Here is a 70,856-nt window from a genome sequence, read left to right on the forward strand (position 1 = left end):
TTTGACTACATTTTATCCACGATCATTGTAAAGAGGCTCTAATTTTAGATTGACTCTGGGAAGAAAGCTATTAATCTTACTTTTGTGGTGAAATTGGCAAGCAATTATAGGGTTGTTTGGGATTGTGGTGCTTAAAAAAAAACTTGTTAAAAAATCTTGAACATTAAAGGTGTTTGGTAAAACAATTTTTTTTTTTTTAACCGCTATCAATGAAAGTAGAAAAACATAAAAACGTAGAAGCAGGGTCTATCATGAGTATTTTTTTTTTTTCAAAGCATAGTAATCAATGCTCACTTAATGAAACTTTCAAATGGCAAGTATACCCCTATATGTTTTACAAAATTACAATATTTGGCTCAACATTATTGTTTTTGACAATTATTATATAACATTAAATACCATATTCTTTTTGTTAATTTAACATATTCAAAACAATTTTTATAAAAGTTTACCAAACACTCAGACACTGTTTTTTTTTATTATTAAAAGCATTTTTACAGAAAAAGTTTACCAAACACTCAACAACTTTATTTTACAGTTGTTTATTCTCACAATACAATAGAAATAAATTTTTTTTTTTTTAAAGCACATCAATACCAAACTAGCCTATAGTATTCTGATATATTACACATGTAGTTGTAGAGGCATGACTTTTAATTATTAACCAGCATAAATTGTGCGAGGGGTTTTATCTTGTAATATTAATCCCTTGTATTATCTGTTATATATATGACATTTCAATATGGGAACCATTATTAGCATTCCAAAAATCTCATTATACATTCCTTATAAATGTATTTTTCTTTCTAATTATAGAAAGTTTGAAGTGCCAAATGAGATTTTTGAAGTGCTAATAATAATTTCCTTCATTATTAGTTGGTAATCAAAATTTGGGGTAAGATTTAAATTTGACATTATTATTATTATTATTATTATTATTATTATTATTATTATTATTATTATTCTTTCAAAGAAAAAAAGGTTTTGGAGATTTGAACATTTGAATAGGCCATTGAATTCAAATCCAACAAATTACGGGCATGTGAGACCTCCAAAACTAGACTAGGGTGGCTAGGGTTCCTTCAATTCAAAGTCCCACTTTGGAGTTGGGGCCCCTTCTATTGGCACACTAGCGCTAGCACGCACTAGCACACAGGTGATTGAGACCTTTCAAACCCTTTACATATCTAGGATAATATTATCAGGACGCATTTTTAGAGGTCAGCGTGCCCTTGCATTGTTGCTTGTAGTTGGGTCAATATTTCTTAAATTAATTTTGGATCAATGTTTATTATTTTATAAACACTCAATTCAGATTGGTTGCTAGAGCATAAATAAATCCATTAATTTGAGATCATATTGTTAATAGTATACTACTCCTTATCTAAATATTACAATTCATATAAAAATTGAGCTTAGTAGAAAAAGACCAACAAACCACATTTGGTAATGTGCTTTGTTCTTGTAATGCAGCGTGAAAATCGTTTCATCCTTAAACGATTCGTTAAGGAGTTTATCATCCCCGAATATGGTACAACTAACTTGGGTATTTAATAATATTAGGTTTGATGTAAATGTTTTAACTCTATATACCTAGAAAATTTTCAGTGTGCTCCAAATACATGATGGTATGCCACGTGTAATCATGTTAATGTACATTGGAGGAATAATTTTTTTTTCAAGTGTCATTCCAATTGTATAATAATATGTGACATTTTGCCTTGTATTCGATGCACATTGTACAATATCTTCTATTTATCTTACATATATGTTTTTGCCCCTTTGAGCATGTTCGTTAATAAAACTCCTTTATATAAGGATAATATTACAATCACAATTTCTCGTGCTTCAGTATGAGCTCATATATCCAAAATTAGAATGAAAAATACATCGTTTTATATTTATATCAAGAACGCAATCAATCTAATTGACAACTTGCTAACATAACATATCATATGGTCGACAAAAACCAAAAATTCATAACACAAATCCAATGGTTATCATTTCCATCGTCATGTGTTAAAAAGAGAAATAACAATAAGTCAAAATAACCAAAAAAATAAAATAAAACAAAAAATATTTTTGCTTTTTGGCTTCCATGTGGAATTTTGGAAGTTCAAACTATAAACCCCGTCCCGCTCACGCTCCTCCCCCTCACTCCCTTTATATCAACACACACTCTCTCTCTTTCTGCTGTCACTTCCACACAATTCCTTTTCCGAAGCTGAGCCTCCGGACCCCCTCCTTCTTCCTCCGAGCTCTTCCGGCCGTCACCGTCGTCGGAGCTCCCGCAAGCATAGTAAGCCCAGCTCCCACACTCATTTTTCACTACCAACCAGCAAAAAGGCTCAGTTTTTATGCATTCCAAGTTTCTGAGCCTCCTCTCTCTGTTATCCACTGCCAGATTCTCAGAAACCACGTCGTTTTACGCTTGCTGGTTCGCTTCATGGATCTGGCGCTGGTGTCCTTATTTTCCTTACGTTTGTTTTTTTCCTTTTAAATCTTTTTCGTTTTTATCGGTTGAAATTTGGTGCATTTTTTATCAACTGCGTTTTTTTATGAATTTTTACAATCAGATGGGGGTGGGAGGTGGGAATTTTGAAGAAATTAGGGTTTTGGTGCTGGATTTTGCGGTGTTTTCGGCCTCTTCCTTTTTTGGTAAAGTAGTATTTTTTTTCTTCTTTAATTTTCTGTTTGGTTGCTGGGAAAATGTGTCAGAGGAATAGAAGATTGCTAAACATTTGTCTTTCATGCGCTCTGGACCTGGAAAACGCTAAAAATGCCAGTTTCTCATTTAATTTAATTAAAAACAATCAATGGCTGATGAGAAATTAAAAAGCTTTTCTTTTTCATCCCATTTTCTTAAATTTTTATTTACAAAATAATAAGTGATCGAATTTGCAAAGCTAGAAAATTGTTTTGTGGTTATGGCTTGGGAACCCTTTTGAGATAGCTTCATCTGAATCCCCTGTTTTGCTTTGACATTGCAAGTTGTGGTGGGTTTTGTCAAAGTAAAAAATTTGCTGCTTCAATGGAAAAAATCTTTGATTTATCTTTATGTTGCATAAAATGCAATCGAATTTTGTAGAGGACCGTAAGGGGCATTTCGTTTTTGTCCCTTTGTACTCGGCGAAAATTGTTTTTCGGGCTGATTTCTTATGCTTGTTTTGTTTGTGAAAACATGCACAGTAACTCTTGTTGACATGAACTGATTTGAAAATGCAGGTTCCATGAACAAGGGTTCCGACTGAATTTATTCGTTGCTCTTCTACAAGGCAGGCAAATATGAATAAGGAAAATGCAAATGCTGCCAAAGTTGAAGACCCTAATGTCCGAATCACAAGAGCACGGTCTAAAGCCTTTGGCGCATCCAGTGAGGAACTCTCCTCCTCGAAACTTTTCATTAAACAAGATCAGAAGCGTGGTCTTCGAGCGATTTCCAAAAGAGCAGCATCAGATGAGAACAAAGCATCTGCAATTGCTAATGTTGGCTTGCAGCATAAAAGAAGGGCAGTGCTTAAGGATGTAGGAAACATCACCTCTGAAAGTTCATATGTTAATTGCACTGATGCATCTCAGATTCAGGTATACATTTGAATGTTTTGGTTTCTAACCCTATTTGCAAAAGTACTGAATTGTGTCTGAATATTTATGTTTGTCAAGAAACCTCACATGATTTTGAATTAATTGAACCGTTACCCTTATACCTGACAAAGGGGACGATGATATGCTTGATTGTCTATTATGTTAGTACTTTTTAAGTAATTCTAACTTAGAATTTGTTGTTACCGGTAGACTAACAAGCAGGCTAGAAGAGGACTTGGAAAGAATGTTAAGGTGGCCTCAACTGTCTCTGAAGCAATTCCAATAATTCAAGACGACGTAAAAGCAAAGTTAGCTGAGGAATTATCCAAAATAAGGGTGGCAGAACCTTTAGAGCCCACTCTACCAAAAGAGCCAGTACCCCAGGGTATGTGTCATACCTTGGGACAACATAGAGGAGCAGATTTAATGCTTACAATACAGGCTCCCGCCGAATCTGCTGAACTTTGGAACCCCCAAAAGAAAGGTATATTTTATCTTCTTAAACTGACTAGTTTTTCGTGCCTGAGCCTATACTTTGTTAGAGTGATGCTTGCAAAGTCTAAAACGAGAAGGGGAAACTTGAAATCATTTTAGCAAAGGATAATGTTGTTTTGATTGGACCATGCAGAAGAATATATGGTTGGAGAGATAGTGGGATCTTCAAATGTCCTGGACATCGTGAATATTGACTCAAACTTAAGGGATCCTCTAGCGTGCAGCTTGTATGCCCCTGATATTTACAGCAATATCTGCCTGACAGAGGTTAGTGTTTCAGAATTCTAGTACAGCATGACATTATTAATTGTAATCTTATAGCAATATTGATTCTTTGCTTGAATTGACAGGACAGAGAAGTGTAAGGTTTCGTATATATTAAACACTGAAACAATTTATCTAATTATACTGGTGCATAGTAAAGGAAAGGGCGATCTGTGCTTGCTAAAATAACGTCAGGAACGTTATTGATTCTGACTTTAGAGAAAATTTATTCTTCCTCAGGTAGCGCGAAGACCATCAACTGATTATATGGAAAGATTGCAGCAGGATATCACTCCCAGCATGCGAGGAATTTTGATTGATTGGCTTGTGGAGGTACTTATTCAAATGGCTCTGATATTTCTATGATATGGTGTGCCCTTGCTTAAGGGCATCCATGCTAATCTCTTCTTAATAGGGATACTGAAAAACCTGGACTTCAGTCCCGAAGTATAAAGTCCAACTTTTCTTCTTGTTTTGCAGATATTGAGCCATTTTTTGTTCCATTTAAAATGACCCTTGTGTGGTTGCTTACCGAATTCAAAAGGAGCTTTTTATCTTAGTCAAGAAAATCTGAATTTTATTGTTTCATGGATAGGCAATATTTTCGGTTCACAACGGAGCCATGCGTTGAGCACAAAGCGAACTATTCTTTTGCGATTTACTAAAGAATATTTTCCGTTAACATATGCTTTAGTGTTAATATCTTCTTACGTCTCTTTCAGGTTTCTGAAGAATATAAGCTGGTTCCAGATACACTTTACCTCACAGTAAATCTCATTGATCGGTTTCTCTCTCAAAATTATATTGAAAAGCAAAGGCTCCAGCTGCTTGGAGTCACTTGCATGTTAATTGCCTCGTAAGTGCTATATTAGGTGCATAGGTGGTGCTTTCTAGTGTCTTATTGTTAAATTATCAATAAAAAAGATCCTGATTGATGTTTACTCGGGCTATCTGATGGCATCATCTTTGGTAGACTTCGACAGACTTCTGTATATATGTGTGTTGCATGTGGATTGGCACATGAGTGTAGATGAGGAAGCAATGACAATACTCCTCTTTTAATTATTTTATCATTACATTAACTGAGGTTTATGTATTTTTCTTATGACTCAAAGGAAGTATGAAGAAATATGTGCACCGCAAGTGGAAGAATTTTGCATCATCACAGACAATACTTACTCAAGAGAGGAGGTACGTTCTTAGTCATAAACTTTGTCTACGTTAGACCTCATAAAACTTTGATTTGTTTACCTAGTATAATTCGAAGGCAAAAGCTTGGTGTGCAGTTCACATGGCAATGCCCACCCTCATGCTTACGTTCTAACTCTTTTCCATTGGTATAACTAGTTACGTACTAATTCACATACTTCCTGATTAAATCTTGCAGGTATTAAAAATGGAGAGTCAAGTTCTAAATTTCATGCACTTCCAGTTATCTGTTCCCACCATAAAAACATTTCTTAGGTAATGCACTCACCAAGGTTTATCTATGTTGCTTAGAAAATGCCGTCTGAAGTGAACTGAATAAACCGATTTTTGGGTTTCAGGAGGTTCATTCATGCAGCTCAAGCATCTTATAAGGTATTCTAAGTTATACGTTGTCCGCACTTAGCTTCTGAAAAATCAATTACCATACAAGAAAAGAGTTGTATTTCAATTACTTTGTTATGCAGGTTCCTTGTGTTGAACTGGAGTTATTGGCAAATTATTTAGCAGAATTGGCTCTTGTTGAATACGGCTTCCTGAAGTTCCTACCTTCCCTCATAGCCGCCTCCACTGTGTTCCTCGCCAGATGGACACTCAATCAGTCAGACCATCCATGGGTATGCAAATCTGTGCCTCTCTCGTAGTTGAGGTTTTTTACTTTGTTCTCATTGAAAATTGTCTGAAGAATGTCAGGTTTACATTTTGCAGAACCCTACTTTAGAGCACTACACCTCGTACAAAACTTCACAGCTCAAAACTACAGTTGTTGCACTGGAAGATTTGCAATTGAACACCACTGGTTGCCTCCTAAATTCAATTCGTGAGAAGTATAAACACCAGAAGGTATTAGGACTATATAAGTTTGTTTTCTGATTGATCACGTTTGTCAGAAGACGATTTTTAGAAACAGCACTTCAAACTTAAAAATCATGTCTAGTTTCACTTCATTTAGATTCAGTATTCTGATTCAAATTATTGTCTTGACAGTTCAAGTCAGTGGCTACATTGACCTCCAAACAACGGGTGGTTCACTCTTTCGAAGATCAATAATTCACTAACTCTTCTATAAGAGCTGAATCGTGACAGATATTTATTAACTAGCAGAAGCTCTCTGCATTCGGGTACTTAGAGTTTGAGGGACATCCAGATCTCCAACATGAAATTCCCTAACCTTCCATCTAACTTTGTTGTCTGTCTGTCCGTTCGCCCGCCCTCCCTTCCTTTGTTGTTTAATGTTTCTGGTGCTTCCAGATCTGTCGTTGGAGCCTCAAATTCTTCTAGATTAAGACACAGTTAGGACAAACAATTATGTATTTGGCTCCTGGCAAAATAATGTACCAAAACCTCTCACCACATGGGGGAAGTTTTAAGAGCTACTGTGACTTGGGTTGCAAGTTTCAAGCAGGAAATGTGGCTCCTTGATTGTTTGTATCTAGAACTTCATATATGGGATAAAAGAAAAAAAAAAAGTTGAAAATAGTTATCAATCATTTTGCTGTGATTCTATTTGATACAACATGTACTGATATCTTCATCAAAATAAGTAACTGAGGTAATATGCTTGCAGGTGATATGTGTATATCATAGAGTTTTTGGATCATCAAATCATTTTATGGTGAAACACCTATCAGATGCTTTTTAAGAAGCACTTTCAAATGAACGTGAATTTTTTTAGAAGTGCTTTTTCAAGAAGCATTTGGATTCTAATGAAATCACTTACAACAAAAGTACTTATGAGCATAGTGCTTCCTACGAAAGTAATCCCAAACAAGCCAAAATCCAACAACTTTCCATACAAACCAACTACTCAGTTCAAGATGTTGAAAACCCTTGTGTTATGAGTCATTAACCTAATGCGATTGGAATGGACACATCAATGGTGTTCCACGTTGAGGAGAAAAACTTTCATGCACCAATTGTATGAAATAGTTGTTTCACGTTGATGACCATCTATGAGGCGCACAATGTAGCAAATGTGACCCAGGTTTCATGAAACAGGTGCATGAAAGTCTTCATCGTTGCAAAATTATTTTTGTCAAACAACATGCCAACCAACAGGGGAACCCATCATGGATTATGATGTGACCACCTTACCTAGTTATCTCTTATTTTTCATATCTTTCATTATATCAGGTAGCTTTATATTTATAGGGACCCATTAAATCAGAAGATCTGAGAACCATAACTGAAAAGTGCCTGCAATAATTTGGCATTGACAAACACATGGATCTATAATTAGTTTTCATAAAAACATAGGCGAACATCAAGAGAACGACTTACATGGATCGGAACGTCACGGTTGGAGCAAACCCGTTACATGTTAGCTGCTCTTGAACATCAAATATTACAGAGGGCTAAAAAGGAATCAGTCAATTAAGCTAGTAGTAGTACAGAAAATTGTGGGGAAGTCCTCCCCCAGAAACACCTTTCTGGGGGAAGCAAAAAACAAGGTTACAACAACTGGCTGTCACAGGACCATTACAAAAATACAATCCCACCCCTGAAACTACAGCCATTTTCCATACATTTCTCGTAATCTTGTCACTCCCCACCATCGTAAAAAGGGAGGAAATAAGGGAAAACATCGGCCGCGATAGCATCAATTCGAAAGTTAATTTTTAACAGGCGATTGAGGTTGCTATAGGCGTTACCAGAACAGCAGTGTTTCCGGTTACTGGCTGGAGACTAGCTGCATTCTCTAACCGTTCCCATGCTTCCTTTCGCTTCTTGGCTGCCAAGCTTTGCTTTGCTTCTTCCTCCATGAAGTGGGCATGGCTGGAGAGGAATAGCTGCTCATCCATCTCCACAAACATCTTTCGGACATTTAAAGATAAATTAAGAACTGCTTGGTTCCAGTGGTTATGAGAGTTCCTCTCCAAGGCTGGTAAAATGATTGGCAGAATTACTTGACGGTTATGCGCAATTAAGGTGACAATGTTGTCGTTGTTCCAAAAGAACAGGGCCCTTTCAGCTACCTGAAACATTTAGACACAAGTAAATTGTAAATTGTTTTCCGAGGAATGAGCTTAAGACAAGAATATACGCATTCCCTGAGAAACACAAGAAGCAATCATCAAATTCCTCAATGCAAATGTCTGCATTCCTAAAAGTTATCCTAAAACTTCTAGGTCCAAAATCTACTATAATATAAACATAATACAAGTCAAAGCGAAGAATAAATAGAACTCTCTTTAAATGAGACACTAAAATTGAAAATTACCTGGAAGTGGGAACTGTTAATGCAGCATGCTATCTGGCAGAACAAGGGGGCCATGACCTTCTGAAATTCCACCATGTTAACCGATTCCAAAATCTCTTCTAACTCACCCAAGAACATCACCTCTTTCTGACTACTTGTTATCGGCCAATATTTCAACAAACCCTTTATAACAACACTAGCCAACTTTGGCTCCTTCTCTATAAACTGCGTGACGCAATAGGACAACTGTTGGAAGTAAGACCCCAGATTCTTCGGCTTATGCAGAGGAATCAAAACCCTCCACAAGAATACCCTGTGCTCCTCTTTCAAGGGCAACGCAAACCCGCTAATAATACTCCCAAATATCTCCAGCAACTCAGCAACCCCATTATGTCTCTCTGTCTCAAACAAAAAGCGATAGAATATATTGTTGATAGCCTTGCGAATAAATGGCCTATGAACCATGAACTTGCCATAAATCCTATGCAGAATGGTCTTCAAACAATCTCTCTCCCTAGGATCCTCGGAATCAAACAACTCAAGCAACCTCAAAATAAACAAATGGTCTACATACTTCTTTGCAATCTTCGCGTCCAGACACGAAGAAGTCACGAATTTAAGCAGCAATTCATACACAATCTGCAAATGCGGCCAGGCGGGGTCGAACATGGGCTCATCATCATCGTTCTCACCCGCCCCACCATTAGAACGCGACCGGTAATTTGGCGGGAAAACTCTGAACAGATTAATGGCACACATTCTACAGGTTGCTAAAATGGCAGGCTCGCTGAATCTCATCGACCCAGTTGCTACAAAGTCCACAAGTTCGAGCAATGTCTGCCTCTTAACATCTTTCTCTATCGAATTCTTAGTTGGGTCCGTAAAATCAAACGTTACGCAACAAAGGCTCACCTTGCTAACGAAGAGGTTCATCTTCTCCGACGTCGGCACGTCCTTGAACGGCACCAGAGGCTCGATTCCGGCCACCACGCTAGCCGGAAACACCGCAGACGACATGCGTTTCGGGGCATTCGCTTTACCCGGGCCCGAGCTATTTGCACCGTTGGATCGAGGGGTGCCCCCGCCGAGGCCAGACGGCCCAGTCCGGCTCCCGGAGCGGGGCGTGTTCGTCCGCGGCGACTCCGGCCTCTCGTCGGATTTCAAGGCCTTCCGCGGCAGTTTACTGAGGAATTGCTTGAGCATTGTGAAAATTTATCAAAATATCAACAAAGACGGAGACTTTAGAACAAACCCATAATTTGCCAGCAAAATAATTTATGAATTGCGGAAGAACAAAACCCTAATTTAGATTTGTGTCATAGATTTGAGCTCAAATTGGAGGAAGACAGAGGCAATTTCTGAAATTTCTTGAGAGAAAAGTTTGAAATTGAGGGCATTGAATAAAAATCAGATCTTGGCAATGTGGGTCCCCAGATTCTGATTCCAAAAACCAACACCAGCAAGAGCAACAACAATGGAAAACTCTGAGAGCATTCAAATTACTTTGCACTCACCAATCAAACATGAAACCTCTCAATAAACTTGGAGAGAGAGAGAGAGAGAGAGAGAGAGGAAGAAATGTAGATATACATGAAAAGTGGGGGCAAATTTCAGATTGTTGAAGGTTTGAATCTGAAATTGGAAGAAAGATTTGAACTTTGGAACAAAAGGGAGTATTCTTTTTGTTGGAGAAATTGAAGAATAAGGACAGAGATTCTGAGATGGAAATCTAAGGATTTTTTTTTTTCTTTTTGTTTTTTGGGTTTGCTTATTTTGTGATTATGGGATGCAGATTGTTGTTTGTGATCTCCATCTGTGGGACTTTACTGTTTTTTGTTTTCTTTTCTCGCTGTAATTTTTTATTTTTTATTTTCTTGTTTGATGGGAGAGAAAATTGTGGCATTTTCTCGGGAAATTCAGGGCGTTCTCTTTGGCGCGGTAAGTTATTAAAGTGAAATTAGGTGTAATTAGTAAAAAGTAAAATTAGTTTTTTTTTTTTTAAGAAAAACCCTTAAAAAATTGGTGGGTTAAAAACAGGGGTTTTGGTTTTGGCATGGAGTATGAGGTAGATTGAACACGTAATTTGTAAATGTGTGATTTAGTAGTTTCTTTGTTCTGTTTTTTGGCTGCAGAGGCAGAGAGTGGTGGTGGATTTGTGAATCTCAATGTTTTGGAAAAGAAATTAAATACTGAGACATTTTTTTTGTTCTAATCGATTGAGACATTTAGAAAGAGAAATTTTTTGGCGTAAGTCACACTCGAAGTAATGTCGTGTTATATTTTGATCCGATTATCCTATTGTCATAGTGTTATTAATTCAGACATATTTAATACGTGTTTTTACATATTAGAATATATCATACGTTTATAAAATAATATGTCGCAATTTATTATAATTGACCCACTCAAAATACTCTCTGTCTTTAGGTTTATAACGCAAAATGACGATAGAAAGATCACTCTAAAAGTTTTATATTTATAATCAAGTAGAAAAAATTTCGCTTTACTTGATTTATTTATTGAATGAAGGATGTCTAGGTTTCATTGCGAAAATTTTTAACCATAACATAGGAGTTTTATTTATTTATTTATAATAATAATAATGTCACTTTTACTCTAGTACAAAAAAATATTATTGTTAATTTATTGAAGAAAGAAAAAAACAAAGATACAATAAATTTGAGGAGATATGAAGCCTTACCTTAACAAGATGTAGAAAACTATTAGAAAAAAGAAATCAATTAAGACAACTCCTAAAAGAAACATAAATTTGGAAGCCTCGAAATATTATGACAAGTGTCGTAGTTGCACACGGTGGACAAGAATCCCACCAATGAATCTTAAAGTAATAAACACCAAAGCTAAAGAATCTATCACCTAATTCCTTTGCATAAATGTGAGAAAAACGAATATGCATGAAATAGAGAGATGATGCAACAATTTACCCAATCAACTGATAAACGCCAAAGCACCTGAAAACATCCATTAAAATATGGTCAACAATTCCCCCATAATGATCTAATTCATAACGTTTCAATTATTGGAATACGAAAAATAATAGGCCATATGTTTTTTAATTTTGTATGTGTTAGTGAAATGGAGAAAAAGATCATGAATTTGAGCAAGTTTAATACCAATTCAAGTAATTAAAGATGACATCGAATGTTGTTACAAAACTTTTAAAATATACAGTTCATACATATATGATATACTTTAGCGAAGACTCTTTGGGTGCGTTTGTTATACCTTCTTAGGAGGGAATGGCTTGAACTGGCTTGAGTAGGACTATAATCCTACGTTTGGTATGTTTCTGGACTATAACATGTAAGATCCCACATCACCCAGGGGAGTGGATCTCGTAAACCTTATATGTATATTTCCATCTCTACCTAGCACGAGGCCTTTTGGGAGCTCATTGGCTTTAGAGTTCATCGGAACTCCGAAGTTAAGTGAGTTCACACGAGAGCAATTCCAGGATGGGTGACCCACTGGGAAGTTCTCGTGTGAGTTCCCAGAAACAAAACCGTGAGGGCATGGTTGGGGCCCAAAGCGGACAATATCGTGCTATGGTGGACTCGAGCCCAGGATGTGGTGAGGGCCCGGGTCGGGATGTGACAATTTGGTATCATAGCCAATCCCAGGCTGGAAGTGTGCCGACAAGGACGTCGAGCCCCTAAGAGGGGTGGATTGTAAGATCCCACATTACCCAAAGGAGTGGATCATGTAAGCCTTATATGTATATTCCCATCTCTATCTAGCACGAGGCATTTTAGGAGCTCACTGGCTTCGAAGTTCATCGGAACTCCGAAGTTAAGCGAGTTCACGCGAGAGCAATCCTAGGATGGATGACCCACTGGAGAGTACTCATGTGAGTTCCTAGAAACAAAACCGTGAGGGCGTGGTCGGGGCCCAAAACGAATAATATCGTGCTACGGAGAAGTCGAGCCCGGGATATGGTGGGGGCCCGGGTCGGGATGTGACATAATAAATGGGACTCGCTCCGAATAACAATCCCTATGCGCTTCTTAAAGCTCGTTATTTAGTCCGGAGCTTTCGTTTGGTATTAAGCGAGACTAAAATGGAATATGAGGCTGATGCTTGCTACACCCTGACATCCACTCTGCATTCTTCTTCTATTATGTCATCACTATGGCTAGCTCGTCGGCGGTGCTTGCTTTTCCATGGCCTAACCTGGGAGAGCTGAAGTGGCGCTACTATAGACCAAAATCGCGAGTTGATGGAGGACCTGGCAATGCTACCGTCGATGGGCGTTGCTGACAAAAAGTAGATCGAGAGGTTAACGATGAAGGTTGGGGAGATCTGTTCAATTTTGATTATTTGGTTACAGGTTGGGGAAATCTGTTCATTTTTCACGCGATTTGGTTGCTAATAAGATTGAAGGAGAAAATTAATTAGTTTTTAAAAGTTAAGATAACTATAAAATAAGTGAGAAAGATGGTGATATTGTGGAGATAAAAAAGTAAGTGGAGGAGCTTGCCGGAGAAATCGAGAAGGGGAAGAGCAAAGTTTGTTGGGAGAATGATTGTACGAAGAAATTAATTTTGATAGAAAAGAAATTTAATTTAATAAAAATTATATAGTATTTTTTTATTTGTAATCCAACACTACACCAAACGCTTCACCAAGTCAATCTAATTTAGTCTAGTCTAATCAATCCAGCTTAGTCCCTGAAACTAGTCTAGTCTAATTTAGTCTGGTGCAACAAACGCACCATTTTAAGACTATGTTTGGGTGAAAGGCATCTAAGCTCCAAGACATTTAGGCTAATTGAGGGCAAAAAGAATTATGAAACGAAACTTGTAATCTATTCGTTTCTAGCTTGACCTGAATCAATTTAGACTTGAAAGTCCATAACCCAAACATACCCTAAAAGTTATAAGGATGGATTGACCACTCAGATTTTTAAAAGGAATTCCAACTCACAAGAGATTGAGGTCAAGTTAGTAAGGAATAGATCACAAAATGTCAGATTGATAAGATCAAAAATGCACTTTATGAGCATTACAAAGTCATGAGAAAGATTTGCAAAGAGGAAAAAAGTCATTTGAAAATTTCTCATATATGCCTTTGTATTGATTATTTAGTCCATTTTAATTCCCCTTGTAATCTATTTCTTCTTTACTTGTTGCAATCCTTGAGTCCTTCACACAAACACAGTCTTAATCTTTTTCACTAATGCATGCAAATAAATTTTAATTGTGGTATTAGCATATACCACCCCTTTATTATATATCCTGAAACAATTTTAATTTCTAAGAAAAATGTACAAAGAACTTCATTAGTTGTTAGCAAAGCTAGGAAGTAATGTGAGTAAACAAAAAGATAATGTGTTCCCCCCCCCCCCCCCCCAACTTACGATTAATGAATAGTTACCGTCCGAATATCATAATTAGAACTGTTCATTCTCTTCATCATCATCTAAAGATTATACATGAAAAAAATTATTCAATTTGAAGTTCTTTTAGCCATTTATATGCATAAAAAATTTGACGGTTCATCATGAAGATGCTACTTTTTATCAAAAACGTTGATTGGTTTGACATGTATGGATGTATAACTAAAAGGTCTCCAAATTGTATAATAAAGAGAATGAATAGTTTTGATTATGATGTTCGAACGGTAAAGATTTGTTAATCGTAATGAAGGGACAAGTAGGTTCCTCTATTTGGGAAACACAAGTTTTAAAGGGGAAACACAAGCATTGTCCAAAAAAGAAAAAAAACCTTTGACTAACCTAGGTGAGTTATGCAACATAAAGCAAGAAAGCAAGAAGGCAGATTGGGCTTCGGATACCTATATGCTTTTAACCTTGAGAGATTTTTCATGTGCCAAGAACATGAGCTAGTCCACCATAATTTAAGCGTCATTCCACTCTTATTATGACATGTGGTGCCCCAAACTCGTGTTTTGAATCAGAGGTGGCTTTCGTTGAGAGCGAAAGGTGCAATCACATCATGGCCCAAATTTGAAGGCCCCCCCCCAAAAAATTTTTGCCATAAAATCTTATTATATTTATTGAAATACTGCTTTTATTAGCATTTTAAGATCTCATTATGCACTCTTTATAAGTGTAAACTTTTTTCTCTCTAAATATAAAATTTTTGGAGTGCACAATTGTTGGAAATGTGCCCTAAAGCCAATCATAAGATGATTACTTTATAAACATTTCATGTTTTAACTAATCTAGTTTGATGTAGGGGAAAGATTATTTTTAAAGCCGTCTCATTAAATGTTATCCACTTAAACGATAAGTCACATAAATATGTAATTAAGAGAATGTGGTATAAAAAAGTTAGATTCATGAGACATTTCTCTTTAATTAATACATATATCCTAAATGTTCCTGATCATAAGATTGTCAATTGAGCATTGACGATCCGGAGAGATCAATAATAATTAATACACATATCGTAAATGTTCCTGATCATGAGATCTTTCTCTTTAATTAATACATATATTATGTCTTCTCTCACAAGATAGTAACTAGTCTCAAATCATTAGTGTGGATGACACGAAGATAAGTATGGAAGTGCTAAATAGAGAGTGAGTCCACTGAATGTGAACAACAAGGAGTTCTCATACTCATGTCATATGAGAACTCATGGTTGGGATAATGCAAAGTAGTCCTTTGAGCTAAGACATCATAGTTGTTTTGTGGTTAGGTCCTTAGTATTTGACTTTGTTAAAGGCATTCCATTTGAGGGTGTCCACAATATACTTGGGTTTAATCTATTGAATCATGTGAGCATGTGAATGTACAACAAGGGATCTCTAACCTTAAAATAAGGATCTTTGGTCAGAGTATGAATGAGATTTAGGAAGTTGTTCCAATCACATTCAAGGTAATCATATAGATAAGCCATAACAAAAATTTATGCTCAAAATTAATCCCAAATGACATGAAATAGCCTACAAAATTTGAGAATTACGTTTTTAATAGCAAGCGAATAATATTATGACCGTTTTGTAGTTACATCTAGGTCATTGGTCAAGTAGTCCATAATTAGATTTTTATTAAGCTCACAAATATGCTTTTTAATTTGCGAGCAAAAAATGAGGGTCCAAGGTTAAACTTTAGATGGTTTGAGGATCAATTTCTCTGTGAGCAATCATTGCAAGGATGTGCTCAATGCACTATGTTGAAGCCTAAAAAATGTTCATACAAATTTATTAGAATTCAACCCATCATTATGGATCATGAATGACCATGATAATCATGCCATCATTTGGTCAATGAACTTCTGGCTCACGACAATATTAGCGTACCTTATTTGTATGATTGGGCAATACAACTCATTAGAGAAAGTATGAGCATCTCAAATAAAAACAATATTGATTAACTACCACGCCCTGGACCTGGGGTCAGCAGAAAAATAACCACGTGCTCGATGCGCGAGTAAAAGTAAAAATAAAACGAAAAACAAAAATCAAACTTCTCGTATAAAAATAACTCCAAAACCTTTACAAGGTGTACCCATCACTATTCTTGTACATAACCTGCAAGGTCTAAAATGTATAGGGTGAGTGAAACCACAGCTCAGTAGGGACATAAGTCTTATCAAGGATAATTGTCAAGGCTAAACCAAGTGTCATGCAACAAGTAGTCAATTATAACACGTTATTAAACATAAATTATATTCCATGAGTGCAGCTTAACTTCAATTTACCCAACTTGTTAATCTATATAATAAAACACGTGGAACTACATGTCCCATACCAGTCATTTTACCACAATAGCGGTGGTCTGAAAACTCTATTATAAATTGACACCCAACTCAATCATCCCAAGTACCCCTTTTGTTGGTCATCTTGTTCTTCTCTCGGTCGCCAAAGTCCCCACTACTTCGTACCACTCTTATAATTTCACTTTTGCCACATTTGCTAGTCCCTACGAGAGTTGAACTCAACCACACAAAAGATAGTTCCATTTCCATATTCCAATCTCAAATATTCCAACAAAGTCCATCTACTCCAATATGCAATGACATATGCATGTAATCAACATTATAACGATATCCACATTCTCGAAAATAACAATAATGTGGCAAAGTTCCAATGTAAATAATTATATCAATTATACATATATTAAGTATAACACATATTTCACAAAGCTTTAACAAGACAAATATCCCAATAATGATAAGTTCCCAAAGAAACCCCTACCTTGAATCGAAGCCTAAAACCTTGTGTTCCAACCAAGTTCCAAACTCTACGAAGTTGATCACAACCAACTCGATATATAATTTCCACTCTCTTTTCTTACCTAATCTCTCTCTCTCTCTCTCTCTTTCTCTCTCTACACGCGCGCGCGCGCACACACACACACATTCATACATGTTATATATACACCAACTTCTACGTACTTCATGCATTGCATGCTACCCTATTTCTAAAAATAATGGAACAATGCTCCTATTTATAGGGATAGGAGGCGGCTATTCAAAGGCTCTAATTCGTCCAATCAGAAGGAGACCAATATATAGCAACAATGTATGTCTTTGCTAAGTGGCGCTGCATGTAGAACCAATACAAGCATGGCTGCAATCACACCTCCTGCTAAAGTTTAAAACTCCATGCAATGTAGTTTTGACAGTTTCAAACTCTATATTTGAATTTCTCCAAAACAAGCCACACCTAACTAATAGCCTCCAATACTCAACCCTGTAGGGTACTCACAAGGCATATCTACTGAAGATATCTTGGATGTGATAAGAATAAAAAGAAGTCAGTTACAATGAAAAAGGGATATACCTTGTTGGTTATTTAGTCCAATTTGGATTGGCCATGCAAGTAAGAAAATGGGCCTACAAATCGGTTAAGCTTAGGATAGTAGGTAATGTCTAACTAAATTAAAAGCCTATTAATACTGATGTGTCGAACCAAAAGATGAAACAATCTAAAATAAGTTCTCCTGTGGCTCCTTCAAGCTGAAAAAAAAAATCTAAAAATACGGGTTCTCACATTAACAAATTCATAATAATATACGCATTGAAATAAACAAATTTGAAATTAACATAATAAAAAAAATGCTAACAAATAAATAACCTAAATAAAATGAAAGAACAAACTATTATGAGATAGCTCAACCAATAATGTCTTGCTAAGTCAAAAAAATTGGGAGATGAAACTCAACCACTAACAATGGAATCAAATGATTTTTCATTAAGAAGAATAAGTTTGAAATCTCCAATTGGGTTAGATCTACCAAGTACACAATTAATCATGGGAGAAATGTCAATTTTTTTCAACCATTTGTCCCTTGTTTACAATCAATACATGCTAAAAATACACCAAATGTTTTGTGTATGATAGAGTCATGCTCGATGTCTAATTGTAATAGCATAAGTACATGTCACGCCTTGATCCCCAAATAAGGACTATTTACGAGTTAGGGTGTGAGCCATATCTTAGCTATAGAAATCCTATATACTAAAACTCAACCGGGGTGGGCATTGTGGATGACCAGTGCATGGACGTTTTTGTCCCTCGCTTTTTCCTCCGGTTGTTCTTCTCTTCGGTCTTTGGGGTGCAAAAATCACGATTTTGTCCATGTTAGACGCATGTTGATCATCGACTGCTCAACCTTTTTCTACTTTTGTTCTCACTTTTTTTCCTTGCTCTTTCATTTTTCTTCGTTCCTTTTCTCGACTTCTCCCGCTCTCCCCTATCGTTTTCTGCCATTTTTGAACCCTTGGTGCCTTTTCTTTTGCTGATCTTTGTGTTTGCTAGTGTGAAGTCACTTTGATGGGGGAAAATTTGTCAACTGGTAGCTTATTTGGGTTGGTGGGTTGGGTTCCATGGATCTTGAACTTGCAGAAGCTAAATTATCTTAGTGAGTTCTTTGCTTTTTTTAGTGCAGGAGTTTGATTTTCTTTTCTGTGATTTTCGATTCTGCTAATGGGTTTCCTATTTAGATATGTGCTTTCAAAATTTGGGGGTTTTGTTGTTACCCTTAGTTTTTGGGTATGGGATTTCGATTTTGTTTAGTCTGGATTTTTTCTGTGGTTTTGTTCTTCATTTGTTGGAAACTAATCTTTGGCTATGTCGTGCTTTTGTGTGTAGGTTTGGAAGCTGCGTATGTTAAAGGTGAGTGTTTTTGCGTTCTCCCTTTTGGGGTTTTGCACATTTTTTATTTTTGTGTGTTGTAAGTCTTGATTGAGCACTATAAGATGTGATTGATAATAATTTTTTTTTTTTTTCTGAAATCCCAATTGAATCTAAGTGACAAGCTTTACACACTTACCTTGAATTTATATATAGAGAATAGAGTTTTATAATGGGAATCCATTAAATGTTTTTTCTCAGGCTATTGTTCTTTTTGATAAGAAGAGCTTGGTGAATAATGGTTTCGTGTTTGTTTTCAGAATTGAGTTATGTGTGTATTCGTGTTTTTGTTTATGTTTTCTACCTTTTAAGAGATTTCGAGGTTTTGATCGTGTTGTTTTTAGGTTTTTTTGCCTTGGTGTTTTCGGCTAATTTGTTTGTGTTTATTTTGCATTTATCAAAATTAAACTAGGGGAAATTGGTCTTTGTGTTCTCCAAAATCTTTAGACATTACATTTGGCTAAATTTTGTGGATTTCTTTTGATCTATGTAGCAATTCTTTACGTTACTTTTTGTGGATCTTATATGCTTGGATGGTGTTTAACTAATAGGCAATTTACTATGATGTAGACTGAGAGAAAAGTGAAGCATATGAATCAGCTAGAAAGCATTTCAAACCCAAGCAAGTGCCCTTTCAGGATAGATCACTTTATTACAGGTATAAAAGATGTTATTGATTGTCTTTCTTTGTTTTTTAATTGGAATCAAATTGTGGTTAATGATATTCAATTAATGGAGAATGTGACTTGATTACCATTGAAATTTGGTTGAAAATTTTTGTGATGATTCAGACTCAACAAAGTGTGATGCATCAATTTTATAGTTTTAATTTTAAAGGCTAAAGAAGAACATGTTAAAATCTGTGTATTGGTTTGTTAATTACCTAGAGTGATCAATTGATTTTATAGTTTTGTTTTTATTTACTGAAGAAGGATGTATTAAATCTCTATGTTGCTTTGTTAATTAGCAAACTAAGACCTGTGTGTTTAGATCTATTAAAATCTTTGTATTGCTTTGTTAATTAGCAAACTAACATTTGCATGTTTGGGATTTCAAAATGAATTCCTTGACATGTGCTGATGAAAGTGATGAAGGGTTTTAACTTGTGATGGCATGCTTATACTAAGAAAGAACCTTTGTCAACGTTTGTGTAACTGTTTTGGTTTTATGAGTGTGTATATCAAGCTTTTGAGATATGGTGTTGTTCTGGTCTCACTTAGATTTTCAATCGTATTTTCCTGTGTTGGTTTCGTGGACATCGTTTCGATTGTGCAATGTTATATGGTTTGATTTTTGCTTTTAATTCTTTGACTTAATGACGGTTTAGATCATTACAAATATTTGTTGTTGAGCAATTTTTTGAGATGAAAAATTAAATTGATATAAGTTTTGTTACCTTTTGGTTTATCAGTGCATTTGGTCAAATTTTTGTTAGTTTTGATACTTCAAGTTTTCAGATGCTTTCCATGTAAGTAAGACACCTAGCATAATAAAGATCCAATTAGATTGAACATAAGGGTATTTGATTTTTTATATTTTTTATGTTAGCATATATTATTCAAATAAAAAAGTGAGATGAAAAAGGTATAGCAATATTACCTTAGCTGTGTTATTATTTTCTTCGTATAAAAAAAACATCGATTTAGCTCTTTGTTATCTATTCTGTTTAGCATTTTTTTTTAAATAGGAAATTTTATATATTCGTCTTAGATAAAGATTTTGTGAGAAAGTACTAATTTTTGACAAATTTTTTTTGCTATTTGGTGATGAGTGGAATTTGAACTAGGTCAAACTTATCTTCTTTCTTGCTCTGACTTTTGAACGTAACATCATGTATTTTCTTATGGGATCCAAGTTTTTATGATGCACTTTGTAAAAAACTTATGTTGAATGAGGTGCTGAGATTTTTTAAAGGTCATGCAGGTTTTATAAGTGTCAAGTGTTTCAGATGCAGTGTTGTTTATTTGAATTCTTAAAAGTGTTATTTATTTAAGTATCTTTTTTGCTGAGCACGGTGTTCATTTTGGGTGATAGGTTTGATGACGGTGAGATGTAATTCATATTTGTTTGTGTAATTTGATTTTAAAAACTTATATAACTAAGCTGGGTGGTTATTTTAAGAATGAACTTGTAGGTTTTCTTTTGCTTTTCTATGTTGTGAAAATCAGCTGAGGATTTGTAGAACTTGTAGGTTTTCTTTTGCTTTTATTTCATTTTTCAAGTGTTTTCCACATTAAACATCAGCTGAGGATTTGGCTTTACTAATGTTTGCAAACTATAGGTTTCATACTAAATTAACTCTGAAGATTGGTGTTATCATTGTCTGACGTATTTACTTTTCAATTTCTACTAATTTTTATCTTATGTAACTCCAAATTGCGGCTGCATTTGTTTCTTTGAATTTGTTCATCTTCCTGTTGTAACAAACTGCATTTAAATGGTAAATCCTCTGGTTGATAAGCCAAGTTCACTTTTTTTTTCTTTTTTTTTTATTTTTTTTAAACAAATCAGTCTTTTCTTTCGTATTTATTTTCAAATTTGTTTTATGGTGATTCTTAAGTTTGTAAAATTTATGTTCACTTTTAGTAGGTTAAATGGAAACCTTGAAGGTCCCCCTATGCTTAGTTATGTCCCTACACTAAAGCAGACAAAATAAAGATTCGTGTGTGTAGGGTCTGGAAATCAAGCATTCCTGGAACTATTAAAAAATACGTGACATTACACTGTATTGTAGTTGATGAAACAGTCAGTGATCATTGTCTTATCATTTTAATTAGGAATTTTTACAGTACTAGTTATGTCATTGGTTTTCTTTTCGTTTATTAATTTGTTGATTTGTATTTATGTTTTTATAATTTTCTTTTTTGTTTCATTTTTATGCATGTATAAAGTGCTTTATAAATCTTCCTTCTAATGGTTTACATATTTTCAATGTCACATCCTGGCTCGGACGGGACCACTTCCTGGGCCCTACTCCACCGTAGCATGATATTATTCGTTTTAGACCCCAACTACGCCCTCACGGTTTTGTTTTTGGGAACTCACACGAGAACTTCCCGATGGGTCACCCATCCCGGGAATGCTCTCGTGCACTACTCGTTTAACTTCGAAGTTCCGATGGAACCCGAAGCCAGTGAGCTCCCAAAAGGCCTCATGCTAGGTAGAGATGGGAATATACATATAAGGATCACTCCTCTGGGCGATGTGGGATGTCACAATCCATTCCCTTTTGGGGCCAGACGTCCTCGTCGGCACACCATGACCAGAGTTAGGCTCTGATACCAAATTGTCACACCCCGGCCCGGGCAGGACCACTTCCCGGGCCCGACTCCACCGTAGCACGATATTGTCCGCTTTGGTCCCTAACCACGCCCTCATGGTTTTGTTTTTGGGAACTCACACGAGAACTTTCTGATGGATCACCCATCCTGGGAATGCTCTCGCGCGCTACTCACTTAACTTCGGAGTTCCGATGGAACCCGAAGCCAGTGAGCTTCCAAAAGGCCTCGTACTAGGTAGAGATGGGAATATACATATAAGGATCACTCCCCTTGGCGATGTGTGTCACATCTCGGCCCGGACGGGACCACTTCCCGGGCCTGACTCCACCGTAGCATGACATTGTCCGCTTTGGGCCCCCAGCACACCTTCACGGTTTTGTTTATGGGAACTCACACGAGAACTTCCCGATGGGTCGCCTATCCTGGGAATGCTCTCGCGCACTACTCGCTTAATTTCGGAGTTCCAACGAAATCTAAAGCCAGTAAGCTCCCAAAAGGCCTCGTGCTAGGTAGAGATGGAAATATACATATAAGAATCACTCCACTGGACGATGTGGGATGTCACATTCAATGAATCTATTTACTGATTGTGCCGATTTAATCTCTATGTATCAAAATATAATGTTTTTTTAATCCTTTTTTTTTTGCTGATTACCTTCTTAATTCTGCTCTTTTTTTTTTTTTTTTTTTTTTTTTTTTTCTAGATGTGATCAATTGTGAAGAACAATGAGGTTAAAGCTTCTGCATTAGACATTGATTTTGAAGTCGTTGCCTCAAAGATTCAGGATGGTGATTGCTACGAAGTCATGAATTTTCAAACGATTAAGATCAGAGGGCAGTATAAAGCCGTGCCACATAATACCCAGCTTATATTCACTTCTAAAACAGTGTTTAGAATTCTATCTGCTGTCTTTCCGCCCATTCCGTGACATCGGTTTTTCTTGCTAGATTTTAACATGATTTATCCGTGTCTGAATAGATATGATATTCTTACAAGTAATATTAAAACATATATATCTATTTGTCTACGTGTGCATCAACTAAAAACATTTTCGTTCTTTTTTTTTTTAATGAAATAAGTTTTGACATAGTCTTTGTGTTAACTTTTTAAATTGTAAGATGTAATTGGCCATCTGACTGCGGTCTAGCACTTGGAACCAAAACAAATTAATCAAAGAATAGCCCAGAAGTTTGATATGCACATTGAGAATATCAGATTATTCTTTTGTCTCAATACTGCAGTTCTAAATTATTAACAACATTTCATTTGTTAGGGTGGGAAAAAAAAATTTAATCTTTGTTTTTTATTTGTTTTCTGTACAGAAAAGAAGAGTTGTCTATTACGTTGTGGGAAGATGTTGCAAAAGCTTTTTCTTCTTTATCGGTCCACACAATGTCTTTGCCCATTATCGTTCTATTTAAAAGTTTAAAAGTCAAGCTTTATCTAGGTAGCTGGTTTAACTGAAACCCACTTTTTCTATTTTTATTTTATTATCTTCTTACATTAGTTTCTATACACTATTCCAGCATTTTATCATTATATAATTTTTGTGACATCCCACATCGCCCAGGGGAGTGATCCTTATATGTATATTCCTATCCCTACCTAGCACGAGGCCTTTTGGGAGCTCACTGGCTTCGGGTTCCGTAGGAACTCCGAAGTTAAGCGAGAAAGGGGCTAGAGCAATCCCATGATGGGTGACCCACTGGGAAGTTGCTCGTGAGTTCCCAAAAATAAAACCGTGAGGGAATGGTAAGCCCAAAGCGGACAATATCGTGCTACGGTGATGGAGTGGGCCCGGGAAGTGATCCGCCCCGGGCCGGGATATGACAATTTGGTATCAGAGCCTAACCCTGGTCGTGGTGTGCCGACGAGGACGTCGGGCCCCCTAAGGGGGGTGGATTGTGACATCCCACGTCGCCCAGGGGAGTGATCCTTATATGTATATTCCTATCCCTACCTAGCACGAGGCCTTTTGGGAGCTCACTGGCTTCGGGTTCCGTAGGAACTCCGAAGTTAAGCGAGAAAGGGGCTAGAGCAATCCCATGACGGGTGACCCACTGGGAAGTTGCTCGTGAGTTCCCAAAAACAAAACCGTGAGGGAATGGTAAGCCCAAAGCGGACAATATTGTGATACGGTGATGGAGTGGGCCCGGGAAGTGATCCGCCTCGGGCCGGGATGTGACAATTTTAGTGTATTACATTCCTATACTTTATGACAAAGCGTTTGTTTTGTTTCTTATCTGTTGGTTACCAACTATTTTAATGTATTTATTGCGATTTGTGTTTAGTTTTTAGCCATTCATGTTCAAATTATTTTCCCACACTCTTAGACCTATTGATTATAATTTTTCTCGCACTTTTAAACATCTATTGTCAAATTGAATATATTTACTCATCTCTGATATTTTACTCATGTTTGTTTTATATTTGTTATTATTTTTGGGATCTACATACAAGGTCGTCTTGAATAGTACTGGTTTCTCACTATTTTTCATTGACCCGAACATTCCAAAGGTTAACTCATACAAATCAATGTGAGTGGACATCTATAATTGTGCTTCCTATTTATACCTACAAAGAAATCATTTTTCAAAATTGGTTATTGTCTTTTTAAACTTACAGGTTCTTGGCCTGTACAAGTACTGCCCCTTTTTTCAAGACAAATGAATGAGGCTGAAGTTTTGTGTACTACAAGAAGAGTAACAATAGATGAGTTGGCCTTTTTAGATCCTGATCTATATAAGGTATAAAAATAATTTATTTGCTGGTATCTTTTTTTAACATCAAGCATTTACGTTGTTACATATTTAACAAAAACTAAGTTTGTTCTTTCTTTTTTTGCTGGATATGTGTGACAAAACATTTTACAAAATGATACATTCCTATGTAAGGCATCAGTCAAATGTTTTGACACACTTTTATAATTGGTGGTATAGTGCTTGCCCCAATTGTGTCAAGCAAATGCAAAAAGATCCGACAACTGGACAACTCATTTGTCAGAAACACCTCAACCATATACCAACACCTTGGCAATGTTTGATATACAAGTTTATTGTTTTCCCACTTTTTTTTGTTTTTGTTTTTGTTTTTTTTATTATTTATGTTTTTGCATTTTTGGCATTGCGTTGTTCCTTTACAAATAAAAAATTGCTTTAGATATGTGACCTCTATTGTTTCAAATTTATTATTTTGGTTGTGACCCAGTTATAAAACATGAAAAACTGATGCAATTCAATTTTTAAATGTAGGTATAAAGTTAATTTAATTCTTGAAGACAACACTAATGAAATCAGTGCTTTGATAATTGGCAAGTTTGGAGAAAAACTGTTTGGTATGCCTTGCAAAAATTTAGTCTTGAACCAGAGATTGGTTGACCAATAGCAGTTGCCAAATGAGTTTTTGAGACTGATTGATCAAAAGAAGATCTTTCACTTGCGATTTGGAATTAGAAGGAACACTTTCAACTCAAGCAATGTGCTAATTTATAATGTCTCTAGCGATGCAACTATCAAACCAATAACCCCGCAAATGCTACCAAGAGAAAGCATAGTATCATCCACTACGGTATCATCTTCGACCTCACCACCTGAAACAAGCGATCAATCACATAAATGAAAGAGGGAATATGTGAGGAGAGCCCTTTTTACTGGCAGTGAACAGAGGTTTGCATTCGACTTCCATGCTATCATCAAATCTAATTCTTTCGTTTTGCTTCTTTGTCTCAAAAAATTTATATCTTCTACTGATCTTGCTTTGTTTGAAATATATTTGTGAAACATATTTTTTTTTTTTTAAGAAAAAATTTCCAAATGAACAATACAATCAATTATACTTAGGCAACATTTTCTCTTTTTTGTCCAATTCAAATGTACTATTTGGTATACACATTTAAAATAGTGAAGCAAAAGAAATTTCTAAAGTTGACCCAAGATAATTTGATAAAATTCCTATCAAATCACTGAAAAAAAAATTGCCTCCAGCTCCTACAAAAACAAATACCATCATTTCAAAAAATGACTAAGTATGTTTTCATTTTCGTCAACTTTTTGCTTCAAATCTGCTTCAATGTGACTCTAATCACTTTTTAAATGCTTTTCATTCTTGTTCTGTATGTACAACTTGGGTTGTCAATGTTAACACTCATGAAATTGTTGCAACAACACTTTTCCTGCTCTGGTGAAGGATATTTTGCATCTTTTGTTACCATGTCTTCAATAACATCCAACATGTTTAGTAGTTTCATCTCTTTCTCCTCAAAATTGGACCTCCATATACCAGCATTTGTTAATTTTTTGTGTACAAAAGCTGGTTTAGTTTTTAGGACACATGGAACTGTTAAGCTAGCATATATAGTTAAATTTTTTGTATCACTATGTGAAAGTATCTGCTCATTTTTTTTTTTTATGTAAATATGATGGTGTTGATCCAAACATAGTTCTAATTGTTGTAATGCAATTGAAAACTTTCATGTTTGTCCCTAATTTCACAAAATTGAACCTTTTCTCTGTAAAACTTTTCCAATTTATTTGTTATCAATATCGTTGCTATTTTCCAAAACCATTTTTCAAGTCTTTCATACACAATTTGGTCATGTTTTAAAACTCACAGCAACGTGCAGGTACTTATAGCTAGTAAGTTCTATAACCAAGACATGGTGGAAAAATTAAAATAAAATTATTTGGAACTGATTATACAATACATTGTATAACAAATTTTACACAATAAAAGCTTGAGTTTACCATTTATAATTTATTAAATATGCAGCGGAATAAAATTAGTGCACAATTACTTCACAACCAAAAATACAAACAAATTAATTGAAATGAGTAAACCTTACAAATACATAAAATACATGCAAATGAGATTCATGAATGTACTCACTCTCAATTTGCATATATTTTATGTACTTTCAAAGTTTACTCATGTCAATTAATTTGTTTGTACTTTTGGTAAAGAAAGTGTGCACTAGTTTTATTCCGCTGCTTATTCGATAAATTATATGTTGTAAACACAAACTTTTATTATGTAAAATTTGTTATACGATGTATTGTATAATCAGTTTCAAATAATTTTATTTTAATTTTTTCACCATGTCTTGGGTATAGAACTTATTTATATAACTAAGACATGACTCACACCCTACCTCATGAATAGTCCTTATTCGCGAGTCAGGGCGTGACAATACATCTACCAAAAAATTTTGTCTGGTTTTCTTATGCAATGAAAACTCAGGGAACTTTAGACACTCAATCATTTAGAATCAACAAACGCGAAATTCCAATTCAATCGACTAATTTATCATCTACGATGTACAAATTCATTCCTAGAAAGAAAGGGACAAATAATTTATTATGAGTGTCGATAATAAAAATAAAAAAATAAAAAAAACCTCATATTATGGTGTATCCATTAGTCTGACACATTCATACCACCATTTGGTTATGGGTGTAATGAGTTTCAGGCTTTAAGTTGTATCAATATGAGCTTTTAAATTCATACTATACGGGGTCGTAGGCCTCGCACAGATCATTGGATGACAACCAAAGGTCAATAAGTTGAAGTCACATTCTTGTTATAGGATGAGAGTTAAGGGGTATTGCGGGTCCTCATCTTTTACATGAATGTCTATCATCACTTCATGGAAATTAAACCAACAAACTTTGAGTTCTTTTATTGTTATTAAAATAAAGGACATGAAATGCCACTTATCATGTGCTCATAGTTAAAGTAGTTTAATGAAATTTATACAATGGACCAATATTTCCATTAGAGAAGGTACAAACCTGTTAAGCAATTGGTATGTCAAAAGGTATACAAATTAACTTATTAAAATGATGATCAAAGTACTTGCAAACTGATAAATAATCGAACGATAATAGAAAAGGTCACTTATGTCTGAGTAGACTTATTCATTGGCTTTACATATAATAAAATAATTACTTCCGGATATTGGTATTTGAAATTGCGTATTCAAAGGATGATAAACTCATACACAATAATAATCGAAATTAAACCGAAATAAAATTTTAGTTTCACATATATAATTTGGATATGTGAAAACTCAAGAGAAGAAAAGGAATTCAAGAGCATGTTGAAGTCTAATGGTTAAGTACAAGAAACTCTAAAAAACATGATAACTCTAGTTCAAAAGAAAAATAATAGAGATAAATATTTCAATGAATGATTGATGACTCTTGCTTGGAATTGTATGTATCAATATCATACCATGATTGATAACACATGTTGCAATTCATGGACAGATTTATCATATTGCAACCTAATATCGTGTAGAATAAAAAAAATATGGAGGCTTTCATCCATAAAAGAGAACGAATAATAGTATGAGTGCATTCCACATCACACATTTGGTAGTTTACAAATGAATTATCACACCATTCAGATTGTGTAGATCGTCGTGGTACATGATCTCTTAACAAAGAACAATATATATATATATATATATATGGGAAACTTTGGATGTGGTCCCTAGCTATAAATATTCTCTGACTGAAACGTTGTTGGTTTTCAATTTTTGATCGAAGTTTCTGAAATTAATGTGATAATTTATTTCTATGTATGTTACTATATTTTATAGTTGTTTATATTAATGAAATTTTAAATAAAAAGCCATAATTTGTGGGGAAAATATTAAAATATAAATTATAGTATTGTGTGTGTGTGTGTGTATAAACATGGGTACATTCTTCAAAATCACAAAAAAAAGAAGAAGAAGATATTAGGCTTAATAACATTAATAAATTTCTTCGATTAAACGATACATTCTCAAATCAAATAACAAAGAAGGTACCCATACAAGTTTAAAAATGGAGTAGAAAAAAAATTGAATAGATTTTATATAAAAAAAATGGTACATTTTACATATTATAAATTGGTATATTTAAGAATGATTACATTTTAAGATTTAAAATTTGAGAAAATTACATGAATGGGTACATATAAGATTAAAAAAATTGAAAACATTTTTTTTTTTAAAAGCTAATGGGTACAAACTTATTCTAATTTTTTATTTATTTTGGAAATGTTTTGAATTGAAAATTAGTTAGGAGTTTAACAAGGGTGTGATATTAATTTTTTTTTTTAAAAAGTTATGTAACTGACATGTAAATTCATTATTACATTAATGCTAAGGACTTGAATCAAAATCTGAAAACTAATAAAGTTTCAGTCAATGAACATTAGCAACTAGAGACCGGATACTAATTTTTCTAAAATATATAGACATTCGTGCTAACGTTGGAAATAAAATAGAGAGTGGGACGCTATTCAAAATAGAGAAGAAATCAAAGTGTGTTTACTTCTTATTAGAGTGCCTATTTATGAGCTTAAGATTTACATAGAAAAGGTCTCAACTATTTACATACTACATATAGATTCAGAATATGAACAACACATAATAAATATTATTTAGTATAATTTTGTGTAAAATGGTTGTTTCTTATGTTATTTTCATGAAATGTGCTATCTACACATATTTTTTTACTTCTCACATACTCTCTTAATTTTCGAATCGAATGAATTGAAAAATAACAAACAACAAAAATTAACAATGAATGTGTGCGAAATAAAAATAGAAGGGTATGGACATTACACTTTCATATGTCCAATGGTCACGACTCACAATGGCCCATGAGTAAGGACGTTATCCAAAGTGGGCCATGGATCCAGGTGGCGGGTGTCACACGTGTCAACTCACCCTTTTTTCTACGGAACCGCTCTTCGACGCTCCAAATCGATACGATATTATATAAACCCCTCGAGCCTCGAGGCCTCCGACGATGGTATAAAATCTTCTGTTCAGATTTATAATTTCTCTTTCTTTTGATTATATAATTAGGGTTTTCTATTTTCCGCCCTGGCGAAGCTTCCAGACCAACCCAAACCCTAATCCTCCTCCACTCCAGCCGACTCTCCTCCTCAGCTCAGCTCGCACAAGGCTTTCCCGCCCAATCGCCTATCGGTTTCTCCGACCGCCGCTCGATTTTATTCATGTAAGTATACGGCCTAGATTAGATTGATGGTAATTGCTGATTAGATTTTTTTGTTTCTGGATATGGTTGCTGTCGTTTTTATTTGATATCAGTCGTTTCGTGCTGGTTTCGCTGTTATGGTTATGAAATTAGGGTTTTTTGGGACTCGGATTGATGTGGGTTGAATGAGATAATTACTATTAGATTTAATTTTGGTTGTTGTTGTTATGTATGTTGAATATTTTTTTTTTTTTTGTTTTGTTTTGTTTTTCTTCGTGTTTGGGTCAGTCTACTTGAATTGGTTTTGCTCGTGTGTTTTAAAATTAGGGTTACTTTTATGAAAATTGACGACTTTGGTATTTAAAGACACGTTTTTTCCCCCTAAAAGACCCGTTTATGTATGTATTATGTTTTCTTGAGTAAGTTTTCGTAGATTTTCCAAGAAGATTCAATTATGCATATGCTTGTAATTAGTTGGTGTATTGTGTCTGCAAGAGATTCTTCTTCCGTTCTCTTTTTAATTGTTTGTTTCTTTTTTTAATATGATAAAAGAGATTACCTTAAGCTGTTGGATTTACTGGTTGGGCAGTTTTTGTATGCAATGTTTGGTGCTGCTTTGCCAATATATGAGAAGCTCTCAATGGTGGACTTACTTTAGCAAAAATGAAGAATTTCTTTGAGGGTTATTGAACCCTGTGATGAAGACTTCAGCGTATAAACCAACACCAGTTCAATGCTCAATCAATGCAGCCCACAAGGTGCTGATTCACAGGAAACTGGAGTGCTAAAAGACCCCTACTAAACTGGTAGAGGGTTGGTCTTGCTGCTTCCAGATTTTTTCTTACTACTGGCTTGAAATTCTTGTCCTTTCTCCGCTGGATTTGTGATTGTTTCGGTTTCACGGGTTGTAAAGGGGATTCCTCCCCTGTTGATTAGTGCCTGTGCTTAGGCCCAGAAAGAAAATAGAGAACTTATGCAACCAGTAATGCCAGCTTAATAAATTGAATGTTTTTGGAATTCGGAATTTTAATGCAATTAAGCATGATTGTCTTGTCTACTGAGCTACCCAGAGTCCCTAGTCAGTGTGAGATTTTTCTGGGTTCCAAGACAAATGCAATAGCTTTATCTATCATTACAATTAGGGACTAAAGTAAAATTAGTAAATTATTAACTTGATAAAACCCAGCAGAAAGTTTTTTATACACAGTTTTGAAGTTGGTTCATAAAGAAGTTTTATCATACAAACAGTCGATAGCTTCCGAATGAAGTTTCTTTGAGAGATTAAATCATCCATCATCATTTGGTTTAGGTTCTAAACATGTATTGTTAGTGGTGAACTGTGACCCGATAGGTACGGAATGAATGTCTCAAAGATTTGATAAAGAAAGACGTAGTTATTTATGTTTCTGATCGGGTGCCTGAAAGTTGTTCTACTATAAGGCTTGAGGTTCAATTTTATAGACCTGAAACTAAACGATTTTGAGCCTCCCAATATTAGAAGACTAAACTGGTTGAAAGAAGGGTCCCGTAGGCACCCTAAATGGTTGCTATGTATTAGGTTTGTATTTAAGTAGACATTGATAGAACTTTATTTCTACTTCTCACCCACCAATTCTCGTGGATGCACCTAATGATTGGATACACTAGTTCCTTTTTTATCTCTGCTCTCCCTTCTCATCATTTCTTGTATTGTTGAGGTCTAAATTGCTGTGATTTTTTAACGAATTGAGTTTTGTTGCATTATCTTTGTTTGTTTTCAGTTGTTAAATGAAGGACATGTTCTGATCAGTTTCTTAGGAGCAAGCTTTGAGTTTCAGGAAACTTGATGTTTCTGATCTAGCATGTCAAACAATCTTCTGTCACCATTGTTGCCAATATCAAGCATGGAAATGGGTCAGATTGACCCCATTTTGAAAGGTATGGACTCATCAATGCCACAATTTCAAATGGTAGGGATGAGTTCTGTATCTAGTAACCCTGAGTCACACAACCTTTCAGTATCAAGTCAGCAAATGGAACTGATGGTGGATCCTGTACCTGACAATCCTGGGTCACATGGCTTATCAAGGTCATACTTCCAAATAGGACACAGTGATCGTGCAAATGGGAATTTTGGTTCACTGAAAATTTCAACGCCTGGCAATCAACCGGGAGAGATTGTATCATTGCCTTATAATTTGGGATCACATCAGTTGTCATCGACTAAGCGAAAGGCGCCATTGGAACCCATGACTAATAATCCAGCAACGCCTCAGTTGTCAATGCCAAACAAGCGTGTGGCATATATGGAACATAGACCATGGTTGCAGCAAGCGCCTGTATCAAACAGAAGAGCTGTAGAAATGGGATCTGTGCACAAAGCTCCGGGATCACCTCATTTGCCACCGCCAAATAAGAAAATGGTAAAGATGGATTCCATGGAGTCTCTGCAGAATGTGCCAGGGTCACCTCATTCGCCAGTTCTGAATAAGAAAATGGTAAAGACGGAATCCTTTTCTGGTAGGTCTGGGTCTCAGTGGTCTTCTAGTCAAAAGAATCAAACACCGCGGATACAACCATCGAAGCTTCAAAATGAATCATTTGAATCTGTAAGATCCAAGATGAGAGAATCGTTGGCGGCTGCATTGGCATTGGTTAATCAGCAGAAAGATAAATGCGTGGATTCAGGAAAGAAGGGGCAAACACATGGGACTCCCCAGCCTGGCTCCCATCCAGTTAAACCTGACTCTGAAGAGCCTAAGGAGAATTCTCCTTCCAGCAAAACTTGTTCTATTAGGAAAAGTAAAGATGGAGAAGGTGCGGGCCAAACGATTTTGGCTGATGCAACTACAAATGTTTCCACATTGACTTCAATATGTGATGGGAATGAATTCCAATCAAAAGATATTTTTCCTCATGTAAATGTTTCATTTGGTGACAACTTGTTTGTCAAAGATGAACTTTTGCAGGGAAATGGTCTGTCCTGGGTTTTGGATTCTGAAAGGGAAATGGAAGAAAGGAAAGAAATTCAACCTGCTGAAGAACAGATGATGGATCTTGAGGAATTGGGTGGACCCCCAGATGAACAAGTAGTTCAGTCTCCAGAAGAGTTGGCCTTTAGAATTGAAGCAGAACTATTCAAACTTTTTGGAGGTGTGAATAAGAAGTATAAAGAGAAGGGAAGGTCCCTTTTGTTCAATCTTAAAGATCGTAATAATCCAGATCTAAGAGAGAGAGTTATGTCTGGAGAAATAGCTCCAGAACAATTATGTTCTATGACTGCAGAAGAACTTGCTTCGAAGGAGCTTTCTGAATGGCGGATGGCAAAGGCTGAAGAACTAGCACAAATGGTTGTTTTACCAGACTCGGAAGTTGATATGAGACGATTAGTGAAAAAAACACACAAGGGTGAAGTTGAAGTTGAACAGTATGATAGTGCTTCAATTGATGTTCCAGTTGACGCAACATCACATAATCATAGTGAACCAAGAAGCAAGGAGGTAGAAATGTCTACCCCTTCGAAACCTAATAAACTCAAGGACAAAGTAAATGCTGCAGGTGAGAAGAGTAATACAGAAGACAGAAGTGTCTACCCCTTTACTATTCCTTCTACTGAAGCTACTGATTTAATGCAAGGCCTGATGGTGGATGACGGATCGAAGGATCTTCCTCCAATTGTCTCCCTAGATGAGTTCATGGAAACCTTGGACACAGAGCCTCCTTTCGAGATTCTCCCTGAGAAAGTTACACGCACCTCAGACAAGGATGACTCTGAGATAGGCTCTGAGTCTCAGCCTTTGGTTCTAAGCCCCAAGGATACCGTTAATGCCTCCCCACTGAAGGTTGATGAAATTTGTAAAACAGATACGACTTCAGATACTGACTTGAAAACCAGTGGCAGTCCTCCTATGATCAAAATTGACAGTTCCTCTGGGATTATAACTGACAGTCATTCTGTGATGAAAACCGGTGATAGCGCAGATACAAAATCCCATGACGTCAGTGCTGTTGTGAAATCCATTGGCAGTCCTGAAAAATCAGTATCTAGACTAGTTGTCACACCGAAGGGTGAACTTGTTTGGAGTGGCTCCCTGCAACTGAATCTCTCACCCCTGGCCTCCGTTATTGGGATCTATAAAAGGTACGTCTTTTAAACATTCGTTTTGTCGTAGATTCTCCTTGTTCTGCATTTTCCATTTACATATTTGTTTAAAGAAGATTCTATTTTCGGATTGTCCACTGCATTTGTGCACTGCTCTTTCAATCAACGTTTATTACATACCACTGCATTGGTACAATCTTTTAATCTATCTTAGTTGGATACTCTTTGAAGTTGAATTTACATGTGGACTGATATTGTGTGCAGTGCCATGATGGGTTTGTGGTAGATGTTCATTTTTGTTCTACTTTATGTTCTGCTCCCTCATCTATTTCATCTTTGTGAAACTAAAGATAATACTCAAATTGAAAATGCGTAAATTAATTATGTTAGTCAATGTAGTGCTTTCAAGTGTTATGCGATCTGTGTAATACTAAAGTTTTCGTTTCTGATTCATGCTAATCCAACTTTTCTGTTGCAGCGGTGAAAAAGCCACGGCAAAAGATTGGCCTGGTTGTCTTGATATCAAGGGAAGAGTCAGACTCGATGCTTTTGAGAAGTTCCTGCAAGAGCTGCCACAATCCCGAAGTCGTGCTGTCATGGTATCTCCAAGTTTATTTTTATTGTTTAAAGATTCTTGTATTATGTTATGTTGTGACAACTCAGAAAAGGAAAATCTTTTACAATGTTTGTTTCGGAGGTCGCTTAGTTCTTCTAAAATGCCGTGCAGTCTGTTTTCTGGGTCGTTTATTGATGCTTAGACTCCGCGAATACAAAATTAAAGAAGGGGGAAATCGATTGTGTAGTTTTCTAACTTATAGAGCAGGGATCTATGGCATTGTAATTTTTTGGGGGGGGGGGGGGGGGGTGGTGGGGGGTGGTGGGGTGGTGTTGCTCCGGGTCCGGTAAGCGTCTGAAACGAATTCTAAGATAGATTCAAGACACTAGTGTTAAATTGGATTGTGCTTGAATTACTCTGAAGAGAACTCTCCTGTTAAATTGGGTTGTCCTTGAATTACTGTTGGGCAAATGAAACTTAGATAAAAGCATTATGAACTCTCTTTCGTTCATTAGAAATTTTGGATCAATTTATCTAGGACTTCAATTATTGTATGATACAGCGCTGTAGCTTACTGATTTTTGTTTTGTGCAGGTCGTGCATTTTGTTCCGGATGAGGGGTCGTCGGAATCGGAGTCCGCAAGCATTCGTGAGGTAACATCAATACAATGATATGTTCGTAAAATCCCATTCTTTAACTCCCGGTCTACTCTTTTCATACTAAAACTTGTTCCGGCCTGCAGGTGGCTGACTCGTACGTGACGGATGAGAGAGTCGGTTTTTCTGAGCCGTGTTCGGGTGTGGAAATTTATTTTTGCCCTCCCCATAATAAAACCGTAGATATGCTCAGCAAGGTTATTCAGACTGAACACGTTGAGGCACTTAACAGTATTGATAATGGCCTTGTTGGTGTTATTGTCTGGAGAAAATTAACGTCGCCGAAATCATCTCACCACAAACACATTTCGAAAAAGCAACGGTTTTCTACTACTAGTACTACTACTACCACATCTAGGAGACAGCACGATAGCAACTACACGTCTAAGACGGCTCCGTCCCGAGCCTTACCTCCGACCCACACTACCCCTGCCCGTGATGACGATGATGACGATGATGTTCCTCCCGGGTTTGGCCCTGGCGCTTCTCGGGATGAAGATGATCTCCCTGAATTCAATTTCGCTGGTGGGTCGAATCAGTTTTCTGCCCGAAGGCCCTCCTCTAGGGGGCCTGGAACGGCAGCGCAGCCCTTCTATCCCAAGTCCCATGCCCCTTCTCGCCCGGTAGATCAAATGAGAGAGCTGATACAAAAATATGGTCAAAACAATAGTAGTAGTAGTACATTTCATCAGGCAAGTAGGGTTTCGGTTCATCCGTGGAATGACGACGACGATGATGACGACATACCGGAGTGGCAGCCTAATGTACCTTCCCAACCCCAAACTCATTACCAGCGTTTACAACCGAGGCTACCGGTGAACGGCTCCCAGCAACAAATGCTGAGACCCCGTATCGGTTTAGCACACCAGCAGGAGTCCCTTCAGCCTATGGCACCCAACTTACAAAACCCTAATCTTCCTGTGCAGCAAGGCTGGTGGGCTCCGCCACCACCGGTGCCGGGAGATGGTCAGTTTTATGGCGAACCAGATAGAGGAATGGCTGCTCAGCCGGGGATAGCCTGGCGGCAAAATGTTGCTAGAAGTAGAGAATTTTGATTTTATTTATTTTTTCCCTTTTCTTGTAAATTAAATCATTTCCTTTGTATCCAAACACAAAGGTGAGCTCTTATGCTCGCTAGTCGTGGTAGACAAAGTAACCATAAAGTAGGCATTTTTAGCTGCACAACTTTTGTTTGACATTGAAGTTATTTGCTCCGTTAAGACTGCTTTTGTAAGAAACATTACGCTCATAAGCACCATTTCTAGAAGCCTAGAAGTACGTTTCTTAAGAAAATAGTGGTATTTTCATTCAAACTTTCAACCACTTTCTATAAAATTACTTCAAAGTGGTTTTTGAAGCAACACATGTTCACTTCTTCAAAAAGTGTTTGTATAAATCTACAAACACTTATACCACCTAGTACTATAATCTAGTATTTCTTTTCACTTGTAAGTGAGAGGTCTTATGTTCATTTCTCGCCAAATGCGAGCTTAAATCACATTATTGCTAGATGTGAGCTTAAATCACATTATTGCTAGTTTATTGTGAGATTAAGTTCATCCTCATCTCCTTGATGTAGATATCGTTTGTTAAAAAAAAAAAAAAAAAAAAAAAAAAAAAATCTGTAAACACTTACAGGTTTTTCTACCTATCGTTTTAGCCCCTATGCAATTTCAAATCCTTAAAAGTCGGAAAATAATTCTACTTACTCCTTGTTTTGCGGTATGATACTTTCCAAAATGTGTACAGAGATTTTACTGTATAATACAGGACATAGTGCAAAGAGAATTTATAATTCAAGATATATCCGAACGTATTTAAAAAGGCAAAAATATTCTTGCATTTCTTATTGATCATTGTAGGACGACGAGGAGGACGATGACGATGACGATGATGAGGAGGACGCGTATGAATGAGAAGCAAATATGGGATACAAGAAATGATACCTGCACTGTACTTTTATGACATTTTGTATATGGTCTTATTTTGACTTGCCTAGATAGTCAAGTGGATTTGGGAATATTGAAATGTTGCATGTGTTTATAGTTTTCAATGATTTGATTTCAAATTACTATTAAGTATAATTCAGTGGCGTTCTTGGATCTATACTGATTTCATTTAGTGAGATAAGACTTGATGATGGTTGTTGTGTTGTAAATTATTAATAACTAGAAACTCTAAAGACCGACAATCACCAACAAATAGGCTAAAAAAGAACAGTAACACAGGAAAAAGAATCCCCAGCATGTAAGCCCTAGACAAAGGGGCTCAAGAGGCATGAGTATGAAGATTTGGGGTAGGGGTGGGTGTTTTAGTGGGTTTATCGACCAACCAAACCGAATTTGGTTAGGTTGGGTTGGGTTGGGTTGTAAATTTTAACCATTTATTTTTAAATTAAAATCTAACGATTCATTCACTCAATGAGTTGGGTTGAGTTGAAGTATTATTAACCAGATTGAAACTGATACACTTGCATATATATGAATAGGATTTATTCCGACATTTTCTTAGTCTTAGGACCGAAGTATGATTTTTCTGACAAGCACAGACCATGCACACTATATGCACAACAATCTGACAAATAATTTTTATTTAAAACTTGAAATAACCAAATTTTCCCTCCCATGTAAATGGGTTATTGCGAAAGGCCCAGTCAGCATTTTCTCCTTCCTTGCCCGAAAACCTCTCTCGCGACCCTTACTCGACGAACTCGCAACGGCGTTGTATATCAATTTGGGGGTTTGTTGGTGATGGGCGATGAGAAGTCGGCGTCTTCGATCGTAATGGCGAGTAGAGACAGAGAACCGCGAGATCGTGAGCTTCTCATTCCGGTGGCGGACTCCGGCGGCGAAGATGCATCGTCCAAACCCACCTCGTCTTCCTCCTTCTCCCACCACACTAGCCGCTTTCTGTTTCAGATTTCATTGCTTTGTGTGTTGTGTTTGGTTGCTGGGAAAATGGAGGATTCGAGGGAAGTCCTTAATACTCTTCAAGGACACGTTTATAAATTTGGCAGCAGGTGAGGTATTTTTTGATGTGGATTAACAACACTCAAAGAGATTTTGCAGGAGAATATGGCATCCAATTGCTGCCATGACTTTAAACAGATTGGAACTTGATGCTCTGCCTATAGCAGGAACGGAGCCAGAAATTTCTTCAAAGCAACCGAAAACAACTAACAAAACCTTATTATAGTATGGTTATACGCAATATGATATTAAAGATGGTTTTAAATGATGATGTATCACAATTTCAATGTTACAAAAATTTCAATATAGTAGTGGAAAGTGGCAAAGTGATGAGAAAAATATAAGTCCATGATAGACAGGAGAGGTTTTTTTCGGTTTGAATGGTAGAACAAGAGCACTATTGTTCATATAATATTTGATATGGAGTATAAGTAGAATGAATGAATGTAAGTTGGATATTAGATACATATATTTTCTCCAAATATAACCTGTGTATATTATATAATTGTAGTTTGCAACTAAACAAACGAATTACTTGAGTGGGGGCATCTGCCCCTAGTGAGCCTTCATTGGCTCCGTCCATACCTATACAGATTCCGTAAGATTTGTGGTTGAATTTTATGATTGGTATTATATTTGCACAATATCTTTCATATCGTCATTAAGGAAGAATACAGTGACCTAACATATGGTTATGAAAATGTTCGATAGTTTTCAGAAGTTAATCCATGTAAACTTTGTTTGAAATACTTCTAGCCGGGGAACATGTTAGTGGATTGAATATTTGAATGTGTCTTGTGTAATGGAGAGATTTCTTGGAGGTTTTGTGTTGCCTCTTCTGCTGCTAACTAGTAGCCAAATTCAAATGCAAATGCCTTTGTCTTTTTTGCCAATGTTTTCGTAGAAAGTGAATTGCAACTCATGAAGTTACCATTTTTTTTCCTTCTTACAGCTGCTTTTATTAACTGCAGCGTCCTCTTTCTTGTCAATTTGGTAGTGTTTCTTCTTATTCTATTTAATGCACCAAAACTAGGTAAGCTAGCAGCTTTCTGTGAATTTTCCAGCTTGGTTTTGACATTTCGAATGAATTTAGGTAGACATGTCACCAAGTGAAAATGTGTTTGTGAGATACTAGGAAACTATGTGCAAAATGTGCTTATGGAATACTACCTTCTTGTTAGTGAGTTGACATGTAAGGTCTCATATGCAAAGGGTTTTCTTGATATGACTATGCTACCTACAAGAGACTAGCTAAAGTTCTTTCATTTTCCCCAAAAATAATGTGAATTGTGAAATGGTCATAATCACTTTGTTAAGTTCATCATGCACGTTCACTGTTGCTTGAGGTGCATTGACTCACCAATCTGTAAATCCAATCACATGCCTCGATTGATAGTACAATTCTACAGTATTCTTCCTTTTGTTTTCATTGTACAAAGGTAATTGTGTGTTTATGGATAAGGAATTGAGGAGATTTATATTCATGAATTTGGTTTTTGGGAAGTGGGTGCTCTCCTGATTTGATTACTTTCATTGCTTTACTTGATGCTTAGGTAAGACGAATTTGCATTGGTGACGCTTAAACACACATATATACAAAAACGACATTTTTTTTGCCCTCTTAAATGTGACGGTATACGAACTTAACATTTTATTGCCACCACAACACATTCTTAATGTCGTTACAGTAAAAGGTTTAGGATTTGGAAGGATTTTTTTATGAACAAAAGTTGTAAACTCAATTCCTGACAGCCTGAACACCATTGTTCACAAGCCATCATATACCCACAATACGCAATCATGAATCAGTCAATTCCATCCAGTTTTTGTTGGTATCACATTTAATGACATCTAAATTGATCATCAACAAATGGAGACCAAGGACAAGTCATTGGACAACACTTGGTTTGTCCACAATACATTCCTAATGTAGTTACACAAAAAGGGTAAGCAATTGGAAGGAGTGTTGCTGACAAACTAGTTGAAAGCATACAATCCGTTTCCATCCATTTATGGCTTGATGTGCCATTTAATTACATCTGAATTGATCATCTATAAAATGCAGGCAAGAACAATGTAGTGGCCATGGTTTAGGCACACATGTCATGACTCTCTTACGGAGTGACAGTGATTCTGATGATCCAACTGATCAAATTGTAGAATCAAAGGTCAAATTGTTGATGTTGTAAATTATTAATAAGTAAAACTCCAAAGAGTAAGAAAAACGACAATCACCAACAGAAAGACTAAAAAAAAAGAAGAAACAGTAACACGAAGGAAAAAGCATTTACTTATTAATAATTCCGCATGAAATATTCTTAAATTGTTTTTGATTTCTAACAAGCTATATTCTTAAATATTCTTAAATTCCGCATGAAATATAAATATAAATATGTATGTGTGTGTGTGTGTGTGTGTGTGTATAACTAGCTACATAACATACTATACTCTACAACAAAACATGTAGAGCTGTCAATACATACAGTTTAATATACGAAGAAAATAGATAACAAAAGAGAAAGAAAAAGAAGAAGAAACAATGGAGTGGAATCACTCAGTACAATATATCCAATAAGTTTTCAAACTGTTAGCAGAACAAAGAGCTTCTGCCCGATTTTCGCCTTCTTTTCGAGGGCTTCTCCGCCTTCTTGTCGAGGAATTCTCCGTCTTTTACTCGGTCCAGTAGCTCCAATGGATGCTTTCAAACTGTTGGCTAATTTAAAATGGCAAAATGTAAGGACTCTTCAGCCTGTCAAAGTTCGTTTAAGTGTAGATCTTTGCTCCGGGGTCAATCTTGTAGGGAACTTCACCTCAAACTTGATCTTCAAGTCACCCCTGTTGGCGGGCCCTTTTGCTATCGGCATACCCTCCCTGGCAACAACTAGCTCGTACCCGGGGCTCACAATGTCAGTCACCGAAATTGATAGATCACGACCATCTAGCGTGGTGAGGTGTAGTGTGGTTCCACCCAACGCCTCCGCTAACGACACCTTTTGGTTCACAATTAGGTCATTGCCATCTCTCTTGTAAGTGTCATGGGGCTTCTCATCAATCACAAAGACAAGGTCTGCCGGCAGCTGGCCAAGCTGTTCATTACCCTTATCAGGAAACGTAATCTTGGTTCCCTTCTTCCATCCTGGCTTCACTTCGATTGTCAATATTTCTTGCTCCAGCACTTGGCGTCTGCGATTTTTGTTTTTCCAGAACAAAATTTGTCAGCTAGGTTATCATTTATGAACGTCATCTGGCTTGAAATCAAGAAAGAAACATCATTGTAGATCGTTTATATGCCACATCAGCCACGTTAACGATTTTCCTAAACAACTTGACAGAACGGGATAACTTCGGACACGAAATGAAAACACAAGGGGTGAAGCTACACATTTGCAAGTGAGATTTTCGTCAAAGCTCGGGGCATACAAACGAAAAAGTCTAGATTATCATATGAAGGCTATGGTTAATATTTCTTGCGATTCAAGTAACAATCAATGTATAGACAATGGGAAAATAGGGATAGTTTTAAAACGAATTACCCATTTGCATCAACCACAGTTCTTGATATCTTCATTTTCCGTGTTGACCCAGCATACAGTTCTTCAAGGCTGCAAGGCAATTTGCTCTCCACTGCCGGCGGTTTCTTTCGAGTAACACCCTCACTATATGATCGAAAAGTATTTTCGTTGCCTCCAAATCCCCCAAACACTCCGCTTCCATCAGACGAGAATCTCATAGACTTCCCAGCTCCTGATGATCCAAATCCGAAAGGACTACTTCCGAAGAATTCGGCGAAGATATCCTCTGCATTCCTAGGATTAAACCCTTTTGATCCAGCTCCGCCGCCATTTCCAAACGGTGAACCACCACTTCCTGGAGGTGGCATGTCTTTCAATCCTTCTTCGCCATACTGATCGTAAATCGCTCTCTTTTGAGAATCACTCAAGACCTGAATTCACAAATACATTTTCTCCAATCTTTATTTTCACTCACAAATGAAACTCAGCTCTTTCGGACATGAAAGAACATACAAACCATCTATAACAATAGCACCATTTCATTTGAGCCTCATTTAACAAATTCGAGACTAGAAACCTAATTCCGAATTTGAGACAAGAAACCTATTTGTAAATTCTAATTTGAGACTAGAAACCAATGTCTAAATTATATAAGACAGATGCTACACCCGAAAAAACAACAATCATTGTCTATAAACGCGACCATAGGACGTCATGCAGGAAGAAAGACTGTATATGTACACACACATTGTAAATTACAAATTATGAGGATAAAATGGAAGAATGATTGTGCAACAAGAAAAGCAGAAAGAAAAGGAAGATACCTCGTAAGCCTCGGAGATCTGCTTGAATTTGGCTTCTGCTTCTTTCTTGTTATTAGGGTTCTTATCAGGGTGCCATTTCATTGCCAGCCTCCTATATCCCTTCTTCAGATCATCCTCTCCAGCATTTCTGTTTACCTTCAACACGTTATAATAATCCACCCCCATGTTCTATAATTTTCCAAATTCAATCACTCAGAGATCATCAGATGAGATTCTTCAAAGCTAGAACCTGTCATAAAAACCCAGATCAGCATCCACCTCTCTCTCCTCTTTCTCTCTCTAGAAAGAAGCAAATGGGGAAATGGGGTTTGTTAAGACCGCGTTTGGTAGATATATTTATCTTATCCTCTTTTTTATTACCGAGGATCACGGACATATTTGTAAGACCTCAACAAAGCGGACATGTTTGTAAGACCTCAACAACTTTAACGGCACAAAGTCTAACTAGATGCAATTTGAGATATAAAAATCACTTACATGCCACTTTGTATTATGGTTTGATGATATTATTTTTACTTGTAAGTGAGAGGTTTTAGGTTTGACTTTCGACAAATGTGGATTTGAACTATAATATTGCTAACCCATTGTGAGGTTAAGTCCACGATCTCCCCCTTAGTATAGATAACATCATTTGTTCAAATAAATAAAAAAATCATGCTCCCATTTTATTTATATACTGGTTGTATTTTTTAGAGGTGTAATATGTAATTTTTGCTTGGGTTAGGGAATGGTACGACGTCAGACAAATTGCGGTGGCGAGGAGCAGTGCAGAGTTTTACTCCGTCGGCAAAATTATTTGGGATCCCAAGATACCGCAGCCCACAAAAACGAGAGATGTTTTACGGAGATAGAATCCAAATAGGGTTGTGTACCGTCAATTGCTTTGTTCTGTAATTTGTTTTGCTTTATTTAATTATGAACACATGGTTCTGAATCTTTATGTTTGCTCATTTACTTCGAAAATAAAATTTTTCTTCAATATTACTGCATTGAATGATACGGTAAATGAAATGAATGGCTAAGATTGATAATAGAAATAAACTGTTATGGAACTTCTAATGACTAAAACACCCTGTAGCGTTAAATATTATGTAGCATTATAGAAAATGTTAAATGTTTTTGAAGTTCCAAGATTAAGTGGATGCAAACATGATGTAATGGCGAGGGAGAGCAACTTCCATGGCACTAGACGCCAAAGTGGCAGCGTACGTGCCATGGAAGTCCTTTCAACGTGTCGAATTGTGATGTGCACACCTCACGACTGCCACGAGGAGTCAAATATTTTCGCTATATCGAAGCTTTAAGGCACTATAAGCACATTGATATCATAACAAAATGTCATGAAGAAGCACATCACTTTCATTTCAAAAAAACCCGGAGTAGCAAGAGAATTGCGCAGTGAGCTTTTTCGGCTCATAAAACCTGAAGATGTCTAAAAAAAACACAAGCATCTAACACCTATACAACCATATCATCAAACTATGTGTGCATTTGATGCTCCCCCAAGAGATATATCCTCTATTTATATACTTCTTTTACCCATATAACCAAACATGTCAAGAGTAAAACAACTGACATTTCTTTGTTTTCCACAAAATCAAACAGGAGACGGGCTTAGGACCTACGATTTGGGTGAACCACTGGCTTCACCTGCTACATTCTTCAGTTTCCATGCATTATTGCCCACCAACCCAGATTCAGAAACATCACCAATGTCCAAAGTGTCTGGAAGACTTTCAGAAGATTCGAACTGCAGTAAGAAACAGAGACTTTCAGTAAATAATAAAACACGTAAGTCGGATTGCAGAGTTATTTCAGTGCTGATACTCATAAACATAAAAATCGAATTCCAATACGTTTGATGTTAACGTTGAAGGTAACAAACAACCAGAGATGGAGATTCCTGGATGTTCTAACTTTATCAAGTTCATAATAAAACTTTGCCAGAAATGCAACCAAGCAAAAGTTCAATGCATTCTATCCTATCAATAGTGATTCTTTTATTTGCTTAAAATACGTATATTTCAATATACAACCGGCCCACCGTATCAATGGAACAAGATGATTCTTTCTCATGAATACGCTTCGCACACAAATACGAATTGTCACGAAGAACCAAAGTAGAAAAAGGAGTTCTACCATGTCAAAGAAATAGACTATACATAGAATACATATTAATGTCATTAATAGCCATACAACCATGACAAAGCATGCAAAGTCAAATGAACTTGGAAATTTGCAATAGAGAATATGTCAAAGGAAAGGACTGTTTTTTACTTAATGAAAGGTGACATGAAGTGTGCCACAAACTCACAGCACATACACCGTTACTGCTTCAAATTGGATAAAGAATTCCCAGTTTTGACCTGTTATAAATGATACAACAACACAACCTGAACTAATCTAAGTAAACAGAGATTCTATATATTCAACTGCTTTCAGAATTGCAAGCAGCGGTATTTCGGTATTTATATGTAATGCATAGCAACATAACAGTAGTAGAGGACAATGTATGATATTTGCAACATGAATAATATTTAACAACATCAACATTAAGAAAAGAAAAAAAATATGAAAGTGACCTCAAGTTGGTTCAGCATGTCAATGGTGGCATCCAGGTCGCCCCTATTTGCCAAATACACATCACTAAGGGACTGATCAGATATACCAGGAAATGACATCCCAAGATATTCCATATCCATATCAAAATCTTCATTTTCTGACACTTTAATCACATTCTGCGAAGATGAACCATAATAGCCATGAGCAGGGTAGTTCTTTACAGCATATGACTTTGGACTCTGGAGTGTTGCAGTACCAGGGGCATCAGATTCAAGATAAGGTTTGTTATGATGTTGATTATGGGTAAAATTCTGAGGGTTCCCAAACCAAACTGACTCATTGCTGCGGCTAGAATCTTTTGTTGTCACATAAGTTCTATCATCTGTCTCCCTCTTCGAGAGTGGAATGTATGCTGCTGCGTAGGGATTCAAAGAAGAAAGTCCTGGCTTCATGGTCTTAAATCATAAAAATCTGCCATTTTGAAAGAAACGGAAAACCCGATATTATCAGACAACATTAAGAAGATAATCATTAAAGAAACAAAAATGGTAAGCTTCCATGTCTAAACAAGCCATATTAAAAAAAAAAAAAGATAGGGGTTCCACAAATAACGTGGTTCATTATTGTGAAGTTACTCAAAGCACAAATTAACTGTTGCACCAAGAACTTTCAGATAGAGGTGAGAGTGTTTCTAAAAATCTGAAACCATCTTTTTGAAGTTACCAATTTAGCATTAGGAGGCTGGGATCAATCCCATATCATATCTTCGATCTTTATTACATGACGAGAGGAATCTCTTGAGGACTGATCTTGCAAACACGAACAGGTGTGTGTTTTAATCACAACAGTTACTACTCAAAACAACTAAAGAAAACAAATTACCAAATCCATAATCCTTTACAAACCGAGCTAGTCAAAGTTAGTACCTCAACTTATCTAGAACTCAACTCTATGTCCAAACGTACACACGAAGACTGACTCTAGACAATATTAGATCACTATCCAATACCCAATTCACATCCAAATATCCAAGTTTCTTAAACAAAAGAATATACGATTCAAGCAAACAGCCTGCAGATCAAGATTCACTTTAATCAAAATTTACATCCGATTATTGTTTTTTTCATCAAAATTCAAGCAATTAAGCATAAAATCTCACTTTCCTCAATAATCTAAACCTTCCTCCTCGTAGTCAAGCAAGAACACCTCCTTGTTCATACACACAGACACACACACAGATAAACAAAATTGCAATAACTTAACCAAAATCAACTCGACTCACATCACGAAAAAGCAATTGCGAAACACGAATCACCGCAATTTTGAAATCGAAATGCGATTAAGAATCTAAGATAAAGATAATATCAACAGCATGAATCAACGAAGGTCAATGGAAGCTCACCGAGTGCGAGGGGATCTTGAAATTCCAGATAAGCAAATAATAACCCCGGAGTCTCCGAAACCCTAATTTCCGAGATCGCTGTGAAGACGAAACGCGAGAGAGAGAGAGAGAGAGAGAGAGTAAAAGCAAATGATTGGAATAAAAATATTTTGGGGAATTCCATTTCTATATTTTGCTGTGGATATGCATGACACGGACGTTTTGCCGGGTTTACTATAAACTGTTTGGGATAATTTTTTTTTTACTGTTACACTTTCAAGTGATGTTAATTTCATATCATATTATTGGATGTGGTTGCGTTATCCTATGACTTCAAGTTTAATTAAATGTTAAATTATTAAGGGGTACAATAAGACGATGAAAGTATTAAATTTTTTTTTTTTTTTTTAATCTTACTCGTAGCGTTTCTCCTAACGTTTGACAACGTTGAGATTTAACATTTCATTCTCCTTGGTTTGGCCAAAAGAAAACGTTTAACAACAAACATTAAAAACACTTACGAATTAGAAAAACACTTAGCACTTGGCACTTTTTAAAACAATATCTGAATTTCTATTAAAAATCTTTGACGTGCTTTTAATAGAAATTTTTTAAGGCATAAGTGTTTTCTAAAAGAAATATTTTCAAACGAGTGCTTTGACACTCATTTGTAACAACAAAATATTAGCGGACAAATAAGCGTTTTCAACTGTTGTAATAATTGCAAGTGTACCATATCACTTAAATAATGGTAATACATGACAAGTAGAATGTCGTTCCAATGAGATTCAGAATATCTAAATTTATTATTGTAATAAGTGCAAATTAAAAATAAATAAAATAAGAATTATGATGACAAAACTAGATATGCAAAGAAACTGAACACTAGTAAAGATAAAAATGAATGAAAATAAAGCAAGATAAACAAACACTAAGACGCTTACGTCACTTAAACCAATCTCACCCAAATTTGATAGCAGATTAACCATTATTACTATCAATGTTGACCGTTGATTTTTCTTAAATTATTGGCTTAAATGTTAAAATGGTCTTTGTGTTATAGCAATGTGGTCAATTTAATCTTCATGTTTTGAATTTGACTAATGTAGTCCTCGTGTTTGTCTATTGTAGCCATTTAATTACATTTCATTCGATCTCTTTTACAAAATTCATAAGAAAAATTATATGAGATATAATTACCATTTTTCTTTACAAAAAAAATGAAAATCAATGAGAAATAACACATATAAGAGACAAAACTTCCAATCTGAAAAATGATTAAGGTTGTGAAATAGAAAAGAGATGGGGTAATGTTAGGGAGGAGGTCAGGGAGGGAGGAGAATAATTTGGGAGTTTTAACGAAAAACTCATGGTACTGTTCACTTTAACGAAAAACCACATTTTTACACTAAAAAATCAATCCTGGTACTATTCACTTTACCCTTTATTTTGTCCTTATCATTAAAACTCAAAGTTTTCAAGCCCTTTTCATTAGTTTTCCTGAATAATTTTTATTTTAATTTATTTTATTTCATTTTTAAATATTTTAAATCAAACAAATAAGTTTATAATAATTTATAAAAATTAGATGGAAATGTCTTTAATTGGCTAACAGAGATAAACACAAATACCAAATTGGCCAAATTGAAAACACAGGGACTAAATTAACACAATGAGTAAAACATAGGAACCATGGAAAATCCATATTGGTGATTACGAGTCATTCTCTTCCGAGCAACAAATATAGAAAATCAAAAACCTATTGTAAACACGAATTTTCCTAAAACAAGAACACGTGTACAAAATAATATTTTGTATTGATTTTGGGGTTACAATCTCTTCTACAAATTTAGCCTTTGATTCTATCTTCGTAAGGTGTAGGTTTATGGATGAGCTGTTGATCCCAAGGGCCGTCGGGGCTTGATCTAGGGATGAACAGTTGATGAATGGATCTTCAAGGGTTGCTAGGCTTGATCTTGAAGAACGGGTGTATGGGTTTGTTGATCTTTGTTAATCCAAAGGGCCGTTAGGGCTTGATCTTAGGATGAACAGGTGATGAACGATGAACACTTTCTTCAAGGCCTGTCAAGGGTTGATCTTGAGTTAGTGGAAGTTCCTTAAAGGGTCGTCAGGGCTTGATCTTGAAGGAGGATTTGACGAAGAACGAAGAGGGTTTTACTGATCCTTCAGAATTTGCTTAAGAGCTTTAGAGTTTCAAAGCTTCAAGGTTTTGGTGTGATGTAAAATTCCTCTTCTTTTCCCTTGATGGAGATGGCTATTTATAGGCCAAGAGAATGAATTACCACCACTCATTTTTTTTGGTGAAGTGAGTGGATGTTGGAGGTGAAATAAGTGTGTGTGAGGTTGGTGAAGTAAGTGTCTGAAGTTGGTGAAGTAAGTGGAAGTTGTAGGTAAAATGAGTGTGTGATGTAGGTGAAACAAATAAAGGTTGTAATTTTAATACATTGGTCAACATTTATTTCACTGAAATTTCAATGTTTACAAATGCCCCCACTTCAAGACGCGTCGTATACATGTGCTTGTCACGTGTAGAAGATGCGCTTTGAAGTCCCTTAATGTAAATGTCGATCTAAGGGTTGTTGAGGCTTGATCTTGAATTGGGCTGGAGATTTCTTCAAGGGCCATTAGGGCTTGATCTTGAATTTGACTGGAAGATTTTCTAGTCCTCCAATCGTTAATTTTCCACAGGCTTAATCTTGAACTGGGCTAGAGGGTTTTATGGTCTCCTCCAAAGGTCTGAACTTACTCCTTTTATCTGGAACTGAATTTGATTCAAGGGTGGTGAACACTTGATTTTGAATCGGGATTGTGATTTCTTCAAGGGCCATCGAGGCTTGATCTTGAATAAAAATAGGACCACGAGCGGTTTTAGGATTCGGACACATGGCAGGCAAGCACGAGGTGGAGGTGATGGCCTGTTTCTTTATTCAATCTTTCCAATTCATATTGAAAAGGGTTAGGGGATGAATCAGCACGTGGAGTTGTTGCGTTTGCTGACGATCCACAAGATTGATGTTTCATTGTCACTCGTCTATGCCTGGCATCTTCAGTGTAAAGAGCCAACATCGTATCAATTGTCCTGGAATATCTGTTGAAGAAATTCGAGACCCACAAACAATTGAAGGCGAGCACTCGAGAGCGGTGCTAGGTAAGCAACCAGGCAAAGCTTCTGGGGAATCAGTCCCAAATCGGACGTTTGATTTCAGGTTTCGACTGATTGCTTTCTTTCTTCTTGTCCTGAAGGCAAGAGCAAGGGCAAAGGGAAAGACAGGGGAAAAACATGATATGAGATACCTTTGCTTTTGACCCTGATGACATGAGATACATTTTCTTTTGAAGAAGTAATGGATGGATCAACACATGTATTTGTTGCGCTTGTCTCCACATGCTTCGATGTGTCATCTTCACTTGCCTCATATGGTTTCCAGGCAGATGTGGTGTCTTCTTTGGAAGTACATCAACAGTTGAAGATGAGTACTCGAGAGCAATGCTAGGTAAGCAATAAAGGAAGGGGTTTCCAGGCAGTCGGTTCCAAGTCGGAAGGTTGATTCCAAGTGCCGGCTGATTACTCTCTTTTTCTTTGACCTGCAGGGAAAAACAAGAACAAATAAAAGGACAGGGAGAAGACATGCTATGAGATACTCTTGCTTTCGACCCTGATGATATAAAATACGTTTGCTTTTGAAGACTCGGTTGAAGAGGTGTTTTCAAGGAAGAAGAAAACTGAGTATATTGAAAGGTTTGGTTGCAGCTGCATTCCTAGCAAAGAAGAAGAGTCATGCGTTTTGGATGTATGCCCTGCCATGGAGAATGAATGTTGACACATATAGGGATTTTAATAGCAGGTAATGGTGCGAGTGCGGCTTTGTCACCCACGCTTGTCAGCAAAAGTATGGTAGTTGGGATAGTGAACTCCACGCGTTTTCAACTTTGTCAGAGATCTTTGACAAAGTTGCACGCGTTATCTGAAAAGCTGAGATTGCGTCTGAAAAGTGTTGACGAACTTTACGCAGGAAAATCTGGCTTTTAAAATTTGAAGAGTGGTGTCTCTTTGATTTTTTTTTTTTTTTTTTTTTTTTTTTTTTGAATTGGTGGCTGTGTTGCCTCTCATTTTATAAAGGTATTGATCACATCCAACATGCACACTTTGAAGATTGCCCGTTTGTGAAAATCGTCTCCGATGTTATTTTTTGTTTTTTATTATTATTATTATTTTTTTGAGATTTTACTCCATCCAACCCTTTTCTTTTAACATCTTTGAAAATGTCCAACCTATCTAACATTTGCTTAGATTTGAGTCTCAGCGGTGATATAGGTGTGCCGCGTCAGGGTAATATATGGTGTACGTCCTTCTTATCTTCTAATGGCCCTCTATAGGTGAAGACTCCATGATGAGGGATGCAACAATGGCTACGATAGTAGCTAGGAACCTCCTCACCCTTAGAGATAATAGGCTGCTTTCAAGATGGTCTAATGAGTTGGCTGTTCAAGAGTCCTAGCTCTTAGCGTTCAGTGTGCGGGCTCTGTGTCCAACATGGACCAACGCCTACTTGCTCGAACCCGTCAAGTTGAATCATTGACGGCCGAGGTGGAAAACCTTAGACAAGAGATCAGACAGCTTAAGCGCGAGAATAGAGATTTGCACATGCTTGCAAATAATTATTCGACGAGTATGAAGAGGAAGCTTGATCAGCTGCAGGAATCTGAAGGTCGGATTCAAAGTGACCACCAGAGGTTTGTGGCTTTCTTCCAGAAGCACCTTTTGCCTTCGTCATCTAGCGTTCAACCAAGTATTGAGGCTTCGAATAATCTATCTTCAATGCCTCCCGTTCCTGGGGTTTCGCCAAGTAGTGGGGCTTCACGTGAGCAACCTTTGTGAAGGCTCCCTTTTTTTTTTTTTTTAATTTAATATTTTTTTTTTGTACGCATTTGTAATTTCTAGAGATATCAATAGATGGGCTTTATTTTATTCAGCGTATTGTACTAAATACAGATAAAAAACATATATCTCACCAAGATGTGTTACTTTCCTTCTTTTTTTCTTTTATATATATTTTTTTTTTTTATCATACTTTTCCAAGGTGGTGCCGTGCACCATCCTTCCCCTATTTTCTTCTTTGCAATAATTCTGTTGCCACCACCTCTTTTCTTTTTCCTTCTTGACTTGCTAACAGTAGATTGCAGTTGTGAGTGGTTTCAGCTTTTGGCATTATGAGAGCCGAATGCCCTCCAATCTGCTAATTTAAACAATCGGCAGCTGGTGCTACCTTTGAAAGTGCTTCCCAACATCATCACTGCTGCCTCCTTTTTTTATTTTTTTTATTTTTTTTATTCTTTACCTTCACGTGGTGCCTGAAGCCTTTATAATTGATAAAAACACACACGCATATATATATATATATATTACGTTCTTCACACACGCATATATATTCTTTACCTTCACGTGGTGCCTGAAGCCTTTACGTTCTTCACTGCTGCCTCCTTTTTTTTTAATTATTTGCACAGTCATCTTATTACGTTCTTCACTGCATGTGGATTGCTGTTTGCATAGTCACCGCACCATTATTTGCACAGTCATTGCACTTCATTTACTTCTCTGGGTTTCTCAATGGGATTCCTCTCCTGCATCCTTTTCTGCATGCGGACTCGCACAGTTACCGCATCATTACCTGCACAGTCGTCGTACTCCATCTGCTTCTCTGGGTTCTTGTACACACACACACACACACACACACACATATATATATATATATATATATATATAGGATCGCACCATCATTGCGCAACCATTGCACAGCCACTGCAATATTTGCTGTCTTATGGTGGAAGCAGGAGAGAAGACATCAGTTGAATCAAGCAGCCTTTTTATTGAAGTCAAAGCAACCCAGCAGTTGGTGTCTTTTTAATGCTTTTTTTTTTGCTTGTGGCGTCCTCGTCAAGGAAGAGGGAGACTCGGCTTTCTGTGGTTCTGCTTTAGTTTCTGCCTGTAGAAGCTTTCACGTCTTTGGAGCCATATATATATGTGGCAGATGTTTGTTCCACCACTCTGCATGCATATATATGGCAGGTAATTGTCATGGCTTGTCCCTTCACTCCATATATATATATATATATATATATATATATGTTGACTGTCTCGTAGCTTGTGTTTATTCCACTACTTTGCATGTATATGTGTATGGCAAGTAACTCTCATGGGATACACACATTACATATGAGGAATGTGAATCTTTTAAGTCTTGCATATAGTATACTTGTTTTGTGCATTTCATGAGTAGATTATTTAGATCTAGTTCAATGGCCAGCACTAGCTCTAGATCCACCTTAGGAACTATACCTGACATTGTCAATGAAGAACAAAAATTGGATTTTCAAACAGACGAAAGTATTGATTTTTCCGACTGGAACATTCCAAAAGTTTCAACCCAAAATATTTACAAGAAAAAATGGTCTTTGACCTCTTTTAAATCCGAACATCACGTCAAAACAGTTGAGAAGGCTTATGCTCTTAGCAAAGAACATGAGACTTGTCAATTATTTTCTCCAGAACAAATCAAAGCGCATCGCAAAAACGGTCATAACTATCTTCACATTGGTTTAGTTCAAATCGCTGTTAAACCTTTAACACGAAAAGGTCTTAATACGTCTATTCTTTTATGTCTTCGTGACGCCCGATTTACTGATTTTAACGATAGTATTCTTGGAATGATTGAATCAAGTCTTTATAACGGACCTATCCATTTTGATTGTTTTCCAGATCTCACAATAAGTCTTTCAGATCCACATGTTTTAAAAGCTCTTACTCTTAATATCAAAACCTCCGGGTACCAAGTCCTGGAAGGAACACAACCTTTGGCACTTATTTTTAGAGTTTATTACAAAGTCACTGGCACAAACATGAATTTTCAAGCTTTGAACAAAAGTCCTCGCGACCACACTCTTTTAATCCAAACAACCCAAGAAAGCGCAAACATTAGAGTACCAAGAACCATTAGGTGGTCAGACATCAGTCTCCCCTCAGATTGGTGTTTAATTAATGAAAGTAAGCCGGTTTCCGTTCAAAACAGCCTCGTTAATCTTGACAACATTGAACAATATTTTGACGGCACAGTTAAAATCAATTTTGATCGTCCAGCAAGAAAATCTTGTGAATCAGTTTTGTCACACAAATCTTTTACTCCTAGCAGACAGTCTTTTTCTGGATCCACGTCAACCGATAGACTGGGTCGAGATCAAGATTTGATCAAATCTTTAGTAAACAAAAAGTTAAAAGAGCAAGAAGCTGCACAACAAGATCTAGTCAATGATTTACTCAAATTAAAGTCTGTCGACACTTCTTCACAAGTTGCACATCCTGTTTATCATCCTCCAAACCAAGAAGAACCCACTTCTCCAACTCCTTCTGATTTTGAAACAACATCGGTGAATCACCAATTACTTGTTTTAAATCAACCACATAAATTCCGATGGAGGAAGCTTAAAGCTGACATCGCTTCTGAGGAAAACATCCCCAGAAGAAATATTTTTAGAAAAAAGTATTGTGATGAAGAAAAGCTAGCCATATATGCCGAATGGAAAGCTTTTGTAGAACAATACCAATTTGAAATATCTTTCTTTGATTTTATTGAAAAACATTTTGAAACAAAAAATAAAGTTACGGTTGTTACCAAAGAAAATTGGGTTAAGGAAGACAAAACTTTGATTTCTTCCAGTCATCCTCCCAAAGAAACTATTTTGATTTCCACTGGTAATACCAACATCCCCGCAACCCCTTTTAAAATTCCAAAAGAAGATTCTGGTTTTAAACCTGTCATTGAACAGAATAATTTTACAAACCAAAGTCTTCATACCATTGGAAAACAGTTAGACAAAATAGAAACCAAAATCGACAAATTGTCTCAACCAAAATCTTCTCCAAAAGAAAAACCTTTAGTAAATTTTACTGATACTGCTTCAAGTTCCACTGCTTTAAAATCCATGACTACTTTACAAAAAATTGATCATATGCTCACTGAGCTCAAAAAAGAGAAAGTTGTTAATGTTTTGCAAAACAATGATGTTTCTGTCGAAGAAGAAAATACTTCTGATTCTTCTCAGGACACGGAAACTAGTTCTGCTATCCAAAATATTGAAAATATTTTTCAAAACATTGATCTTCAACCAACTTTTGATTTAAAACGTATTCGTACTCATCCGGTCAACCCTACTTCTCTCACAAAAAACTGGTATCCCAGGCCAACTCCTCCTGACCTTCAATTTGAAGAACGAAATATTCAAAATCAATTTTCAGTTTCTGCCGACAAACTTTATGAGTGGAACATAGATGGCTTGTCCGAACAAGAACTTTTGAACAAACTTCAACACATGTCCATGGTTGCTAATAGCTACATTTCAAATCACAATTTTACACAAACACAAATCGTTGATCTTCTCGTCACTGGTTTCACCGGGATGCTTCATTCTTGGTGGGAGAAGCACTTAACTTCTCAGTCCAGAGATGAAATACGTTTTGCGGTCAAAAAAGATGAGGAAGGATTTCCCATTTTTGACGAAACGATAGGACAGGGAATACCCGACGGAGTAAATACTTTACTTTATACGATTATAGAACACTTTATAGGAACACCCAGCAACGTTACTACGCGTATTCACGACCAACTGAGTAATTTAAGGTGTCCAACCTTAAGTGATTTCAGATGGTATAAAGATGTTTTCATATCCAGAGTTATGCTTCGGGAAGATAGTAATCAACCTTTTTGGAAAGAAAAATTTATCAATGGTTTACCAAATCTTTTTGCTCACAAAATTCGAAATGTTTTAGTAAATGAAGAAGGTGTCATACCTTAACATACCCTTACTTATGGTAACATAGTTAATGTTATTCAAAAGGAAGGATTGAAAATGTGTATCGACATGAAGATTTCAAAACAAGTTCATAAAGATAAATCTATTGCTAAATACGAACTTGGAACATTTTGTGAACAGTATGGTTTACCTCCAATCGCTCCTTCGAGTAAAAAGAAAAAAGCCCAACAAACCAGCAAGTTTTCTAAACATCAATCCAGATTTTATAAAAACAAAAGATCTTCCAACAAACCTTTTCAGACAAATAAATTTTATGAAAAACCATCTTCAAACAAAAAACCTTTTCGAAAGTCTAAAAAGGATTTTCAAAATAAAAAGGGAAAATGTTACAAGTGTGGCAAATTTGGTCATTATGCAAATGAATGCAAGGTTAAAAAGGTTATTAACCAACTGAAAATCTCTGAAGAAGAGAAAGTTCAACTTATTCAGGCTTTAGAAATTAGAAATACCGACTCTAGTCAATCTGATAAAAATCCCGATTTTTCCGTCTCCGACTCTAGCAGTTCTAGCGACGTCTCCTCGCCAAACATTAAGTTTGGGTGCACGGACACTTGTTGTAATAAAATTTCAGTGCTTAATAAGCAAGAAGAACAAGAAGAGTTTTTAATGGAATTAATTAGTAAAGTCGATGACCCTGATTTAAAATCTTTTTATTTGAAAAAACTCAAAAATTTGATTTCTTCTCATGAACCTGGCACTAGTCAAATTTCTTCTCAAAAGATTTCTCTCAGTACCACTTTGGAACGTTTTAATAAATCCAAAAAAGAGATCACCCTCAAAGATTTGCAAAAAGAAGTTAATCAAATCAAATCGGAAATTAAGTTTTTAAAATCCGAAAATACCGAAATTCGTTCACAACTCAGTAGAGTACGTACGCAAGAGCAGTTTTGTATTTATCAGGTTCATGAATGTCCGAAATGTCCGAAAGAGCAGTTTCACTCGTAATGTCCTTTCGAAATGTAACTCCTTTCGGACATTACATTCCATTCGTAATGTCCGAAAGGAGTTACATTCCACTCGTAATGTCCGAAAGGAGTTACAAAAGCAGTTTTGTATTTATCAGATACATTCCACTCGTAATCTACTGAGTTGTGAACGAATTTCGGTATTTTCGGATTTTAAAAACTTAATTTCCGATTTGATTTGATTAACTTCTTTTTGCAAATCTTTGAGGGTGATCTCTTTTTTGGATTTATTAAAACGTTCCAAAGTGGTACTGAGAGAAATCTTTTGAGAAGAAATTTGACTAGTGCCAGGTTCATGAGAAGAAATCAAATTTTTGAGTTTTTTCAAATAAAAAGATTTTAAATCAGGGTCATCGACTTTACTAATTAATTCCATTAAAAACTCTTCTTGTTCTTCTTGCTTATTAAGCACTGAAATTTTATTACAACAAGTGTCCGTGCACCCAAACTTAATGTTTGGCGAGGAGACGTCGCTAGAACTGCTAGAGTCGGAGACGGAAAAATCGGGATTTTTATCAGATTGACTAGAGTCGGTATTTCTAATTTCTAAAGCCTGAATAAGTTGAACTTTCTCTTCTTCAGAGATTTTCAGTTGGTTAATAACCTTTTTAACCTTGCATTCATTTGCATAATGACCAAATTTGCCACACTTGTAACATTTTCCCTTTTTATTTTGAAAATCCTTTTTAGACTTTCGAAAAGGTTTTTTGTTTGAAGATGGTTTTTCATAAAATTTATTTGTCTGAAAAGGTTTGTTGGAAGATCTTTTGTTTTTATAAAATCTGGATTGATGTTTAGAAAACTTGCTGGTTTGTTGGGCTTTTTTCTTTTTACTCGAAGGAGCGATTGGAGGTAAACCATACTGTTCACAAAATGTTCCAAGTTCGTATTTAGCAATAGATTTATCTTTATGAACTTGTTTTGAAATCTTCATGTCGATACACATTTTCAATCCTTCCTTTTGAATAACATTAACTATGTTACCATAAGTAAGGGTATGTTAAGGTATGACACCTTCTTCATTTACTAAAACATTTCGAATTTTGTGAGCAAAAAGATTTGGTAAACCATTGATAAATTTTTCTTTCCAAAAAGGTTGATTACTATCTTCCCGAAGCATAACTCTGGATATGAAAACATCTTTATACCATCTGAAATCACTTAAGGTTGGACACCTTAAATTACTCAGTTGGTCGTGAATACGCGTAGTAACGTTGCTGGGTGTTCCTATAAAGTGTTCTATAATCGTATAAAGTAAAGTATTTACTCCGTCGGGTATTCCCTGTCCTATCGTTTCGTCAAAAATGGGAAATCCTTCCTCATCTTTTTTGACCGCAAAACGTATTTCATCTCTGGACTGAGAAGTTAAGTGCTTCTCCCACCAAGAATGAAGCATCCCGGTGAAACCAGTGACGAGAAGATCAACGATTTGTGTTTGTGTAAAATTGTGATTTGAAATGTAGCTATTAGCAACCATGGACATGTGTTGAAGTTTGTTCAAAAGTTCTTGTTCGGACAAGCCATCTATGTTCCACTCATAAAGTTTGTCGGCAGAAACTGAAAATTGATTTTGAATATTTCGTTCTTCAAATTGAAGGTCAGGAGGAGTTGGCCTGGGATACCAGTTTTTTGTGAGAGAAGTAGGGTTGACCGGATGAGTACGAATACGTTTTAAATCAAAAGTTGGTTGAAGATCAATGTTTTGAAAAATATTTTCAATATTTTGGATAGCAGAACTAGTTTCCGTGTCCTGAGAAGAATCAGAAGTATTTTCTTCTTCGACAGAAACATCATTGTTTTGCAAAACATTAACAACTTTCTCTTTTTTGAGCTCAGTGAGCATATGATCAATTTTTTGTAAAGTAGTCATGGATTTTAAAGCAGTGGAACTTGAAGCAGTATCAGTAAAATTTACTAAAGGTTTTTCTTTTGGAGAAGATTTTGGTTGAGACAATTTGTCGATTTTGGTTTCTATTTTGTCTAACTGTTTTCCAATGGTATGAAGACTTTGGTTTGTAAAATTATTCTGTTCAATGACAGGTTTAAAACCAGAATCTTCTTTTGGAATTTTAAAAGGGGTTGCGGGGATGTTGGTATTACCAGTGGAAATCAAAATAGTTTCTTTGGGAGGATGACTGGAAGAAATCAAAGTTTTGTCTTCCTTAACCCAATTTTCTTTGGTAACAACCGTAACTTTATTTTTTGTTTCAAAATGTTTTTCAATAAAATCAAAGAAAGATATTTCAAATTGGTATTGTTCTACAAAAGCTTTCCATTCGGCATATATGGCTAGCTTTTCTTCATCACAATACTTTTTTCTAAAAATATTTCTTCTGGGGATGTTTTCCTCAGAAGCGATGTCAGCTTTAAGCTTCCTCCATCGGAATTTATGTGGTTTATTTAAAACAAGTAATTGGTGATTCACCGATGTTGTTTCAAAATCAGAAGGAGTTGGAGAAGTGGGTTCTTCTTGGTTTGGAGGATGATAAACAGGATGTGCAACTTGTGAAGAAGTGTCGACAGACTTTAATTTGAGTAAATCATTGACTAGATCTTGTTGTGCAGCTTCTTGCTCTTTTAACTTTTTGTTTACTAAAGATTTGATCAAATCTTGATCTCGACCCAGTCTATCGGTTGACGTGGATCCAGAAAAAGACTGTCTGCTAGGAGTAAAAGATTTGTGTGACAAAACTGATTCACAAGATTTTCTTGCTGGACGATCAAAATTGATTTTAACTGTGCCGTCAAAATATTGTTCAATGTTGTCAAGATTAACGAGGCTGTTTTGAACGGAAACCGGCTTACTTTCATTAATTAAACACCAATCTGAGGGGAGACTGATGTCTGACCACCTAATGGTTCTTGGTACTCTAATGTTTGCGCTTTCTTGGGTTGTTTGGATTAAAAGAGTGTGGTCGCGAGGACTTTTGTTCAAAGCTTGAAAATTCATGTTTGTGCCAGTGACTTTGTAATAAACTCTAAAAATAAGTGCCAAAGGTTGTGTTCCTTCCAGGACTTGGTACCCGGAGGTTTTGATATTAAGAGTAAGAGCTTTTAAAACATGTGGATCTGAAAGACTTATTGTGAGATCTGGAAAACAATCAAAATGGATAGGTCCGTTATAAAGACTTGATTCAATCATTCCAAGAATACTATCGTTAAAATCAGTAAATCGGGCGTCACGAAGACATAAAAGAATAGACGTATTAAGACCTTTTCGTGTTAAAGGTTTAACAGCGATTTGAACTAAACCAATGTGAAGATAGTTATGACCGTTTTTGCGATGCGCTTTGATTTGTTCTGGAGAAAATAATTGACAAGTCTCATGTTCTTTGCTAAGAGCATAAGCCTTCTCAACTGTTTTGACGTGATGTTCGGATTTAAAAGAGGTCAAAGACCATTTTTTCTTGTAAATATTTTGGGTTGAAACTTTTGGAATGTTCCAGTCGGAAAAATCAATACTTTCGTCTGTTTGAAAATCCAATTTTTGTTCTTCATTGACAATGTCAGGTATAGTTCCTAAGGTGGATCTAGAGCTAGTGCTGGCCATTGAACTAGATCTAAATAATCTACTCATGAAATGCACAAAACAAGTATACTATATGCAAGACTTAAAAGATTCACTTTCCTCGTATGTCTAGACTCTTCCCCCGCTCATGCGCTCCGCTCATGCCTCTCCTGGGACTTATTGTTTGGACCACGTCTTACTGTTTGGCTGGAAGAAAGAAGAACTGAGGACTGACGATTAAGAAATGCAGATAAGATACAAGTATGTGAATAACAATGAACAGATTAGATAGATGCTAATGCAATTACCAACCACTTGGCTCTGATACCAAATGGGACGGAATTAGCAATGAACAGGTATGTGAATTAGCAAAAGTTATTCACTGATGGAATTACATATTTTATATATATATATATATATATATATATATATATATATATATAATATGTAATGTGTGTATCCCACTGATGGATTTCTTTGTTGTGATGCTGGGAAAATATTTTTTTTTTTTAAATTTTATTTTGAGAAGGCAGAGCGTGATGCTGAGATCCTCATGAAGCTTCCAGAGGTGTGGTAGTTGGTAGTGGAGTGGGTAGGATTGCGGGTGCACCTGTGCTTTCTGCGGCCTAGTGTTTGTGCAAGAAACTGCTTGCGTAATCGCTGCGGGGCTGCGTAGTGCAATTTACGTGGCATTTTGGTTTTCTTTGCCACTGTAGCGTGTCTTGAAGGACCATTATGTAGCTGCCCTCTTTGCCGTGCTGCTCAAATTTTGTGGCTGATTTTGCTTGGTTGCGGTCATGGTATTTTTCAAGTGTTTTAAGAGCAACACCATTACCATTCTTGCGAAGGAAAGTGATTCGCAAGATAGGGGAACAACGTTGAAGCTTTACGCACCACTGACTGGTCCTAAGACGCTTGCTCTTCCTGCAAAAGACAACTCCATGCATATTAAGTTATGGTCTTCTGAAGTATCTTAGGAGGTGGTAGACTCTGTTCGACCAAATACAGATAAGAAGGTGTGCACATTGAGGATTCTTATCTTGAACCCTTCGCACCATGTTCGTGACAATCATCTGGCTTCGTTTAAGCTTCTTGGTGATCACATCCGCAGTGGAGCTATGGCTTGGAATGATACATTGTCGACTACTGGAGAAGCTTTTTTTTCTGAGTTTTATTTGGAGTGGCTTGAAGATGTCTTGGGTCGATCTAAACATGTGCTTACTAGCGTGGGTCTTTGCCACGCCGTGTACGCATCTTTGTTCAGTTATAATCTTCATCATTCCGTCCTTCATGTGTTCTTTGAGCATTGGTGTTCAGCGACTAACACGTTTCATACGGCTCAATGAGAGATGTCAATTTTACTTTGGGATCTCCACAAGATAGGGGGCTTGCCAATCCAAGGTAAGTTTTATGATGAGGTCGTTCCTAGTGCGGAGGAACTTTCTCTCTGCAATAGCCGAGGATTGCCTGAGAGTTGTCGCTGTTTATTTTGGGCGTATCACAAGCTTTCTCAGGATGCTTGAGGTAAATCAGGCGTGAAGATATCTTCATGGATCCGATTTTGGTATTGAGAGGACATAAGGTACAAGAAGTCCTTGAAGAAAAGAGGTTGCAACAAAACCACTAAGCCAAAAGAAGACTCATATCCGTCTAGTGCTATTGGTTCAGCTAGGCGCCTCTCCCCTGCCAAGTTGAGAGCGTTTAAGGACCTTGGCATAGCATCAGAGCATGTGGAAGAATATTACCTAGCTGATTTCTTAGCTTGTTGGCTTTGTAAGTTTGTTTTTCCAACAGGCGACGTTAACTTTGTTCGTCCTGGTGTTTTCAAAGTTGCTAGCAAGATGGCTGTAGGTGAATCTTTTAGTCTTGCTATCTCGGTCTTAGCCAACATTTATAACGGTTGAGTGTTGTTTCGAACTCGGCAAACACTGAAGATTGTGCTGTGGTTCTTCCCTACCACTATGTGTATGGTTGGTTGGGTAAGTACTTCGGCACTCATTTTTCTTCTTCAACTTTAGACAAGTCGAGGCCTTCTTCACTAACTTAAGTCAAGCTAGGGCCTTTGATGACGAAGTATTCTGGCGTGCTTTCTTCGAAGAGCCTCTATGATTCCCAGGCTCAAGCGCTGTTTAGAAGTTGTGAAGGCTTGAGGATGGACCACCTGGCGAGAGTTGGCTCGGTGCAATGAGGCATCATGGATAATTCGTATATTCGCTTATCGGACTTGTCTTCGCTCGAGGTATGTTTCTTTGCGACAAGAAGACCAATGCATCATTTAGCCGTATAATCCCCACCGTTTCAACATGCAATTTGGTTTTGTCCAAAATGTGCCAGGCAAGCTAAAGGAAAAAAACCAATTAGAATCCTTACAAGCCATGTATATGCATTGGTGATGTGAAAATTATATTGACACACAAATTAAACCCTATTTGTGACAATTGTAGTATAAATGCAAGTAGGGATCGTTCTAACTAGGGATTAACTAGGGATGCTAATCTACTCTATACTGACTTAAAAACACAAAATTAAACTTTAAAACACTTACCTAGACCTATATGACTCAAAACAACTTTAAAAGACTCAAAACAGCCCAAAACACTCAAATAGACTCAAACTAGACTCTAAAGGGTGATTTGGACGAAATTTAACTAACTTAGACTCAAAACACTAATTTGGACATATTCAAACACTTTTCTAACTAATCTAACACACTTAATAAATTGGGGAATTGATTTGGACGAAATTAATTAAAATGGACAAATTGTAAATTAAACAAATTAGGCACTAAACTAGGTGAATTGAATGGGAAAAAGGCTAGTTAGAGGGTCCTTCTCCACACATGCACATATGTAACACAAATTGATTTCCAGATTTTATCCCTTTAAACCATGAATGACAATGCCCCAAATTAATTGTGAAAAACACAAATTAACTTTCAGATTTTCCTATTTTCATTGAATTGGATGGAATACGCATTGACAATCAAATTATTCTTATCGAATTCCCTACATGAACTGCATAATAGAGATAAAATCAAAGATCATTAAGCTTTTTGAAAACCCTAAGCATTGACTAGGCATTCGTAACTATGAATTGCATGATACTCTTGCCTAGAATTTACTTAATACAATCTTGACTAGTGATTTCCACTACTTATGAATATAAGGTCATAACGATTATGTGAGATTTCCTTATATCCTAGCATCAAATTCATGTATGAAAACTAAGTATGCATCCTTAATCAACACACAAGAACAAGTTCTCAATAAATTAATTAAGTAAATCACATCCACAATTCAAGAAACAAAATCTGGAGGAAATCAATTCATATAAAACATATGCCCATGGCTTTGAATTCACCCCTAACTAAGAAAAACTTAGTTACACATGTTCATAACAATTGAAAAGCAAATTAAAATAAACATGGAAACGAAACGAGGGAAGAAAGAACTCCCAAAGTCTCCAATGGATGCAGATTTCTTGCAGCACAAGGGTCTCCTTCTCCTATGGAAGCCACGACACTCATTCTTCTCCCTAGGACTTGCGGCACAAGATGTATTTTCTGAATGGATGGTGAATGATGTGAATCGATGAATGAATTGAGAGATGAATGGCTGCCTAGGGTGTCTAAGGGCTGCGGCAACTTTAAGTTATATATATATATATATATATATATATATATATATAGCATGGCAAAACCCTAGCAATCAGATTTAGGGTTAAACCTAGCTGATACAAGTGTTTTTGGGCCCCTAAGTTGCGGCAAGGGTTTGGGAATTAAGTCCTAGCCCAATCAATCTCAGATATGGACTTATACAATCCAAATCCAATAGAAAAAGGGCCAAATAAAATCAGAATCCAATCAGAAAAAGGTTTAAGAATTTTCGTCCAAAATTGGGCCTTCTAGAAACTAAGTGTTTTATGGCTGATTTTGGGTGTTCTAGAAGGCATAAAGGGGGGGAAGGTGTGGCACCCTTTTTGGGTCAGATAAGGCTTCTAGAAGTTAGGTTTTTAGGTCCACTTGCAGCTAGGATTAAGGTGGAACAAGATTAGGTTAGGATAAGATAGGATAAGGTTTGGGTAAGATAAGGTTGGATAAGGTTTTGGATAATGTTTCCTCTTTTCTTGCACTTTCCTTATCTTCTTTGTCATGAACTTTCCTTTTCTGATTTGTAGCATGTTTCTAACCTTTTTTTACTCCAAATTCGTCCATCCATGTTGCTCCATACACAAGCTATCCAAAATAAGACCAAAACTGCTCTAAAAGGCTCAAAATTGCCTTTCCTTGCCAAGTTTGTCATTAGGACCTACAAACAAACGAAAATAACTTAAAACACTATAATAAGTAGTAATTAGCTCATTATATGTAAGGAAATAACATAACTAAGTAGCATAAATATGCTCCTATCAATTGGGAGTCTTGTACCCGTGCATATACAAATGCTTCTATCACCCTGCCGGCCAAAGACGAGTTCAAGAGTAATCCAGTGACCCGTGCTTACGTAAGTTGGTGGTCAAAGGTACGTTATGAGAACTTGGGGATGGCAAGTGGTACCAATTCTTCTCATTCATGCCCTGACGTATTGAGGGAGGGTTGTTCTGTGGTTCCTACGTAGCTGATAACTTTTGATTGTGCGAGTGCTGCTACTTTGCAAGATAGACCTGTGGTTTTAGTCCCTCAATGCCCACGCTTGTCTTCTCAACATCTGGATGCCTCTGAAGAAGCCGGTGAAGAAGTTGATTCGCACGAAGATGGACTTATTTTGCGGCAGTGTCAACAAGTTTTGAACAAGCGACGACTTGAAGGCGTACAGGTCGACAGCAATGTCAATTTTCATCATAAGAAGAAAGAAGTGTTTAGGCTTCCTCAACTCGATGGTAGTGTGTCATTTGAGAAAGATGTATGCATTTTCTTCTTTCTCGTGACTTCTTCTGCTTTCATTGTTTAAGCTTTTGTTTCTAACGGGTTTCTTTATTTTCTTTAGGTTGGGCCTTCTTGTTCTTTTGACTTGGCGACCATAGGCATTTATTCCTATACGGAGATGCTATTTGGAGGCGACCTTCTTACAGGCGGAGAGATCGAGGATCCACTTAGTGTAGAGCTTGTTCCAAATCCGCCAAGTTTCCCAAGTTTGCCGTGTGTAGGTGGGGGTATGCAAGAGCCCATTACGCTTTCAATACCTTTGCCAGCTAGCTATGAGATCTCTCTAAGAAGGTAAACCTTAGTGGTACTGAGCAACTTATTCATCGCATCAATCTTCATGCGATAATAGACATTAAGAGCCATATTGAGGGGAGGATTTCAAAGTGCGCGTTGGAGGACCTTGCGTTGCTCAATGAGGATTTGTCGAAGCTTGTTTTTGCGATTGACAATCTTAACGTTGATTCTTCATCCTTGAAGATCAAGATTGCCGAACTTATGGCCGTATCAACTGATTATTCTTCCTTGCGTGCTATTTCCTCGAAGAAGTTGAGTTCAGATGTTAGAGCTCACCAGCTTGCAGCAATACACTTGTCACTAACCCAAGTCCAGTTTTCTCAGCAGCTACTTCGGGAGATTATCAAGCCGCAGAGACTTCTTTAGCTTCCGTCCATGTGCGTCTAGATACGTTAATACGAGAGCAAGAACAGCTGGGCATCGAAGCATCACGACTTGAAAATGTTCTTAGGGAGTAGGGAGCTACACTTTCTCAATGCCATGAGGAGATTTCACGCCTAGAACAAGAGAAAGGCATGGTTATGGCATTGCCCATCTTGTCTCTCACCGAGGTAGAGATCTTGAAGACTTTGGAAGGCTTGCTTGAAGATCGTCTCCGTAGTTTTAGGGACATAGTTTTCAAGTAATGTCTTCTGCTTTTTTATTTTTTGTAATCAGGCCTTGGGGCTGACTTTTTCCTTTAAAGAAATAAAGTGTTTGCATTCTTGAATTTGCTCTTTATTCTTCAAAGTGTTTGTGTTTTTGTTGATGATGTGACTGTACTTGAAGTTTTGAAGTTTCAAGTTGCCTACATACCCTTGGTTAAGGAAGGATCAAGTCATGACGTAGTTCAAATGAGTGATGGTTTTATTTTTTATTTTTTTTTTTGGTGATTTTAATGGTGATTTTGATGATGATTTTGCCGTACACAGTTTATGCTCTTGCGGGCTAGGAGTGTGGTGCGTTTGCTTTAGGGGTAGTAGCGCTTCAAAAATCTGCCGTTGATGGGGCCGATCTTCAAGCTGTCTTATGCCATGATTAAGTAGACGGTGTTGGTGTAGACCTCTTGTATTACGTATGGCCTATCCCACTTTGATGTGAACTTGCTTTTTGTCTTGTGAGTTGTGATGATAGGCTTACGCAATGCCAGTACGAGATCTCCGGCTTAGAAAGACCTTGGGCGGACTTTCTTGTTGAATGCCTTGGATAGCCATGCTTGGTAACATTCCAAGTGTTGTTAAGCTTCGAGCCTTCTTTCATCCAGCGCTTCCAACTCTTGAAGGTGCAACTTTGCATTTTCTTCATCAGTCAAGCCTTCTTGTATAGTCATCCTTAGTGAGGGGATTTGACTTTCGAGCGATAGAACAGCTTCCACGCCATATACGAGAGAATAAGGCGTAGCTTGGGTGACAGTCCTATGTGTAGTTCTATATGCCCAAAGTGCTTCACTTATTCTTTCACGATAGTCTCTCTTTGTTCAATCGATTACCTTTTCAGGAGGTTGCACATCGTCTTGTTGAATGTTTCCGCGAGGCCGTTGACCGGAGCATGATACATGGAAGACTTGTGCTACTTGAACTTGTATTTGTCACAAAGCTTGTCCACGAGTCGGTTGGAGAATTGTTTTCCGTTGTTAGTGATAATGTAGCTAGGCACACCATATCAGTGGATGATATGCTCCTTGATGAAACGAACGACAATTTCCTTTTTGACTTCCCTTAAGGGTATGGCTTCAACCCACTTGGAGAAGTAATGTGTTGCAGCTAGGATGTAAGTTTCTCCTGCAGATGACTTTGGCGTAATTGGTCTTACGAGGTCCAATCCCCATACGTCAAACGGCCATGAAGCAACCGTATGATGTAATGGTTCAAGCGGTTGATGTATGAAATTAGCATGGAATTGGCAGGCCTGGCACCTTTTGGCGTGTTCCAGGCAGCCTTCACCATGCTCGGCTAGTAATAACCCATTCTTTTGAGCTGGAAATGTAGCTTTGGTCCAAACTGATGCGCCCCACACACACCTGAATGTGCTTCTTCCATGGCTTGATTGGATTCTTCTTCACTTAGGCATCTTAGGAGTACTCCTTCCAAAGAGCGTCGGTAGAGTGTTCCTTTGTAGTAAAGGAAGCGAGGTGCTCGTCGACGTATTTCGAAACGGTGTCTAAGATCATCTGGAAGCTTTTTGTGCTCTAAGTAGTCGATCAACGGCTGTCTCCACTCTTCAGCATCAACTGGAAGTACTGAGATAACATTTGTATCATCCAATAACATTTTATTAACGAGCGGGATCACCTATCTTTGGCAAACTGGCACATCTGCAACTTCATCTTTTCCTAGTGTCATACTCGAGGCTAGATTAGCAAGAGCGTCTGCCATTTGATTTTCCTTTCTTGGCACATATTCTAGTGTCACTGCCTCGAACTTTTGTAGCAGTTGAGTTGCCAGTCGAAAGTATGGGACGAGATCATCTTTCCTCACCTCATATTCAGTTAAGAGTTGATTGATTATGAGCTTGGAGTCGCCATATACCTCAAGAGCTGTGATTTCCATGTTGATCGCCATTTAGAGCCTGATGATCAGCGCTTGGTACTCAGCGACATTGTTGGAGCATAGCTCACTCAGTTGGAAGGAGTAAGGTAGTATTTGCCTTTGTGGCGACATGAATACTACTCATGCCCCCGCTCAGTCTGCTTGTGCGGATCATTCGAAAAACATCGTCCATGTTGAAAAGATGTCGATGTAGAACACCTCCTCGTCAGGCAAGTCGTCTGAGATTTTCCAATCAGCTGAGATTGGGTGATCGACAAGGAAGTCTGCTAATGCTTGTCCTTTGACGGCTTTAGTTGGGACGTAGATGATCTCGTATTGATTAAGAAGTAAAGCCCATTTAGCGAGTCACCCTGTCAAGACTGGCTTGGACATGACGTATTTGACAGGGTCAACTTTAGCAACTAGGTGAATGGTGTAAGCATGCATGTAATGTCTGAGCTTCTAAATGGCTAACACCAAGGCGAGGCACATCTTTTCTATTGCGGAATAGTTCAACTCAGAGCCGGTGAGAGTTCGATTGAGGTAGTAAAGCGCTCATTCTTTCTGGGATTCATTCTCTTGTGCCAAGAGTGCTCCAACTGAACTTTCCTGAGCAGCAATATACAATATGAGCGGTTTCCCAGGCACAGGTGCCCCCAGGACAAGTGGACTTGACAAATATTTCTTCATGCTTTCAAAAGCATTATGGCATGCTTCGTCTTATACGAATGGAACATCTTTCTTCATGATGCAACTAAACGGTTGACAACGCCTTGTGAGGTTGGAGATGAAGCGTCTGATGAAGGCTAGCCGTCCTTGTAGACTTTTCAGCTCGTGCGGGTTTCTTGGCTTGGGCATGCTTTGAATGGCCTTAATCTTTGATTGGTCCACTTCAATACCACGGTGCTTGACGATGAAGCTGAGGAAGTTTCCAGAGGTGACGCCAAACGCACATTTTAACGGGTTCATCTTGAGGTTATATTTTTGCAGCCTTTCGAACACTATTCATAAATCATTCAAGTGATCTGATCTTTTCTTTGTCTTGACCACCACATCATCTACGTAATTTTATACGTTTTTGTGTAGCATGTCATTGAAGATTTTCTGCATTGCGCGTTGATACGTAGCTCCAGCGTTCTTTAAACCAAAGGGCATCAGCTTGTAGCAGTAGATACCTTTTGGAGTACGAAAGCCTATTAGTTCCTTGTCTTCGAGGGCCATGCGAATTTGATTGTACCTAGAAGAGCCATCCATGAATGATAATGCCTCATCACCATGATTTCAATGATTAGCAAGGGGAAATCGTCATTCGGGCAAGCATCATTGAGGTCCCGGAAGTCTACACTAACACGTATTTGTCCTGATTTCTTAAAGACAATGACGATGTTGGAGATCCACTTGGGGTATTGCACTTCTCAAATAAAGCCTGCTTCGATTAGCTTGTCGATCTCAACCTCGATTTGTGGGATGAGCTCGGATTGATAGCGTTTTTGAGTTTGCTTTATCGGTCGCGTTCCAGGCTTGACTGCAAGATGATGCACAACAATGATAGGGTTCAGGCCAGGCATTTCTTTGTAGGTCCAAGCAAAGACGTCTTTGTACTCTAATAGCAACTAGTAATACTCATTTATCTCGTCCGTACTTAATAATGCACTTACGAAGATAGGCTTTGGTTCTTTGCTTGTGCCTAAATTGAGTTCCTTGAGGTCATCAACCATGGCTTGCCCCCCATCTTCGAGCTATGGTGGTGCAACAGTGACATCTTCCTCGGGAATTTCATTTTCTTTGCCTTCTTGAATCGTGATGTGGAAGACATCTTAGACCTCATCTTCAGTGATGTCCTCTCGAGCTTGTTGGCATGAGGATTGTCCGGTGTGGATAATAGTGCGCCTTCTTACTTTCAATGGTCCATTTATGTCAACATCTAAGATTACTTAGCGTTTCATCCTTAAAGGGATCAAGCTTCGAATGTCGCATTTTTCTACTAACCCGTCGAGCTTTTCTTCCTTTGGTGTTATCTTCCTCTTTCTAGAAGGTTTCTCATTATCTTCAAATCTTTCCAAAGCTGACCGTCGCAGAAGAGAGCTAGCTATATTGCTTTGTTTCTTAGGCTTTAACAACCTTTCGAAAACAGAGCTTTGGGATGTTGGCGCGTTAAGCCTCTTGAAGACGGAGGTTTGGTCTTAACCACCAATGTGATTAAGCACTGAAATTTTAGGGCTTGAATGGCTCATCCAATCGAAGACGTCCGAGGGGTGAGTTTGGGCTCTTTTTAGTCTTGTTCAATGCTCACGCTGACGTACTGAGCGTTAGTGTTTTTCGCTTTGTTTGAAATTATCACAGGTGCATTTGGTGTGAAGCCAAGTCCAGCTTTGTTGTTGTCAACTCCGTAACCATGCTCCTTCAACTTCTTTTGAGTCTTGGTGAGGTTACGTTCTTTGTCGTTTACGGTGTTTGAAACTTTTTTTCCAGGAATAGAAGAGGAAGCGAAGTCGTACCCGGCATTCGACATAAGTTTGTAGGCATTTGGGTCGAAACCTTCCTCGGTCCTCTTGGTTGGAAGAAAGCTTGATTCCACCTCCTTTGGTAGAGCTTTTATGAAACCTTGTGGTAGTCATGCGACCTTAGCACCCTCTAGCTGTGTCAGAGGTAAAACTGCATTCGTCTTAAGCAACTTCACATTATCCTTGTGCCACTATGTATCGGCTTTTCTTGCTCCAGTTTTGAATGGAGATTGACCATTCTTTCTTCTTGACTTCAGGATGTACCGGAATATGGGTGTGTTAGGTCCTTTTGAAGGCATCCTACTCCCTTTGGTTGTTGCAGGTTTAGCAAGCTCGTTATCGTTTTTGCTTGAAGATGGCACAACTTGCTCTTTTTGCTTTTTAGGCATGGCTTGCCACTCCTGCTTTTTAGGTGCTGCTTTGCCCATGGATTTGATCTCTTTTGAAAGAGCTTTGGGTACCATATCTTCGTCCATATAGAACTTGGCGTCTGCAAAGTGTGATTCGGCTTCGGTGAATGGCTTGGTGTCGCCTTGGATCACCTTCACTCTTTCTCGGTAAAATTTTAAGCATTGGTGA

The 70,856-nt window shown here is 37.0% G+C and overlaps 5 protein-coding genes and 1 long non-coding RNA gene across 14 annotated transcripts; 3 read left to right on the forward strand and 3 right to left on the reverse strand.

Annotated features, from left to right (window-relative positions):
* Window positions 1–2,155: 2,155 nt before the first annotated feature.
* LOC137718718 (cyclin-A2-2) lies at window positions 2,156–7,040 on the forward strand. Of its 2 annotated transcripts, XM_088698173.1 has the most exons (13): window positions 2,163–2,299; window positions 2,577–2,658; window positions 3,226–3,585; window positions 3,796–4,069; window positions 4,214–4,347; window positions 4,585–4,677; window positions 5,067–5,200; window positions 5,460–5,535; window positions 5,732–5,808; window positions 5,892–5,925; window positions 6,018–6,167; window positions 6,259–6,393; window positions 6,538–7,040. In XM_088698173.1, exons 3-13 carry the CDS (start codon window positions 3,286–3,288, stop codon window positions 6,598–6,600), a joined length of 1,470 nt encoding a protein of 489 aa, XP_088554299.1. In that variant the 5' UTR covers window positions 2,163–2,299; window positions 2,577–2,658; window positions 3,226–3,285; the 3' UTR covers window positions 6,601–7,040. The 2 variants fall into 2 exon arrangements, with proteins under 2 accessions (XP_068314362.2, XP_088554299.1); XM_068458261.2 differs by lacking the exon at window positions 2,577–2,658 and having other exon boundaries at window positions 2,156–2,299.
* A 736-nt stretch (window positions 7,041–7,776) lies between these two features.
* On the reverse strand, window positions 7,777–10,689 carry LOC137718346 (serine/threonine protein phosphatase 2A 57 kDa regulatory subunit B' kappa isoform-like). Its single transcript, XM_068457875.2, has 2 exons — window positions 8,771–10,689; window positions 7,777–8,525 (listed from the first exon to the last, which is right to left on the reverse strand). Exons 1-2 carry the CDS (start codon window positions 9,950–9,952, stop codon window positions 8,169–8,171), a joined length of 1,539 nt encoding a protein of 512 aa, XP_068313976.2. The 5' UTR covers window positions 9,953–10,689; the 3' UTR covers window positions 7,777–8,168.
* A 7,585-nt stretch (window positions 10,690–18,274) lies between these two features.
* Window positions 18,275–26,580, forward strand: LOC137716389 (uncharacterized). Of its 4 annotated transcripts, XR_015965011.1 has the most exons (6): window positions 18,275–18,602; window positions 18,833–18,856; window positions 19,445–19,532; window positions 22,860–24,693; window positions 24,782–24,903; window positions 25,408–26,580. It is a non-coding gene; the product is annotated as an uncharacterized LOC137716389 (long non-coding RNA). The 4 variants fall into 4 exon arrangements; XR_015965010.1 differs by lacking the exon at window positions 22,860–24,693 and having other exon boundaries at window positions 18,297–18,602; window positions 25,408–26,579; XR_015965012.1 differs by lacking the exons at window positions 22,860–24,693; window positions 24,782–24,903 and having other exon boundaries at window positions 18,304–18,602; window positions 25,408–26,578.
* Window positions 26,581–29,906: 3,326 nt separating this feature from the next.
* Window positions 29,907–36,626, forward strand: LOC137718317 (uncharacterized). 4 transcript variants are annotated; one of them, XM_068457841.2, is made up of 7 exons: window positions 29,907–30,168; window positions 30,737–30,905; window positions 31,908–32,064; window positions 32,146–34,267; window positions 34,707–34,827; window positions 35,379–35,438; window positions 35,528–36,626. In XM_068457841.2, the coding sequence occupies exons 3-7, from the start codon at window positions 31,989–31,991 to the stop codon at window positions 36,494–36,496; spliced, it is 3,348 nt and encodes a 1,115-aa protein (XP_068313942.2). In that variant the 5' UTR covers window positions 29,907–30,168; window positions 30,737–30,905; window positions 31,908–31,988; the 3' UTR covers window positions 36,497–36,626. The 4 variants fall into 4 exon arrangements, with proteins under 4 accessions (XP_068313942.2, XP_068313940.2, XP_068313941.2 ...); XM_068457839.2 differs by having other exon boundaries at window positions 29,908–30,168; window positions 31,908–34,267; XM_088698645.1 differs by lacking the exon at window positions 30,737–30,905 and having other exon boundaries at window positions 29,990–30,168.
* A 4,234-nt stretch (window positions 36,627–40,860) lies between these two features.
* LOC137718447 (uncharacterized) lies at window positions 40,861–43,043 on the reverse strand. Its single transcript, XM_068458001.2, has 3 exons — window positions 42,747–43,043; window positions 41,944–42,353; window positions 40,861–41,593 (listed from the first exon to the last, which is right to left on the reverse strand). Exons 1-3 carry the CDS (start codon window positions 42,909–42,911, stop codon window positions 41,155–41,157), a joined length of 1,014 nt encoding a protein of 337 aa, XP_068314102.1. The 5' UTR covers window positions 42,912–43,043; the 3' UTR covers window positions 40,861–41,154.
* Window positions 43,044–44,074: 1,031 nt separating this feature from the next.
* On the reverse strand, window positions 44,075–46,854 carry CID6 (CTC-interacting domain 6). Of its 2 annotated transcripts, XM_088698087.1 has the most exons (4): window positions 46,711–46,850; window positions 46,032–46,112; window positions 45,329–45,779; window positions 44,075–44,496 (listed from the first exon to the last, which is right to left on the reverse strand). In XM_088698087.1, the coding sequence occupies exons 3-4, from the start codon at window positions 45,758–45,760 to the stop codon at window positions 44,368–44,370; spliced, it is 561 nt and encodes a 186-aa protein (XP_088554213.1). In that variant the 5' UTR covers window positions 45,761–45,779; window positions 46,032–46,112; window positions 46,711–46,850; the 3' UTR covers window positions 44,075–44,367. The 2 variants fall into 2 exon arrangements, with proteins under 2 accessions (XP_088554213.1, XP_068313187.2); XM_068457086.2 differs by lacking the exon at window positions 46,032–46,112 and having other exon boundaries at window positions 46,711–46,854.
* Between the last annotated feature and the right edge of the window lie 24,002 nt (window positions 46,855–70,856).

This window comes from Pyrus communis, chromosome 8 (assembly GCF_041283825.1).
Source record: "Pyrus communis isolate YQ-2024b chromosome 8, ASM4128382v1, whole genome shotgun sequence".
NCBI classification, from domain to species: Eukaryota; Viridiplantae; Streptophyta; class Magnoliopsida; order Rosales; family Rosaceae; genus Pyrus; species Pyrus communis.

Coding starts and splice junctions, on each gene's coding strand:
- LOC137718718 (XM_068458261.2), top strand. CDS start 3,286: ATGAATAAGGAAAATGCAAATGCTGCCAAAGTTGAAGACCCTAATGTC. Junction 3,586..3,795: donor CTGATGCATCTCAGATTCAG/GTATACATTTGA, acceptor TGTTACCGGTAG/ACTAACAAGCAGGCTAGAAG. Junction 5,926..6,017: donor CAGCTCAAGCATCTTATAAG/GTATTCTAAGTT, acceptor TTTGTTATGCAG/GTTCCTTGTGTTGAACTGGA.
- LOC137718346 (XM_068457875.2), bottom strand. CDS start 9,952: ATGCTCAAGCAATTCCTCAGTAAACTGCCGCGGAAGGCCTTGAAATCC. Junction 8,526..8,770: donor TTAACAGTTCCCACTTCCAG/GTAATTTTCAAT, acceptor TAAATGTTTCAG/GTAGCTGAAAGGGCCCTGTT.
- LOC137718317 (XM_068457839.2), top strand. CDS start 31,989: ATGTCAAACAATCTTCTGTCACCATTGTTGCCAATATCAAGCATGGAA. Junction 34,268..34,706: donor GTTATTGGGATCTATAAAAG/GTACGTCTTTTA, acceptor TTTCTGTTGCAG/CGGTGAAAAAGCCACGGCAA. Junction 34,828..35,378: donor CCCGAAGTCGTGCTGTCATG/GTATCTCCAAGT, acceptor TGTTTTGTGCAG/GTCGTGCATTTTGTTCCGGA.
- LOC137718447 (XM_068458001.2), bottom strand. CDS start 42,911: ATGGGGGTGGATTATTATAACGTGTTGAAGGTAAACAGAAATGCTGGA. Junction 42,354..42,746: donor AGATCTCCGAGGCTTACGAG/GTATCTTCCTTT, acceptor TTGTGAATTCAG/GTCTTGAGTGATTCTCAAAA. Junction 41,594..41,943: donor ACTGTGGTTGATGCAAATGG/GTAATTCGTTTT, acceptor CAAAAATCGCAG/ACGCCAAGTGCTGGAGCAAG.
- CID6 (XM_068457086.2), bottom strand. CDS start 45,760: ATGAAGCCAGGACTTTCTTCTTTGAATCCCTACGCAGCAGCATACATT. Junction 44,497..45,328: donor ACATGCTGAACCAACTTGAG/GTCACTTTCATA, acceptor TTCTTACTGCAG/TTCGAATCTTCTGAAAGTCT.